The 54,504-nt window shown below is 50.8% G+C and overlaps 1 protein-coding gene and 1 pseudogene across 2 annotated transcripts; one reads left to right on the top strand and one right to left on the bottom strand.

The window, feature by feature from the left end:
• Positions 1-14,696: 14,696 nt before the first annotated feature.
• Positions 14,697-15,059, bottom strand: LOC112634966 (annotated as a pseudogene).
• A 2,179-nt stretch (positions 15,060-17,238) lies between these two features.
• MSI1 (musashi RNA binding protein 1) lies at positions 17,239-45,804 on the top strand. Of its 2 annotated transcripts, XM_025402602.1 has the most exons (15): positions 17,239-17,380; positions 17,540-17,580; positions 18,141-18,222; positions 18,322-18,406; positions 21,675-21,716; positions 23,276-23,368; positions 27,353-27,401; positions 28,525-28,607; positions 29,397-29,514; positions 33,032-33,112; positions 35,082-35,138; positions 38,964-39,032; positions 40,477-40,664; positions 41,169-41,231; positions 44,017-45,804. In XM_025402602.1, exons 1-14 carry the CDS (start codon positions 17,322-17,324, stop codon positions 41,208-41,210), a joined length of 1,089 nt encoding a protein of 362 aa, XP_025258387.1. In that variant the 5' UTR covers positions 17,239-17,321; the 3' UTR covers positions 41,211-41,231; positions 44,017-45,804. The 2 variants fall into 2 exon arrangements, with proteins under 2 accessions (XP_025258387.1, XP_025258388.1); XM_025402603.1 differs by lacking the exons at positions 17,239-17,380; positions 35,082-35,138; positions 44,017-45,804 and having other exon boundaries at positions 17,544-17,580; positions 40,510-40,664; positions 41,169-41,210.
• Positions 45,805-54,504: the final 8,700 nt, after the last annotated feature.

Raw genomic sequence — 54,504 nt, 5'->3', positions numbered from 1 at the left:
TTTTTTTCTGAGACGGAGTGTCTTGCTCTGTCGCCCAGAGCTGGAGTATAATGGCTTGATCTTGGCTCACCACAACCTCCGCCTCCCGGGTTCAAGCAATTCTCCTGCCTCAGCCTCCTGAGTAGCTGGGATTACAGGCACGTGCCACCTCACTTGGCTAATTTTTGTACTTTTAGTAGAGCCAGGGTTTCACCATGTTGGCCAGGCTGGTCTCAAACTCCTGACCTCATGATCTGCCCGCCTCAGCCTCCCAAAGTGTTGGGATTACAGGCTTGAGCCACCGCGCCCAGCTGGTTATTATTTCTTAAGGCTTAAAGAGGACAGTGTATCTTCCCCACAATTTACCTATTTGTTCATTCAGCCAAGATGTAAAGAATGCCTACTATGTGCCAGCCATAATGGGGAACAAGAAGAAAGCAGTCCTTACTTCCTTTTTTTTTTTTAAGAGGTGAGAGTCTTGTTATGTTGCCTAGGTGTTTGCAACGGTACCTGGCTAACAGGCCTTTCTTTTGAGAAGCATATGACCTCGGGATACACAGACATTACAATATACACACACAAATACATATTGTGTGTATTTATGCAGTGGAGCAATTATAACTCACTGCAGCCTCTACCTTCTGGACTCAAGGGATCTTCCCACTTTAGCCTTCCAAGTGGCTGGGTTTGTGTAAAGGCATGAGCCACCATACTCTGCTAATGTTTTATTTTTAGTAGAGGTGGGGGTCTCAGTCTATTGCTCAGGCTGGTCTTGAACTCCTGGCCTCAAGTGGTCCACCTGTCTTGGGCTCCCATCTAGCTAGGATTACAGGGACATGAACACCACTCTCAGCTAACTTTACCCTCTCCATTTCTGATGAATGAGTTTTTTTATTTTTGTTTTTGTTTTGTTTTGTTTTGTTTTGTTTAGATGGTGTCTCACTCTGTCACCCAGGCTGGAGTGCAGAGGTGCAATCTCGGCTCACTGCAACCTCTGCCTCCCAATTTCAAGTGATTCTCATGCCTCAACCTCCTGAGCAGCTGAGCAGCCAGGATTACGGGCGTGTGCCACCATGCCCAGTAATTTCTGTATTTCCAGTAGAGATGTGGTTTCACCATGTTGGTCAGGCTGGTCTCGAACCCCTGACCTCGGGTGATCCACCCACCTCAGCCTCCCGAAGTGCTGAGATTGCAGGCGTGAGCCACCTAGGCTGGCCAAATGAGTTCTTTTTTAATTTAATTTTCTTTCTGCCCCTGAAACCCCCCTGAATGAGTTCAATTCTGCATTAGTCAACCAATAATTTAATGTTGACCCAACACCATGGTGGACACTAGAGGCAACAGTTGGGCCGGTGGCAAATACACAGTTCAGCCAACACAGGTACCCACTGGCTCTCCTTTGAGGAGTGCCCACTCCTCCATTTCTGCTTTTCTGAGCCAGCTCAGATGCCAGCCTTCCCTTTCCTCTCCAACCCACTGTGCTCCCTCCCTCCCTTGAGCTTCCAAAGCTCTCTTAAGGCTCTCGTACTTTGCTTTATATAATTTGTCCCTTTACTGGAGCGTAAATGCCTCAAGAACCGACAGCAAGCCTTATTCAGGTGTGGATGCCTCCAGAGTACCTGACACGGTGGAAAAGGCACATTTGATTCATTCACTGGGAAGAGAAGATGCAAAGATGCAGCCGCTGAGTACTAGCTGTGTGACCTTGGGCAAAATAATTATTTCTTTGGATCTCTAAGTTTATCCGTAAAGCAAGAAGGAGGCATCAGAGGCTCTCCAAGGCAGCCTTTCTCAACCTTTATAAAATTGGGACACTCCTGATGAATGGCATTCCCACGTGACTCATGCTTCCATGGTGTTCAGATAAGATAGTCTGAATTCTACATAAACCCAGCTCTTCCTCTCTCCCTCCGGAGAGCTTGTCCAAAGGCCAGGGAGCAAGAGTGACGGTATTTATAGACATAACCTTGACTCCACTTTTCCTCATTTGTTTATTTCTTTTTCTTCTTCATTTATTTATTTAAAGCAAAGAAAGCATTCTCAAGCTTCAGTAGAGGTAGTGGTTAAAAATACCAGGCCAGAAACCAGAGACACCTGACTTTGAATCCCCTCTTTGCCATTTCTGAGTGCAGTATCCTTGGGTAAGTTTACTGAGCCTCAGTTTCCCCATCGACAACATGGGAGGATCATCATAGAACTAACTTCAGAAGGCTGTAGAGGGGATTAAATGTGATCAGACAGGAAAGCTCTTAGCACCATGCTGAGTGGATGGTAAGGGCTCAGTAAAGTTGTCAATATTGGCCAGGTGCAGTGGCTCACGCTTGTAATTCCAGCACGTTGGGAGGCTGAGGCAGGCAGAGCACGAGGTCAGGAGATCCAGACCATCCTGGCTAACTCAGTGAAACCCCGTCTCTACTAAAAAATACAAAAAAACTAGCCGGGCGTGGTGGCGGGCGCCTCTAGTCCCAGCTGCTTGGGAGGCTGAGGCAGGAGAATGGTGTGAACCTGGGAGGTGGAGTTTGCAGTGAGCCAAGATTGCGCCACTGCACTCCAGCCTGGGCGACAGAGTGAGACTTCATCTCAAAAGAAATTAATTAATTAATTAATTAATTAAATTTAATTTATTTAAGCAAAGAAAGCATTCTCGAGCTTCAGTAGAGGTAGTGGTTAAAAGTACCAGGCCAGAAACCAGAGACACCTGACTTTGAATCCCCTCTTTGCCATTTCTGAGTGCAGTATCCTTGGGTAAGTTTACTGAGCCTCAGTTTCCCCATCGACAACATGGGAGGATCATCACAAAACTAACTTCAGAAGGCTGTAGAGGGGATTAAATGTGATCAGACAGGAAAGCTCTTAGCACCATGCTGAGTGGATGGTAAGGGCTCAGTAAAGTTGTCAATATCTACTTTGTTGTTATTACTTACATGTTACATGTGACACACTAAAAAATTGGGATATGATGCTAAAGACCAAAAAGTAAACTTTTTTTTTTCTGAAGTGGTGTCTCGCTCTGTCACCCAGGCTGGAGTGTAGAGGCACGATCTCAACTCACTGCAAGCTCCGCCTCCCGGGTTCACGCCATTCTCCTGCCTCAGCCTCCTGAGTAGCTGGGACTACAGGCACCCGCCACCACACCCGGCTAATTTTCTTGTATTTTTAGTGGAGATGGGGTTTCACTGGGTTAGCCAGGATGGTCTCGATCTCCTGACCTTGTGATCCGCCCGTCTCGGCCTCCCAAAGTGCTGGGATTACAGGCCTGAGCCACTGCGCCCGGCCAGATATAGCTCAATCCTTCTTTACCTTTGTTACTCTATCTCCACTCGCTCATCCTATTCCTCTTTTAATTTTTTCTGTTTTGTCTTTTTTTCTTTTTTTTTAATAAAGTGTCACTCTAACTTCTTTTTTTCTTTTTTGACAGGGTCTTGTTCTGTCACCCAGGCTGGAATGCAGTGGCACAATCATGGTTCACCGTTTGCTCAAACTCCCAGGCTGAAGAGATCCTCCTGCCTTAGCCTCTCAAGTAGCTGGGACTACAGGCTCATACTACCACATCTGGCTAATTTTCTTATATTTTTGTAGAGATGGGGTTTTGTTATGTTGCCCAGGCTCGTCTTGAACTCCTGGCCTCAAGTGATCCTCCCACCTTGGCCTCACAAAGTGCTGGGATTAGAGGTGTCAGCCTCTAATCTATGCTCGGCTTGGATGAATTTCAAAAACTGTATGTTGAGGCCGGGCACAGTGGTTCATGCCTATAATCCTAGCACTTTGGGAGGTGGTGGAGGGCAGATCACTTGAGCCCAGGAGTTCGAGACCAGCCTGGGCAGCATGGCAAAACCCCATCTCTACGAAAAATACAAAAATTAGCCAGGTGTGGCGGTGCATGCCTGTAGTCCCAGCTATGCGGGAGGCTGAGGCAGGAGGATCGCTTGAACTCGCTTGAGGTCAAGGCTGCAGTGAGCCAAGATCATGCCACTGCACTCCAGCCTGTATGATAAAGTGACACCTTGTCTCAAAACAACAACAACAACAAACTGTATGAGCAAAAGAAGCCAGATGCAAAAAAATACATACAAAAATTCCACTTATATGAAATTATGGAACAGGCAAAACTAATCTATCAGAAGACAGGTCATAATCGCGTTTATCTTTGGCAAGAGGGAAGCAGATATTGACTTGGAAGCGGGAGACAACTTTCTGGAGGAAGGAAAGGTTCAATATCAGTACTGCCCAATAGAAATAAAATGCCAGCTACACTCATGCCTGTAATCCCAGCACTTTGGGAGTCCAAGGCAGGCGGATCACGAGGTCAGGAGATTGAGACCATCCTGACTAACATTGTGAAACCCCGTATCTACCAAAAATGCAAAAAATTGGCCGGGCGTGGTGGTGGGTGCCTGTGGTCCCAGCTACTCGGGAGGCTGAGGCAGGAGAATGGCGTGAACCTGAGAGGCAGAGCTTGCAGTGAGCCAGGATCACGCCACTGCCTCCAGCCTGGGCAACAGAGCGAGACTCCATCTCAAAAAAAAAAAAAAAAAAAAAAAAATGCCAGCTACACCTGTAAACCATATATGTAATTTAAAATTTTCTAGTAACCACATTAAAAAGACATAAAGGCCAGGCGCAGTGGCTCACTCCTGTAATCCCAGCAGTTTGGGAGGCTGAGGCGGGTGGATCACCTGAGGTCAGGAGTTGGAGACCAGCCTGGCCAACATGGTGAAACCCCATCTCTACTAAAAATACAAAAATTAGCTGGGCCTGGTGGCTGGTGCTTGTAATCCCAGCTACTCAGGAGGCTGAGGCAGGAGAATCGTTTGAACCCAGGAGGTGGAGGTTGCAATGAGCCAAGATCGCGCCACTGCACTCCAGCCTGGGTGAAAGAGTGAGACTCCGTCTCAAAAAAATAAACAAAACTAACTAAATAAATAAAAATAAAAAGACATAAAATGAAACAGGTGAAATGTATTTTAATAAAATACTCAAAAATTTCGTTTCCACATGTAATCAATGTAAAATTATTATCACTGTATTTTACATTCATTTTCTGCATTCTTTGATATCCAATGTATATTTTGCACTTACAGCACTGGTCAGTTTGGGTCAGCTGCATCTCAAGTGCTCAGTAGACACACGTGGTGAGTGGGCACTTTTATGGATCTGTATCTTAATCTGGGTTGTAGCTATTTATAAAAATTTATATATAAAACTTGGGAGGCACTCCCGCCTGGGTGACAGAGTAAGACTTTGTTTCAAAAGAAGGAAGGAAGGAAGGAAGGAAGGAAAGAAAGAGAGAAAGAGAGAAAGAGAGAAAAGAAAGAAAGAAAGAAAGAAAGAAAGAAAGAAAGAAAGAAAGAAAGAAAGAAAGATTGATTCATTTGTATTGTTATATGTATCTGTCATTTGTTCTTTTTTTTTTTTTTTTTTTTGAGATGGAGTTTTGTTCTGTTGCCCAGGCTGGAGTGCAGTGGCACGATCTCAGCTTACTCCAATCTCTGTTTCCTGGGTTCAGGCAATTCTCCTGCCTCAGCCTCCCCAGCAGCTGGGACCACAGGCTTACACCACCACGCCCAGCTAAGTTTTGTATTTTTAGTAGAGATGGTTTCACCATGTTGGCCAGGCTAGTCTTGAACTCCTGGTCTCAAGCAATCTGACTGCCTCAGCCTCCCAAAGTGCTGGGATTACAGGCGTGAGCCACCAAGCATGGCCTTTTTTTGTTTTGTTTTGTTTTTTTGAGATGTAGTCTCTGTCACCCAGGCTGGAATGCAGTGGCGTGATCTTGGTGTGATCTTGGCACACCGCAACCTCCACCTCCCGGGTTCAAGTGATTCTCCTGTCTCAGCCTCCCAAGCAGCTGGGATTACAGGCCTGTGCCGCCACACCCAGCTAATTTTTGTTTTTTGTTTTTTTTTTTTTTTTTTTGAGACGGAGTCTCGCTCTGTTGCCCAGGCTGGAGTGCAGTGGCCGGATCTCAGCTCACTGCAAGCTCCGCCTCCTGGGTTTATGCCATTCTCCCGCCTCAGCCTCCCGTGTAGCTGGGACTACAGGCGCCCGCCACCTCGCCCGGCTAGATTTTTGTATTTTTTTAGTAGAGACGGGGTTTCACCGTGTTAGTCAGGATGGTCTTGATCTCCTGACCTCATGATCCGCCCGTCTGGGCCTCCCAAAGTGCTGGGATTACAGGCTTGAGCCACCGCGCCCGGCCTGCATTTTTAATAGAGATGGGGTTTCACCATGTTGGCGAGGCTGGTCCTGAATTCCTGGCCTCAAGTGATCCACCCGCCTTGGCCTCCCAAAGTGTTGGGCGCCCAGCCCTTTTCATTTTACATAGTATTCCATTGTATGAATATATCATAGTTTATCCATTCTCCTGTAGATAGACATTTGGATTACTTCTAATTTCTGGTTATTATGAATAATGCTGCTATCAGTGTTCTTGAACAGTCTTTAAATAGACTCATTTAAATTATTTTTACTGTTTTCTGGTTGTTAAGATAAATCTATACTCACAGAAAAATTCATACTCATACTAACACACGCCTCCCCACCACGTTAAACAGTTTTTACTGTTTTCTGGTTAAGATAAATCTATACTCACAGAAAAAATTCATACTCATACTAACACACACTGCCTCCCCACCACGTTAGTGGTTTGAGGCAAATGGCTTATGGTTTGCTATAAACTCTTTTCCTCCACATATAGAATCACGTATTATCATTATTAATAAAATTGTCACTTTGACGGTTCTTCCCTTGGTTGCCTTACTCCTGGGGATGCTGCATAGCTCTTAATCCTTGCCCTTCTTGTTCTAAAGTCTCTAGAAGACCAAAACTGGAAAAGATGTAGTGATTATCTAGTCCAGAGAAGGCAACTCTATAGCACACCTTCTACTGTTCTGTGACTACCTGCACCAAGGCAGACATCACTAATCAATCACCGATTTCTATCCTTGCCCAGCCCTAGCCACTACCAGTCATTTTGGAGGTAATTTGGGAGGCCAAGTAGAAAAACTGAAACCAATTTTCCATCTCTGGAATAATATGCCACTTTCCATTTTGCACATGAATAAACTAGTGCTCAGAGAGGGGAAGAGCCTGCTTCAAGGTCGGAGGTGGAGCCCCAGGCTCCTAGCTCCCTAATACTTTTTCCATTAAGTTCACAAACTCCAAAAACTATTTCCCTGGTCCCTGAAAACCTGGGCTCTAGAGAGGGCGCTTTGTTCTCCAGACGGGGCTCAGAGATGAGAACCTCTCCTATAGCCAGCCCCTCACCTTTAGGTCTGGCCTAAGTGTAAGAGAAGCCCCTACCTGCAGCCTGGTACCCCTTCCCCACAGTCAGCACCGACAGACCTGCGCTTTCACTTCTCCAGGTCCACAGTTTCAGTTTCCCAAAATAAACATTAAAAAAAATAAAACATAAAGGAGGCATCCTCTTAACATCTTTGTCTTTGGCCCCTGAATTGTAGAATGATTAGTTGAACAGATTAAATCACAGAGTTAATTACAGCAGAGAGGTGACTTCAGATGCTGAAACCATAAAACTCTGAAGCATCCCCCCTTTCACTGACACATCAAACCAGCCCTGGCTGTCATTGGAAGCGACAGTGAGAAAGTGAGAAAGTGGGAGAGTCAGCAGGTCTGGACAGACTGTGGGTGTTCTCAGCTGGGCAAGCAGAATAGTTTATTTAATTCCCTCTCTGCCAGGGCAGCGGGGGAATGTCGGGGGGTGGGGAATGGAGCCATCGTGTAGCATAATGTTTGGGTCAGGTAGAGCTGGACTTTTAGACTGGTCAGCTGCATGACCTTGGGCATGTCACTTCAGATGTTTGAGTCTCAGCTTCGTCATCTGTTAAGGCAAGCACATTAATAGAACCTACTACATTTAATTATTGCAGTGATTCAAATGACCTGGTTAAAAAGATGTATATCACCCAGGCGTGGTGGTGCACGCATGTAATCCCAGCACTTTGGGAGGCTGAGGCAGGAATATCGCTTGAGCTCAGGAGTTAAAGACCAGCCTAGGCAAAAAAGATGTATGATAAACTATTGTGAGTGTCTCCAGATTGTCACATCTGTGAAAGTAGGAATCACTGTCTGTCTCATTCACCATCTCATCCTCCAGCCCTAGCACAGTGATGGCTTCTAGGCAAGTACAACTAGTGAGGCTGGGTGTGGTGGCTCATGCCTGTAATCCCAGCACTTGGGGAGGCTGAGGCGGGCAGATCACTTGAACTCAGAAATTCGAGACCAGCCTGGGCAACATAGCAAAACCCTGTCTCTACAAAAAATACAAAAACTAGCTGAGTGTGGTGGCTTGAGCCTGTAGTCCCAGCTACTTGGGGGACTGAGGTGGGAGGATCCTTTGAGCCCAGGAGGTGGAGGTTGCAGCGAGCCAAGATCATGCCACTGCACTCCAGCCTGAGTGAGAGTGAGACCCTGTCTCAAAAACAAACAAACAAAACCCAACTACTGAGTACTTAGTGTAAGGCATGGTACTGAGGATAAGGGGTGGTGGAGCAGAATGCAAAGAGGTTTAAGAGACTTTCCCTTAGAGAGCTCCCATTCCAGCATAACAGACATTCCAGAACCATCTGTAATAATAGGTGCACTGTGTGTGCACTAAATAGGTGGATAATATAAAGTTATGTTCATGGTGTTCATGATGAAGTTCATGATGGGAATTCTGGTATCAGACCTGAATTCAAATCTCAGCCCCCTCACTTACCACCCATCTTATCTTTATTAGTAAGTTGACCTCTCAATGCTTTCGTTTCCTGATCCATAAAATAGGCACCTACCTCAGAGAGCTGTTGCAAGGATTAAGTTTCCCAATGCAAAGTGCCTGAGACACAATAATTGCTCAATACATCTTAGTTATTACTTTAGCATTTAGTACACATGATCCCTGACTTACAAGATTTTGACTTTGTGTTAAGTTTTTCCAGGTATGAAATGCTATATATATATACATATATATATATATATATTTTTTTTTTTTTTTTTTTTTGAGACAGGATTTGACTCTGTTGCCCAGACTGGAATACAGTGGCACAATCATGGTTCACTGCAGCTTCAACCTTCTAGGCTCACCTCATGCCTCAGCCACCAGGGTAGCTGGGACTACACAGGGTGTGCCACCACACCTGGCTTTTTGTGTTGTTGTTGTTGTTGTTGGAGACAGTCTTACTTCCTTCACCCAGGCTGGAATGCAGTGGTATGATCATGGCTCACTGCAGCCTTGACTTCCTGAGCTCAAGCCATCCTCCCACCTCAGCCTCCTGAGGAGCTGGGACTATAAGCACGTGCCACCGCTCCTGGCTAATGTTTTGTATTTTTAGTAGAGATGGGATTTCACCATGTTGCTCAGGCTGGTCTCAAACTCCTAGACTCAAGCAATCCTCCTACCTCAGCCTCCCAAAGTTCTGGGATTACAGGTGTGAGCCACTGAGCCTGCCCTGAAAATATTTTTGGCTTATGATGGTTTTATTGGGATGTAGCTTCACTGTAAATAGAGGAGTATCTGTATGTGACTTCGGACAAATTACTTAACTTCTCTAAGGCTTGTTTTCTTGGTTAGAAAAATAAAAATATAGTAGTTTCTACCTTGTAGAATTGCTGGGAGAATGAAATGGGAAAATCCCTGCAAAGTGTAAAATGCTTAGTACCATGTCTAGGATGTGGAAAGTGTTTAATAATTTCTAGATAATAATAATAATAATAAAAGTGAAAGCAAAATGTTAAGGGAGAAAAGAGGGGCAATTCATTTCCATGGACAGGCAATGAAATCAGGGAAAGGTTCAAACTAGGTAAATTTTTTTTTTTTTTTTTTTGGTAACAGCTTTATAGAGATATAATTCACATGCCTTCCAATTTACCCACTTAAAGTATATAATTCAACATTTAAAATATATTCACAGAATTGTGTAACCATCACTATAACCAATTTTAGAACATTTTTATCACTCCCGAAAGAAACCTGGATGCATTGGCAGTCACTCCCCACTTCCCCATGTCTTCCCTCACACTCCAAGCTCTAGGCAGACACTGTTTACTTCCTGTTTCTGTGGATTTGCCTATTGTGGACATCTCACGTACATGGAATCATGAAATATGTGGCCTTTTGTTTCTGGCTCCTTTCACTTAGTAAAATGTCTTCAAGGTTCATGTGTGTTGTGAAATGTACCAGTAACACATTCCTTTTTATGGCCAAATAATATTCCATTGTATAGAGTTGATGGACAGCTCTATCCTTACCTTCCCATCGTGCTGCCTTTTGTTCTTTTGTTTTGAGATGGAGTCTCACTCTGTTGCCCAGGCGAGAGTGCAGTGGCAAGATCGCGGCTCGCTGCAGCCTCTGCCTCCTGGGTTCAAGCGATTCTCCCACCTCAGCCTCCCCAGTAGCTAGGATCACAGGCATGTGCCACCACGCCTTGTCAATTTTTGTATTTTTGGTAGAGACGGGGTTTTGCCATTTTGTCCAGGCTGGTCTCAAACTCCTAACCTCAAGTTATCTGTCCACCTCAGCCTCCCAAAGTGCTGGGATTACAAGCGTGAGTCAGCACACCCGGCACCCCCACAGTACTTTTGATGGACTACCTTTACTTTCCCATAGTGCTTTAGAGTGTCTAAGGTGCTTTCAAATACATGATCTCACTTAAGTCTTGCAGCAACTCTGAAAGTAAATGGAAGCTCAGAAGGCTAAGTGGTATATCTCTGGAACCACCCAACCAGAAATGGTGGTAGTCCCAAGACCAGCATATGGATCTTTGGACTCTCAGTCAAGTGCTCTCATTACTCCAGCTGATAGCCTTCTGGTTAAGTCCAGAAATTTGAGAGAAGGAAAACAAACAAACAAACAAACAAAAAAACCCAGAAAAAGCAGGACGAAAAAGTGAGGGACTGAAGACCTATGTCCACGCAAAAACCTGAGCTTTATTCATAATTGCCAAATCTTAAAAGCAACCAAGATGTCTTTCAGGAGGTGAAGGGATGCATAAACTGGGGTACATCTAGAGCACAGACTATTATTCAGCACTAAAAACAGATGAGCTATCAAGCTATGGAAAGACATAGAGGGGGCAGGCAAGGTGGCTCACACCTGTAATCCCAGCACTTTGAGAGGCTGACGCAGGTGGATCACTTGAAGCTAGGAGTTCCAGATCAGCCTGAGCAACATGGTGCAACCCTGTCTCCACAAAAAATACAAAAATTAGCCAGGGGTGGTGGTGTGTGCCTGTAGTCCCAACTATTCTGTAGTCCCAGCTGTTTGGGCGGCTGAGGTGGGAGGATCGCTTGAGCCTGAGAAGTTGAGGCTGCAGTGAGCCTGATCATGCCACTGCATTCCAGCCTGGGCAACAGGGTGAAACCTTGTCTCAAACAAACAAAACAAACCCCAAGAAACAAAAAAATGAAACCCACACACAAAAAAAGCCACCATGGAGGAATCTTAACTGTGTGTTACTAAGTGAAAGAAGCCAATCTGAAATGGCGGCATACCATGTGATTCCAACTATATGACATTCTTTTTTTTTTTTTTTTGAGATGGAGTCTCGCTCTGTCCCAGGCTGCAGTGCGGTGGTGCGATCTTGGCTCACTGCAAGCTCCGCCTCCCAGGTTCACGCCATTCTTCTGCCTCAGCCTTCCCAGTAGCTGGGACCACAGGTGCCCGCCACCACACCCGGCTAATTTTTTGTATTTTTAGTAGAGACAGGGTTTCACCATGTTAGCCAGGATGGTCTCAATCTCCTGACCTCGTGATCCGCCCGCCTCGGCCTCCCAAAGTACTGGGATTATGGGCGTGAGCCACTGCGCCCGGCCTATATGACATTCTTGAAAAGAGAAAACTATGGATCAAGATCAGAGGTTGTCAGGGGTTGGGGGAGAGAAGAACAAATAGGTGGAGCACAGAGAATGTTTAAGACAGTGAAACTACTCTGTATGACGGTATAATAGGAGATACATGTCCTTATGCATTTGCCCAAACCCATAGAATGTACAAAACCAAGAGTGAACTCTAAACTATGGACTCTGGGTGATAACAATGTGTCAGTATAGGTTCACCAGTTGTAACAAATGTACCACTCTGGTGGGGGATGTTGACAGTGGGAAAGGTTAGACACATGTGGGGGCAGTGGGTATGGGGAAATCTCTGTACCTTCTCATCAATAAAAATAAAATCTACTTTTTAGACTGGGCATAGTGGCTTACATTGTAATCCCAGCACTTTGGGCGGCCGTGGTGGCGGAGGATTGCTTGAGTCTGGGAGCTTGAGACCAGCCTGGGCAATATAATGAGACTGTGTTCTGCAAAACAGAACAAAACAAAAATTCGCTGGGCATGGTGGCGTGCATGTGTGGTCCCAGCTACTTGGGAGGCTGCGATGGGAAGACTGCTTGAGCCCAGGAGGTTGAAGCTATGATGAACCCTCATTGTGCCACCACACTCCAGCCTGGGCAACAGAGTGAGACCCTGTCTAAAAAAAGAAAGAAGGCCAGGCGCTGTGACTCACACCTGTAATCCCAGCACTTTGGGAGGCCGAGGCGGGCGGATCATGAGGTCAGGAGATCAAGACCATCCTGGCTAATATAGTGAAACCCCGTCTCTACGAAAAATACAAAAAAAATTAGCCGGGAGTGGTGGCGGGCACGTGTAGTCCTAGCTACTCAAGAGGCTGAGGCAGGAGAATGGCGTGAACCTGGGAGGTGGAGCTTGCAGTGAGCTGAGATCATGCCACTGGACTCCAGCCCGGGCGACAGAGCAAGACTCTGTCTCAAAACAATAAATAAATAAATAAAGTATATTTTAAGTAGGGGAAGTTTGTAAAATGGACTGATTATAAATGCATGGCTCTTAATCGGCTTACAGTAAATTTTCCTTGTCTTGCATGGACAAGAAATGGGATGTTCCGGATAATTCAGAACTTTGCTTGGATATTGCATTTTCTTTTGTTCTTTTTTCTGAGATGGAGTCTCACTCTGTCACCCAGGCTGGAGTGCAGTGGTGCGATCTTGGCTCACTTTAACCTCCGTCTCCCAAGTTCAACCAATTCTCCTGCCTCAGTCTCCCGAGTAGCTGGGATGACAGGCGTGCACCACCATGCCAGGCTAATTTTTGTATTTTCTGTAGAGACGGGGTTTCACCATGTTGGCCAGATGGTCTCGAACTTCTGACCTTGTGATCCACCTACCTTGGCCTCCCAAAGTGCTGGGATTACAGGCAAGAGTCACCGCGCCCGGCCAATATTGCATTTTCAAAGAATGAGAACACTGAAATACTCTGCACACTAAAACCATATGGATTATAATTTAATCTTTAATTTTGTTGTTTTCATTCTCAAAGGCCCTTCAATAGATCTTAAAGCTGTGTTTCTCCAAGAGTGGCCATGGAAACCCCTCAGCTCTCAGCCTCCTCATCTGATAGAGGTGTTTGTTCAAAAACTGCCATTTTATGAGACCCCATCTACCCTGAGTCCACTTGACCTACAGTTTTAGAGTAGTGAAAGTCAAAACATGAAAGTTGATTATCATTGCGCTTAAGAGATGCAGACATTCTGCTTAAATGAGTTTTGTATCATAGAGTAGACTCCTTTACCTCATCTCCTTCAAGTCTTTGCCAAAACATCACCCTCCCCATGAGAATGTTGATTTAAAATTGCATCTCAGGTTCATGCCTGTAATCCCAATGCTTTCAAGGGCAGAGGTGGGCAGGTCACCTGAGGTCAGGCGTTCAAGACCAGCCTGGCCAACACGGTGAAACCCCATCTCTACTAAAAATACAAAAAATTAGTCAGCAGTGGTGGTGGATGCCTGTAATCCCAGTTACTGGGGAGGCTGAGGCAGGAGAATTGCTTGAATCCAAGAGGCAGAGATTGCAGTGAGCCGAGATCACGCCACTGCACTCCAGCCTGGGCGACAGAGCAAGACTCCATCTCAAAAAACAAAACAAAACAAAACAAAGAAACAAATATATATATATAAAATTGCATTTCACCTTCTTCCCCATGGTACCCACCCTCCCTATCACCCTTCCTTCTCTGTGGCACTTACAACATCTAACTGAACACACCATTTATTTATCTATTGTTTATTCATTCACTCATTCATTCATTTACTTATATGACTCATCTCTAGAATGCAAGCTTTACAAAGGCAGCTGCTGGGACTACAGCACCTAGGACAATGTCTAGTACATAGAAGATGTTCAGTAAATACGTGCCAAGTTGCATAATATCATTTACTCACTGTCTTTCCCAAGAGGATTTTTTTAAAACTATAAAGCAAATTCTTCTTTTATTCTCTGAGTGTTCTGTATATGTAGTACCAGAGAAAAAGAGCTGGAACCACATTCTCTAATCTCTTAATTCTGAAGTCTGGGGCAGTTGCTCTAAAGATCATTTTTCCTTAATACCACTGAGATCCTCAATTTACTATGAGGATCATGCGTTTACAACTGCATTGTCCTGTGAGGGCTACCGCTAGAAGGACTTGTGGCCCCTACTGTGAACAAAATGGACTGAAGCTGCGCGACTGAGATAAACCTGCACTGAAAGAGAACTTGTCTAAGTCTAACCCATGTTACCGTGATACGAACAAGCTACTGACCAAAAGAGATAGACCTTCTCGGAGATCCTGAATGAAGATGCTAATACATGGATCCTATCTCAAGCTACTTCTTACACAGCCTTGGCTGACTCTGAACAGATGCCCTTACCCATTTCCTTTTTTTTTTTTTTTTTTTGATCCAAAATGTGTTTATTGAGATGGTTTCCCACTCATCTTGATTCAGAGTGCTTTGAGTGCTGCTTCCTCCTGAAGGAACATCCTTCTGTAGCCTTCCTTTCCCTCCTGTAGGCTGGCAGAGAACAGTGGAGCAGGCAACACACAAAACTGCCGTTTGTGCATGGCTAAAGACCATGGTGATTTTATAGCATCCTGGGCATGTCACATCCATGAAGTAGGAATCAGGACTCTGCACCAGGCGTTCTTCTTGTGTTTTCTCTTCTTTTCTGGAGAGGGATGACGGAGATCTGTTTCGAGGGGCACGTTCTCGCTCTTGTGGGTAGGCTGCCGCTGCCGGAAAGGACCCATTTCCTATCCTTCAAGCTCATCTGGCCAGCAGCACCAGCACACAAACCAAAGTCCAGAACACTGGAGATGCCTACTCCCTGCACCTCTCCAATGACCCTTTTTAGCTTCAGACCTAAGAAGAGTCAGCTCCCTAATACTGCAGAGGCTACCTGCTCACCCTCATCTGTGTCTCTCCTACGACACAAACTGGAATGTTTTTGTGTTGAAATGGTAAGAAATGCCTTGTGTGGGTTGCCCCCCAGTCCCCAGTCCAGGGGATGCTGAGAAACTGTGGGGCAGAGTAGGGGACACAAACAGGAAAAAGCAAGTTTGTTTCTAGTGTTATGCTCACAGGGTGGCAGGATATACCTGCTGAGCGTTCCCAGAAGGTCCCCAAGGAAACCATTACTGTAAGTCTCTCATTTTCTTCTCTGCATGGTGGCTGGGGTTGGGGGAGGGAAGGAGGGCTAACAAGAGGGGGATGGGCACCCTTCCAGGGGTCAGACTTATGATGCCCAGGAATAAAAGGTGTTGAATTCAGGATGGATGTGAAGGTGAACAGAAAAGGGTTTGTCAACAAGGGTTGTCACTGGATTACACGGGATGGATTACACGGGATGGGGGAAGGAGTAGAAGGTGAGTTGGGAGGGAGGGGCTTCTGTGGCACTGAGACCCCCAGCAGGAATGGGGAGAAGGGATGTTGGCCGCCTAAGCTTCCTGCTTTGACCCTTTCTTGGCTGGTTTCAGTCAGGGAAGTGAGGGGTTCTAAGGCTTGAATATGGAAAGGTGGGGATATGGAGAGGTGGGGATATGGAGAGGTGGGGATAAGGAGAGGTGGGGATAAGGAGAGGTGGGGATAAGGAGAGTGGTCCCGCAGCTCCCCTGGCAATCCAGAATACTTTCTCAGGGTTGTTCCCAGGCTGGAGGGAGGGAATTTTAGGGGTACCGTGAGGTGACTCCCAGGAGCCTTGGGTGCAAGTACTGGGGGATCCCAGAGACCCAGAAGATGGGGGTAGAAAGGAAGGTGTTTGCCTTCATGGGGAGTAGCCTCAAAATAAGAGGGATTGAGGGAAGCCATTCCAAATGCAGTGGGTAGGTAGTTTAGGCTCTTCCAATCGGATGGGTGGAGCTTAGACCTCTGCAAAAGAAGGGGGTCATTCGGAGGGGACGGTGCACAGATAAGGCGTTGGGCTCCTAAACTGGAAACGGGAGGCTCTAAGAGGCACTGCCTTTTCCTCCAGCCTCAGTGTGGTGGGGGTGGTGAGCTTCTGAAACCGGGTTTCCCGAATCAGGACAGAAGTCTGGAGCTCACAAAAACCGGCCAGGGAGGGAGAGAACCAGGGGAGACTCCTCACATCGGGGGGTGGGGGTGACGGCAAACTGGGAACCCGGGCTTGGGGCGGGGAATTTTCTCAACAGACTATAGGGTCCACTAATGGGGACAGCAGGGATTTGGGGAAGCTAAGGGGGACTCGCACTTTGGGCACCAAGGGCTGAGGACAGATTGGGGAAGCGGATACGGTTTCTACTGGGGTGCTGATGGAGGTTCCCCACGCGGGACGCGAGGCACTGAGAAGGTCCCCAAACTGAATATGGGATCGTGAGAGCGGAGACAGGACTCTAAATTAGAGCCCTGGGGTGGGGGCGGGGGGCTCTGAATTAGGCTGGGAGGAAACTGGGGGCTCTGAGGGTGGCTTCTCGCTCCGACTGGGGAAATGGAGCGTGTGGGGACTGGGGGGCACTGGGGCTATCTCCCGCCCGACCCGAGGAGATTGGGGTTCTCTCAATTCTGGACAGCAGGGACCTGAGAGGGAAGACCGGGGAGGGTTCTCGATCCGGAACCGAGCTACCTTGAAGGCACCGGGAAGCGCTTCATTCCGGGAGGGCGTTCCCGCGGCCAGGCCCCCGCGCCGGGGTGGGTGGGGGGGTGCGGCCGCGCCCTGGTCCCGGCCCGCACCGGGATTCGGGGTCTCGCTCGGCCCCGGGGACCCGGGAGCCCCGCGGGAGGGGGTCCCGGCGCCGCCGCCTCCGCGGGCGCCCGGGCGCGCGGGCGAGCGCGGGGCTTTATGCGCGCAGGGCGGCGGGGGGAGGAGCCGGCAGGTCGGCCCCCGGCGGGCCCTCCCCTCGGCCGTCCCCGCCCGCCCGCCCGAGCGGGGTCGGGGGAGGGGGCAGCATGGCCTGTCCGTCCGGCCCCCTTCGCCGCGCTCCTCATCTGCCCCGCGCCGAGCGCCGCCGCCGCCGCCGCCGCCGCCGCTCCGCTGCCCGCGCCGCCCGCGGCTCCCGATGGAGACTGACGCGCCCCAGCCCGGCCTCGCCTCCCCGGACTCGCCGCACGACCCCTGGTACGGCCCGGCCCGGCCTGCCTGGCCCGCGCCCGCCCCGGCCCCGCCAACATGGCCGATCCGGGTCGGGCCGGGCCTCCCCGGGGCCCGGGCCCGCGCCCCCTGCGCCCTGGCGCCCGGCGCTCACGCGGGCCCTTTGTGTCTCTCCTCCTCCCGCAGCAAGATGTTCATCGGGGGACTCAGTTGGCAGACTACGCAGGGTGAGCGAGCCTAGGAGCGCCCGCCGGTCCGGCAGGGCACCCCGGACCCCCCGGCGCCCCGGACCCGGACACCCCAGCCCAGCCCTGCGCCCTACTGACCCCGGGCGCCCTCGCGCCCTCTTTCGCGCCCCGCCCGGAGACCCCGAGAGCGACGGGCGATCCGCGAGCGCACCCGGCCCAGCGGGTGGAGGGGAGCAGATGAGGGGTTCAGGGGGTATCGGGGGGTGGGCTGGGCCCCCGGGACCCGCCGGCGGCAGCGCCAACTCCGCTCGCACCTGCGGCTCAAACTTTTGTGAGGCTGCTCCCGGAGCGGCGGGAACCCGGCCGGAGCCGTCCCCCCTCCAGCCCAGCTCGGCCCTCGGCTTCCCGGGGCCCCGGTGGGCGCCAGGAGGCTCAGCGGGAACGGGGCGAGGGCGGTGGGGGGCGGCGGCAGTGGAGAGCGCGCGGGCAGCTTGGCGCGGGGGCGGCCGGGCCGCTCCGGGGTCACCGGGGGCAAAGGACGGGGGAGGGGGGAAGGGCGCGGGGCCCGGGCTGGTCCGAAGGCGGGTGTGTGGTTACAGAAGGGCTGCGCGAATACTTCGGCCAGTTCGGGGAGGTGAAGGAGTGTCTGGTGATGCGGGACCCCCTGACCAAGAGATCCAGGTGAGCCCCTCACCCCCTCCTCCTGCTCCCGGCTCGCCCCCCTCCACCCGCCACTCACTGCCTTGTAACCATCTGCCTCTCCCTCACTACGGCGCGCAGGGGTTTCGGCTTCGTCACTTTCATGGACCAGGCGGGGGTGGATAAAGTGCTGGCGCAATCGCGGCACGAGCTCGACTCCAAAACAGTGAGTGGCCCTCGGGGCTTCGGGGGTCCTTTGGGAGAGGGAGGCTGCCGGAGGAGAGGGTCAGGACTCTCCCCAGGGGACAGCTGGACGGGGTCCGTGAGGAAGGAGGGAGTTTTTCTGAGTAAGAGGGCTGCCATGCTCTGAAACTTTGTCACTAGAGTTGGGGGGGGAGAGGGAGGAGAAAAATCCCCGGCTTGCCATGAGATGCTACATCCCCCCTCCCCTAGTCCTGGTGAGGGGAGAGGCAGCCGCCACCCTCTCCCTAGAAGTACTAATCATGATGCCTCAGAGCAGAGATTGGGGTGGGGCTAGGTCCCTCCCCCAGCCCAAATTGGGTGAGTCAGGGTAGCAGTGACCCACCCGGTGGCTTCTGTGAACTCTAACTAGTATTTGGCTCAGCGACACCCCCTCTTCATCCAGACCAATGGCAAAGCATCCCTTGAAGCCCCCTCCCTTCCTCCTTCCCTCCTCCCCCGACTTTTGGTCAATGAGCTCCTTGCTTTGTGTGGAAGACAGGGACCTGCTTTGCCCACGGAGGGGATTTATGAGAAGGGCTCTAGCTTGCCTGGAAACGACCCTTTGGAAAACTAGATCATAGGAGAAGCTGCTTGGTTGGCATTCAGACTCCTGGAACATTTTGCTGTTGTCCCACAGCTCCTTCGTGCCTTAGACCCTGCAGGGGGCGCTGGCTCCAGGGCAGATGGAAAAGGAGGAAAGTCAGAGGAGGGGGTTACCCCATCTGATGGGGGTGTCTGTCTGCCGGGGTCAGGGATAGTGTGGATCTCTTCTCTCCATGCTCCCTGGCTGTCCCCCAGTCCTGGGCCTCTCTGCTTGGGTGCTTGGGTCAGTCCCTGGCTCCTGTTTACCTGCAACAATAGCTGCTTGTGCCCAAGAATTTGTCAAATTACCGCCTGTCCCCAGCTCCTGTTATCTCTGCCCAGTGGCTCCCGCTCCTGCTCGCAGTAATGAGCAAATGAGGCCAGGCCTCAACTTTGCCGGCTCTGAAAGGATCTTCTTGGCGCAGCCTGAGTGACCCAAGCCTGGAAATGGAGAGACAGTGGCCTATTGTTTTTGGTGATTATCTGCCATCAAGCTGCCTGTTCTGCTACCATCCCCTGTCCTCAGAATGCACTGATGGCTTCTGCAGTGCTGAGGAAGCTGAGATTTAGGGGCTGGGGGATGGAGGAGTGGAAGATTGATAAAGGGGAAGAGAATGAGGGAGGAAGGAGGGTGAGATGACTATCCTTAGGAGATGGGGCCGAAAAGAGCCAGGGCTTTGTCTGTGTTTGGCGTCCTCCAGCCTGGGAAAGGGGGTGGGAGGGAGGTTTACTGTGGGGAGTCTATTTTGAGTTCTGACTTTCACCTTTTATTTACTTGTTGGGTTTTATTTATGTTGCCAGCTGTGAGTCACAGTGGAGGTGGGGTGTGTCAGGGATGGGGTGTGCGTGGGTCTGTGGGAACATGGCTTGGGTACCGTCTCCCCATCGGGGTCTGTGTAGGGGGACTGTGTGGTGCGCTGGTGGCTGGGGCGGCTGCTTCTGGGAGAAATAGAAGGATGGACATGTCCGTGGAGGTGTGGAATTGAAACTTCAGGCGGGAGAAATGGGCAGTTGTGATTTTTCCCCGGAGCCCAGTGGGACTTGGCAGGAGAGGAGCCATTGCCCTAGTGTGGATTTTGGAGGTTCCATCTCTGTGGACCGATTCCAGTGGGGGAGCCTGTAGGAGGCTAGTTCCTGGTCTGTGCCATTCAGAGAGAAGCCAGAGCCAGCTGCCTAGAACGAGGCTGAGTTTTGAACACAAGGAACTTTGGGAAAAGATAGATCTTCCCTGCGATTGGCTGGTGAACTTATGAATGACGTCCACCCATGTGGGTGGCAAAAAGCTCTGGCCTGACCTGGCCCCGTAGGCCCTGCGTGGATCACAGCCTCTCATGCCCTGTCTTTTGCTGTTTGTCATACAGCTATAGTACCCAGGAGTACACCCAGATGCCTCTTGATTTTTCCCTCTAGTTGTTCACAGCCAAGGGCAAAGGTGGCCTGCTGGTAATAGCACCTTTGTTTGTGCAATGAAGGGCAGTTCACAAAGGGCCGCTTTCACCCACGTTATCTCATCTGATTCCCCGCAGCTGCCCCTGGGAAAAGCGGGTGTGATTGTCCCCACTTTGCAGATGAAGGAACTGAGGCTCAGAGAGTTCGAGTGCATTACCAAGACCTTGTCCGTGGTCTCACAGGCTTGGCAAGAGGCCCAGAGTTTCTAAGTTCAAGTCCCATGCCCTTTCACGTCACCGAAGACTGCACTCTGCCTTGCCCCAAGCCCAGCTGCATTATCAGGGAGCTGTTTGCTCACAGCCTCAAGGAGAGCTGTTTGATGTTGATAGTACCGGGAAAACAGAACTGAGCCTACTCCTGATGGTTATGAACTGTCATCCTGTGGCCTTTTGCAGACAGAGTATTCCCATTTGAAGGGTTTCCAAAGCCTGAATTGCATACCTTACCTAGATAGGTCATCTGTGTGAAGTCAGTTACGCAAGGAAGGCCCTCGATTTACCTGATACTTGAAGGAATAAGACGGCTTACATTTTTTTGTTTTTGTTTTTGCTGTGAGCTAGACACCATGCCAAGTCCTTTGTATGCATTATCTCCAATAATCTGCTGATGACCCTTTGAGGTGGGTGTTATTATTTGCCCATTTTGCAGGTGAACTTGACCCTGACGTTCAAAGAGGGGAAATAACCTGTCCATAGTCTCACAGCTGGGCAGCAGTGCAAATGGAATTTGAAGCCAGCAGTGGGACGTTAGGGTCTAAATGCTTAACTGGCTGGGCGCGGTGGCTTATGCCTGTAATCCCAGCGCTTTGGAAGGCTGAGGCAGGTGGCTCACCTGAGGTCAGGAGTTTGAGACCAGCCTGGCCAACATGGTGAAACCCCATCTCTACTAAAAATTCAAAAATTAGCTGGGTGTGGTGTTGCGCACCTGTAATCCCAGCTACTAGGGAGGCTGAGGCAGGAGAATCACTTGAACCCAGGAGGCAGAAGTTGCAGTGAGCTAAGATCGTGCCACTGCACTCTAGCTTGGGTGAGAGAGTGAGACTCTGTCTGAAAAAAATAAAAATAAATGCTTAACCACTATTCTGTCCTCCTAGAGGCTTTTGTGATTTCTGTCACCTTTGTGTCCTGGGAGGAGAGAGGTCCTGAGGGCTGAAGGCTGTGTGGTCACTCTTCTAAAAATGCGATAACCAAGACCCCTTCTACCTCTCCCTTTTCTTGTAGATTGACCCCAAGGTGGCCTTTCCTCGGCGAGCACAGCCCAAGGTAGGTGTGTCTATGTCTGGGAGGAGCTCTCTTACTGCGGGCAATGCTGAGCAGTGATTTTCCCAGTATTTTCTGCTCTGGAAGATGCTTCTGGAACCTCTGATTGGAGTGTTTGTGGAATGGGCTGGGCTGGGAAAAGGGAATTCTTCACGTCCTTGCTCTGTGGACTGAGCAAGGACACGTCTTTCCATGTGAGCTCTGGAGTGGACTGGAGAGGGGCTTGCGTGTGTTGGGAGAAAGGGGAGCTACTCAGAGGATTCATCGTCCTGTATTTGAAGCCAGTAGAGTTTAGAGCCCGAGTCTAATTCCAACATCACAGACCACAGCCTTAATGCCCAGGCCTCTGGAAGTGAAATACAGGACAGACTTAGACCCTAAGGCTGCCCTACAGTCAGGCTAGGAAGCTACCCTTGGATCCCCCCAGTCACCCTTTACAGAGGCAGAGGGGACCACGGACTCTGTCACCTGTTGTCTTTCAGTTTAGATGTCTATGGCTGCTTTCTCAATGCTCTCTTACCCTGCTGCTCTGGCGAGTTCTCCCAGTGAGAGGGGCAAGGTGTGCAGAGAATGGATTTCTGAGCAGTTGAGCGATACAACACTCACAAAACTTTTGGTGCAGGGCAGGGGCCTAACAGTCTATTCCAGGCCTCAGGGCAACTAGCCAGGTCTTCCTTGGGAAGCAATTGAACATAGAGGACAGGAGGAAAGACTGATTGCAGAACACAGGGTCAGGACCCCTGAGTTCTCATGGGTCCTAGGACTGGGTCCCTCTCCAGGAGAGCTCGCTTTCCTCCTTTGCCAGGTGGAACTAGAGCTCTTTAAGATTCCGGGCCAGTGAATTCCATGAAGGCCCCCAGCTCCTGCCAGGGCTGAAGGAGAGGAAGAGTTTTGGGAGAAAGGAAAGGGGCATCTCTGGAAGGGTCCAGTAGAGGGCCTGAAAGCAATTATGGAGCAGGTATTCGAAGGAAGCCGCACCAGGGAGCACATGGTCGGAATTGGGTTAATTCCATTAAGCAGTTTGGTGACAGAAGGTGCTTTAGTGTTAGGATGGGGCTGGGAATTGCCGCGGATTAGCCATGCGCTCCTGGGGTAATTAGGACCATGTGTTCTTCCTAAAACAGGGCTGGGGCCACAGGGCTGCCAGAGGTTGTGTTGGGAGGAGGCTGATGAGGAAAATGTCAGCATTGAGTTCAGGGAGACTGTGATGGACCTTGGGGGTCTCCCAGGAGGGCCGGTGGGGTCTTAGAGTTAGGCTGTGGGTCTGAGTCACCAGCCCGCCCCCTTCCCTGTGTTAGTCCTTAGGGAAGGCATTTTCTGGACATAGTCCCTAGGGAGGGAGGCAGGAAGGAGGCACACTCGAGCCAGCCAGGGTGTGGGTGCACAGCTGCCCATAACAGTCCTAGAGGCGGGGGTCCAAGAGGGAGCTTGGGGGGCCTTTCAAGAGGCTGGGGCCACAGAGAGCTTGTCAGCTGGCATCCTGGCAGGGGGGCTCGAGCCCCTGCTGGTGGCGGTAGGCCACAGGACTCAGATGCCCACTTTCTCATTCCCTCCCCTAACAGATGGTGACTCGAACGAAGAAGATCTTTGTGGGGGGGCTGTCGGTGAACACCACGGTGGAGGACGTGAAGCAATATTTTGAGCAGTTTGGGAAGGTGGGTTTAAACTGGGGGCGCTCGCTGCTAGGGCTGTGAACATGCTGTAGAATGGGGCACTAGCAAGCCGAATTCAGCCAGGTCATTCAATTTCTGCAAAAGATGAGAGCCGGGCTGGATCCTGCTGTGGGGGGAGACCAGGCCAATCCACCTTGCAGCCTCCTGGCTCATCTGTGATCCTCAGAGTCAGGACATCCCTAGGGACAGAGAAGCCACACAGTAGCTGGCCCTGTTGTTGCCCTTCCACTGTATTTTTCTCTTATCTTCATTCTCACAAGGGAGGCAGTGCTCCCCGCAGCCAGTTCAATCAAGTCACCCTGTGGCCCCCTGGGAGTTTGCACCTGTCCAGGCCGCGGGCTATTGAACCTTTCCCCACTCCTTCCGTGCGAGGATGATAAGGAGGCAATAAATATGACTCCCAATTGCACTCGGCACCCTATTTGCACAGGTGGGGAGCTTGGAGCAGGAGCTGGGGGGCTGCTGGTCCCCTGGGTATTGGGGGAAACTGATGAGAGCACCCCCCAATTCCTGATCAGGCCCGGAGGATTGACTGTGAGCTCTGAGGGGGCATGGAGCTTTAATTTCTGGGCCTCTGAAGAGGTAGATGTTATGGCAACATCTGACAATAGGGTGTCCTCTGAAAGGTGGACAATGTGAACTTTGGGGTCCCATGGGGAGATGGCAGAGAGGGGCCTAGGTTTGAAGTCTAGGAGGGAAAGAGGGTTGTTTTGCTTGGGGCCGGGGTCCCTGGTCTTTCTTCTTTTAGGTGAGACAGGCGAGAGGCTGGGTCTCTACTTTCCCATCAAGACACTTCGAGTCACCCCCAGGCAAGCGAAGGGGGACGTGGCCTGGGAAATGGGCCTGGGATTGTGTGTGTGTGGCGGGGAGGTGTCCCCTGGCCAGCTGAGGCTGGTGGTGTGGGGGACCAGAGGCCTTGGCTTTCGTGCCTCGGTGGGCACCTGGGTCCGGGATGGAGGGCAGGTCGGGCGGGCCTGGGCCCCAGAGGGTAGGGCGCTCCTGGGAAGCAGCAGGCCTGGCTCGGCTGCGGCGGGGTGTCTTTGTGTCTGAGCGCCGAGCATTAGAGCTCGCACTAATCTGATCCAGCAGCTGTGATTGGAGGCCGCCTGCCCCCGGGGCCGGCGTTGCCATGGCAACCGGGCCCCAGGAGAAGCCGTCAGCGGCCGCGTCTTTTGTTCGGGCCTAAATCGGCGTTGGCATGTGAAACCGGCCCGGGGAGGCCAGGGGGAGCCGGAGAATAGGCTGCCAGGGAGCGAGGGGGACAGCCGGGAATGCCAAGGGCCCCGCGGCGGGGGGCCCCCCGCCCGGATCGAGGGGCCGCCGCCGAGGGGGGAACAATGGTCAGCCGCCATGGCTGCCACTCAGGCTTAGCGGCCGCCGAACTTGGCGGCTCGGCTCCCACTGGTCAGCAGGCCTCGGCCGCCTCCCCTCCCCCCGCCCGATCCCCCCTGCCCTTGGGTTCCCATGGAGACCAAAGCCTATTAAGGACACTGGGCCGGGAGCCTCCCTCCCCTCAGCTGGCCCCAAGAGGGGACACCGGTGGGGGTAACCCGGACCCCCAGCCATCTTCCTTGCCCCCTGCCCTGGCCTCAACCCCACCGTCCCACTAGGGGCCTCTCCAGCCAAGGCCCAGGTTGAAGGCTGTAGTGGGGCCAGGGATGGTGTCCTTCCTTCCAGGGTTGGGTGGAGGAAGACAAGAAAGGTTGTAGATATGGTCTGAATCCATCTGTGGGTCAGGCAGGGAATCCAAGCTGTAGGATTAGGGGGGAGGGTGTGGCCGGTTCATTCATTCATTCATTCATTCAAAAAATGATTGAGCCGCAGTCAAGGTGCTCAATAGGATGGTGTCATGGCCCTAAATGACACAGACACTGTCCTCATGTAACCTTCAAGCCAATAGTATCTGGCTGCTGTCTCTCCAGCTTTGCCATGCTCCCCCATGTAACTATGGGCAAGTCCCTCCCTTGTAAAGATAACAATAATAGCTGTTATTTATTAAGCACTTACTGTATCCCGGGTGCTGTGAGTTAAGAGTGTTACATGCACTATCTCACTAAATCCTCCCATAGCCATGCTCGGTGGTGCGCACCTGTAGTCCCAGCTACCAAGGAGGGTGAGATGGGAGGATTGCTTGAGCCTAGGAGTTCAAGACTAGCCTGGGCAATATAGCGAGAACCCATTTCCAAAAAAAAAGTGTCTTTCATTTAACTTCAACCTGTAAGACAGACACTGTTATGCCTATTTCACAGATGAGGAACCAAAGCCAGAGAGACATCAAGTCACCTGCCCAAGGTTACCCAACCAGCAAATGCAGGATTCAGGATTCCAACTCAGGCCCATCCTACCCAAAGCCTATGCTTTGATCACAATCCTTCTTTCTGGGTTTCTGTTTCTCATTGGTTAAGCAAGGGGTGGGGAAGATGTGCTGAACCTGAAATGACTGTCCCATTCGGGTGGTCCGGCTGATTTGGGATTGGGACTCAGAGTGGGTCCATAGGGTGGGAGTGAGAGTGCCACTCTGCAGCATGGGCCCCGGTGCAGGCAGCTGTTTGAGAAGAGAGATGTCATGAGATTCTCCAGGGACCTTGTTGCTCCTGGCTCAGTGGGATCCTGGTTCTCCCAGCGGGAGTCAGAGGCCCACTGTAGCTTGATGGCTAAGAAGAGCTGGAGGATCACTGTAGTTCAGGGTCTTTAATGAGGCAGGGGAGGGCCTTTAGAAGCTGGATGATGGGGTTGGGCACAGTGGCTCACACCCTTAATCCCAACACTTTGGGAGGCCGAGGCGGGTGGATCACTTGAGGCCAGGAGTTCAAGACCAGCCTGGCCAACACGGTGAAACCCCGTCTCTACTAAAATACAAAAATGAGCCGGGGTGGTGGGCACCTGTAATCCTAGCTACTCGGGAGGCTGAGGCAGGAGAATTGCTTAAACCTGGGAGGCAGGGGCTGTAGTGAGCCGAGATCACGCGACAGAACTCCAGCCTGGATGACAGAGTGAGACTCTGTCTCCAAAAAGAAGAAGGTGGATGATGGGCCTGGAAGTAGAGGGAAGGAGAGTAGGGAAGAGGCTGGTTACCCATGGCTTGATGGCTTGAGAAAAGTATTTTTTTTTTCATCCTTTGGATGTCTGGTCATTTGGGGGAGGGTCGGGGCCTGGAGTAGGATTGGGTTGGGTATCAGAGGCAGCCCCTGATTTATACCAAAAGTGACTTAGACCTTAGCTAAGAAAGAAGGCAAGGAGGAGGCACCAGATGCAGGCAAAAGGAAGGTGGCACCAAGGCCTTTGGTGACCGTGTATCCAAGGGGTACCTAGAGGAAGTAACAAGAGTGGACTGGGGTCCAAGAGAGGATGGATGATGTAGACCCTCCTCTTTCCCCAGTCTCCTTCCCCTCCCCCAGTCAGTGGGAGGCAAAGCAGCCCAGGCACTGAACTCTACTTGCTTTAATTACAGCCTCTAGCAAAAGGAAACCTCAATTAGAGGAAAAGATCTGTAGCCGGAGAGGGGAGTCCAGTCTGGTTGCTGTCCTCCTGGCCTTTTACAGAAGGGATGAGACTTTTGCTTCCCCATCTTGTCATTTTCCTGCCTCCCATATTTCCTTCTCTAGCATCTTCTCTGTGCCTCCCCAGCTTGGTCAAGGTCTTGCTGTGTGATCTTGGGCAGGCAACTTCACCTCTCTGAGCCTATTTTCTTATCAACACCATGGGGATCTTACCGTGCAGAGAATGTTGGGAGGATGATGGAGCTTAATAAATGCAAGCTGGTCCATTGAGATGATGGCGATTGAAAAGGGGGTGCTATGGCATTCAGTGGGATTGCAGAAGGAAAGTTGTCCCCTGTGCAGGAAAGAGGTTTAAGGTCAAGCCTGGAGTGGGCAAGAGGGCAGTGGGTTGCTGGAGCCCCTGTTCCTTGGTGGTGGTGGGTTCTGCTGGTATCTGCTGGGTCCTCCATGGCGGGCTGTGTTTCAGGTGGACGACGCCATGCTGATGTTTGACAAAACCACCAACCGGCACCGAGGTGAGTGTGGCCCCCTCCCCCTTCCCAGGCTGGGCCCCGTGGTCAGCCAGGGGGCTGCAGGTCACAGCTGCCCTTTCATCTCGCCTCCTGACATCCTATCCCCCAGGATCTGCGTCCTCTCCCGGGCCTGGCCTTACAGAAGCCTTTTGTCCCGCTATTTCCTGTGCTAGAAACTTGCCGAATTGCAGACACACAAGAGGAACAGAGGAGTACCTCCTCAGCCCCTGCAACCCACTGAGCCTCCTACCCCCACCCTAGTGGTGTCTGCCTCTGCCCAGGCTTACCTTGTCCCTGGTAACCAGAGCTTAGGCCAGGCCGCCCAGGGTCAGGCTGACTCCACAGCTCCAGGCAGTCACCTCCGGCCCAGCCCCCAGCCCCCAGCCCCGTTGCCTCTGAACATGTGAGAGTCTGGGCCACACCGTGTGTACTGCCTGGCTGTTTTCTCCCGAGGGCCTTACCTTCTGAGAAATCCCTTTCCAGCCCCTGGGGCACACTCAGGAGGAGACGGGATTGTTTCTCCAGTTGTTTCAGGACTTTTAGTCCATTATGGGAGTGGGGTATGTGCTCTGTGTGTATGTGTGTGTGTGTATTTGTATCTGTGCAAAAGGGGGTATCTGTGCCTAAATATCTGTGTATATCTGGTATGTCAGGGTAACTGTACGTGTAGAGCAGCCCTGAGAGTGTGTGTGATACGCAGGTATCTAGGTGTGTGCATGCGTGAATGTGTGTGTGTCTATGTACATTTGTATGTTTGGACATGTACACCTTTGTGTAAGTTTAAATGAGTGTGCATGTGTATTCTTTCTCCCCTGTTTGGAAACACCTAAGGACAAGAAAAAGCATGTTGAGTGTATTCTCATCACAGCTCTACCACTTTCTAACTTGCTGTGTCACCTTGGGCAAGTTACTTCACTTATCTGAGCCTTATTTTCCTCATCTGTAATCTGGGACTTGAAACCCTGCCTCAGTGGGTGGTTGAGAGGATTCCAGGCTGTGAGCAGAGCCTTTCATTAACTCTCACTTGCCAGAGAGAGAGGAGCGGGGATATTGGTATGACCTGGGGTTGGGTTTTGACCCTGCGCTCTGGTTCTGACCTTGCCTTTATGCTTTGTCCAACCTCTAGGGTTCGGGTTTGTCACGTTTGAGAGTGAGGACATCGTGGAGAAAGTGTGTGAAATTCATTTTCATGAAATCAACAACAAAATGGTGAGTTGGGACCGGGTGCAGTGGCTCACGCCCGTAAGCCCAGCACTTTGGGGAGGCTGAAGTGGGCAGATTACTTGAGGTCTGGGGTTCGAGACCAGACTGGCCAACACAGTGAAACCCTGTCTCTACTAAAAATACAAAAATTAGCCAGGCGTGATTGTGCGCACCTGTAATCCCAGCTACTCGGGAGGCTGAGGCAGGAGAATCGCTTGAACCCAGGAGGTGGAGGTTGCAGTGAGCTGAGATTATGCCATTGCACTCCAGCTTGGGCAACAGAGTGAGTGAGACTCTGTCTCAAACAAAACAAACAAAACAAAAACAAAAACATGGTGAGTTGGGATTGGATGGAGCACAGGTACAGAGAAGACTGGGGCTCCTTGGGGGGCCTGCCAGGGAAGCTTTGAAGTTCTAAAGGGAGGCAGAGGGGCTCAGAGTGAGTGGAGGCAGAGCCAGTTCTCCCACCCCCTGAAAACCTAGACAGGAAGGCAGTGTTACACAGTAGTTACTCGGGCAGATGACTTCCCTTCTCTGAGCCTCAGTTTCCACATCTGTCAAATGGGAGTGGAAAAGCTCCTCCATCATAGTATTAGTGTAAGCATTCATTGAACGATTGCATGCAAAGCTGTTTACACACTCCCTAGCATATAGTGAGTGCTCCATCAGTGGTAACCATGAAATTGTTTTCAGGTGGACAGTGAAATTAATAAAATTAATAGAGTCTTTCCAGGGAACAAGAGGGCTAACGACCCTAGCTCTATGGGAAAGACTAACTGCTAGGTCTCATTGCAGGTGGAATGTAAGAAAGCTCAGCCAAAGGAGGTGATGTCGCCGACGGGCTCAGCCCGGGGGAGGTCTCGAGTCATGCCCTACGGAATGGACGCCTTCATGCTGGGCATTGGCATGCTGGGTATGCGCGAGCCTGCGCCTGCAGCTTCTTTCTGTCGGAACTGCTCCCAGGGCTAGCAGGGGCTGTGTGGGTGTTGTACCTCCTCTGTGGTCTGCCCTCCGCCTGTCTGAGTCATTGGGCAGGAGTTAGGGACTAGGGATCCGTCCCGTCTGGCAGTCCTACCCAAGGTGGGGTGGTTTGGTTGGGGGGTGCTGCCCTCTGGTGGTAGCCAGCAGAAAGGTCCAACCATATTAATTGATCCTGTCGATCTGTCCGTTCTCTCTATCCATCCCTCCATCTGTCCATTCCTCCATCCATTCATCCATCCAGTACACAGTTATTGAGCAACTCTATATGCCAGACATCATCCCAGGAATTGCAACAATGCCTTTCCTTGGAGCTTTACAATCTGGCAGGGAAAAGAAGAAGATACATAGATTTCAGATGCAGAAGTGTAGGGTGCGGAGAGTGTGGTCACAGGGAACTTGACCACGACTTGGAGAAGTGGGAAAATAAATTACATTTAAGTTGAGTCTGCGGGTGGAGTAGGAGCCAGTGATGGGGAGGCTGGAGAGACGGGAAGGGGAAAAGTGTTCCAGGCCTTTGGAGGGGCAAAAGGAAGGCTGCCTGGTCTTATTCATTCAAGTAATATTTATTGAGCAACTTCTGAGAAGTGGAGCCTGCTCTCATGGGGCTTCCCTTCAAGTGGGAGACAGGAGTAAATGGGCACTGCCTCTACAGAGTGACTGGAGGCTGTGGGAGGCCCAAGGAGGCACCTAAACCCACCTGGAGGCTGGGGAGACTTCCTGGAGGAGGTGAAGGCTGCCATGAGCCTTGAAAGCTGAGCAGGAGTCAGCTGTGCTTTGGGTCCAAGACTGAGGATGGTAAATCTGAGTTCGGCCCCCAGGAAGCTCAGAGGCTCCCTGGAGAGATGAGATGTGTACACACAGAAAGACAACAGTACAAGGGGGTCTTTATGCCAGGCCTGGGGGAGGGACGCACAGAGAGGTACTCTGGGAATTCAGAGGAGGGGGCACAGCATGGACTAACGGGTCAGAAGTGGAGGAGGTGAGCAGCCTCCAAACAGGGCACAGTCCTCCTTGAAGTTTTCCTTTTTTCTTTAACATGTTATTTGGAAGTAATCCCAAACTCAGAGGAGCTGCAAAAATAAAACAGTACAAAGAACATCCGTATACCGTTATCAGATTCACCTGTTCTTAACATTTTGCCCCCATTTTGCTTGATCGGTTTTACTCTATGTGTAGACATGTGTGTGTATGTGTGTTTGCAAATATGGATGTATACATATATACACACACACACTTGTAATTTTTCACTGAATCATTTGAGGGTTAGTTACATGCATCGTGGCCCTTTACCCTTTGATGCTTCCTAAGATTAGGGATATTCTTTCACGTAACCACAGTGTCGTTATCAACTTCCTAAGTTTATAATTGATACAATATTTTTATCTAATCTACTTTCTATTTTCCAGTTTTATCAATTGACCCAATAATGCTCCTTTTTTGTTTGTTTGTTTGTTTTTGGTAGAGACGGAGTCTCACTATGTTGCCCAGGCTGGTCTCGAACTCCTGGCCTCAAGCAATCCTCTCGCCTCAGGCTCCCAAAGTGTTGTGGTGGTAGGCATGAGCCACTATGCCCAGCCACACCCAGTAATACTCTTTATAGAATATTTTTGTCCTTTAGAACAAGATCCAGGCTACAGTCAGGTATTGTAGTTAGTTGTCCTGTCTCTTTCACTTTGTTTTATTTAGAACATTGAGAAAGTTTTCTTCTAAGGCGATTCATGAGCTGTTTTCACCCTTCATTTAAAAAGTGAAAAAAAGTCGGGCACCGTGGCTCATGCCTGTAATCCCAGTACTTTGGGAGGCTGAGGTAGGCGGATCACCTGAGGTCGGGAGTTCAATACCAGCCTGACCAACATGGAGAAACCCCGTATCTACTGAAAATACAAAATTAGCTGGGGGTGGTGGCGCATGCCTGTAATCCCAGCTGCTCGGGAGGCTGAGGCGAGAGAATCGCTTGAACCCGGGAGGCGGAGGTTGCTGTGAGCCGAGATCGCTCCATTGCACTCCAGCCTGGGGAACAAGAGCAAAACTCCATCTCAAAAAAAAAAAAAAAAAGGGGGAAAAAGAAAGAAAGAAATTATCTAACAAATAGTGAAATCGGTGGTTAAGAGGCTTGGAGCCAGTCAGATCTGAATTTGAATCTTAATTGCACCATTATTGCTAACTATTTGATTTTTCTTTGAGAAGACAGAAAATCAGCACTTAAAGAAATTATGGGTAGTTTCTGGCCAGATGTGGTGGCTCATGCTTGTAATTCCAGACCAAGGCAGGAGGATCACTTGAGGCTAGGAACTCGAGACCAGCCTGGGCAACATAGCAAGACCCCATGTCTACAAAAAAATTAAAAAATTAGCCAGGCATACTAGCACACGCCTTGTAGTCGCAGCTACTGGGGAGGCTGAGATAGGAGAATCACTTGAGCTCAGAAGTTTGAGGCTGCAGTGACCTATGATTGCACCACTCTGCACTCCAGCCTGGGCAAAAGTGCAAGATCCTGTCTCTAAAAAAGAAAAAAGAAAAAAAAATCATGGGCCGGGCGCGGTGGCTCAAGCCTGTAATCCCAGCACTTTGGGAGGCCGAGACGGGCGGATCATGAGGTCAGGAGATCGAGACCATCCTGGCTAACACGGTGAAACCCCGTCTCTACTAAAAAATACAAAAAACTAGCCGGGCAAAGTGGCGGATGCCTGTAGTCCCAGCTGCTCGGGAGGCTGAGGCAGGAGAATGGCGTGAACCCGAGAGGAGGAGCTTGCAGTGAGCTGAGATCCGGCCACTGCACTCCAGCCTGGGTGACAGAGCAAGACTCCGTCTCAAAAAAAAAAAATAAAAAAATTTAAAAAATGAAAAAAAAATCATGATATAAGTTCAGATAATGATCATCAGTACTAAGAAAAACCAAGGTAACATGATAGAGATGGTAGCTGATGGGAAGGAGGACGCCTGTGGGAAGATGTTTCAGAGTCTTGTACAATGAAAGGGACTCAGGCATGCAGTCATCTGGAAAGAGAGCTCCAGGCAAAGGCACCGGCATGTGCAAAGGCCCTGAGGTGGGAATGAGCTTGGCAAAGCTGAAAAACAGCAAGGAAGCCAGTGTGGCTGGAGCAGAGGGAGGGAGGGGCAGCGTGCAGGAGACGAGGACAGGAGGGAAGCAGGAGCCAGAGCTCGAAGAGCACTGGATTATTCTCAGCCAAAAAGTGTCACCTTTCAGAGCCTCGGTTTCCTGTCTGTAAAATGGGGTGCCTAACAGTACCTACCTCTAAGGCGAGTTTAACGGGATAATAGTGTGCAGTGTGCTCAGCACAGGGCTTGGCATGAAGAAGGTATTTGGAGGGTACAGCTCTTATTCATGATACAGGAAGGTGAGGGGACATGAGTGGCTCAGGTCCTTCTCCTTGAGCAGGATCTGCCCTGTGGATGAGACATCTGACACTGCCCCCTTACCCCATCAGGTTACCCAGGTTTCCAAGCCACAACCTACGCCAGCCGGAGTTATACAGGTCTCGCCCCTGGCTACACCTACCAGTTCCCTGGTAAGTCCTGCTTGGTAACCCTCTGCTGCCAGCATGCCCCTGGTTCCCGGGCAATCTGACTTCTCAGGGTGGTGTCTGGGGGTGCATGGCTGGGGGTCTGCCTGCTGGAGGCTTGGAAGGAAGGGCATGTCTGAGGAAAGAGGGCCTCTCCCCACCCATCCCACCTCCAACCCCTCCCCAGAAGCTGGGGACAGGGGCTCCCAGCGTGACCCTGCATGGCACCGTTTTCTCCCAGGCCATCCTCTGCCTGCCTCCTGCCTGTCTCTCCTCCCCCCACCGACTCCGGGGTTGCCACTTCCACCAGAGAAGGCATTGGGCTTGTAGTGGGCGCCTCTCCAAGGGCCATTGTTGATTGCATCATCACGGACACCTATAATGGCCAGGCTGTAGACTGAACTCTTTCAAGTCCAAACAAGGGATTATGCTGAGACCCTAAATGCTGAAAACCAATTGAAAAGCATTCTCATCACCACGCTCATTTGTAAGCCAACATAAAGATAACACTAGACCTGAAAGTAAATGTCAGGAAGCCCAGCAAAGTTCTGAAGTTCCCCAGGATGACTATTCAATACAGTTTTCTCTGAAGTAAGAAATACCAAACTTTTGCAAGGCTATATATTTATTTATTTATTTACTTGGGGGTCTTATTTACTTGGAGGGCCCCTAAGCACTTACCTCCTCTGCCTCAGGGCTGTTCAGCTTGGAGAACTTTGTGTACGGGATGTTGCCTAATTCTCTCAATAATCTCATGGGGGAAGCATGCTTATCCTCATTTTAGAAATGAGGACGTAGACTCAGAGAGGAAGAATGACAAGCTAAGATGAGCCAACTAGGAAGTGGCAGAGCTGGGACTTGAACCCAAGCTTGACCTGTTCTACCTATTCTAGGGTCATCACTTTTCATCAAGCTGCCTTCCCCCCAACACACACACACACACACACACACACACACAGACACACACACACATATACACACACACAGACACACATACACACATATACACACAGACACACACACACACACACACACGAGAAGAGGATTCTGGGAGATGTTTTTGGTAACAATCAATTCTAAGCCTTTTAGAGACACCCGAGGCTGGACATGGTGACTCATGCCTGTAATCCCAGCACTTTGAGAGCCTGAGATGGGAGGATGGCTTGAGCCCATGAGTTTGAGATCAGTCTGGGCAACATAGTGAGGCCTTGTCTCTACAAAAAATTTAAAAGTTAGCCAGGCATGATGTTGTGCACCTGTGGTCCCAGCTACTAAGGAGGCTGAGGTGGAAGGATCGCTTGAGCCCAGGAGGTTGAGTGTGTAGTGAGCTGTGTTCATGCCACTGCACTCCAGCCTGGGCAGCAGAGTGAGACCCTGTCTTTTTTTTTTTAAAGGGCCGGGCGTGGTGGCTCATGCCTGTAATCCCAGCACTTTGGGAGGCCGAGGCGGGTGGATCACGAGGTCAGGAGATTGAGACCATCCTGGCTAACACAGTGAAACCCCATCTCTACTAAAAATACAAAAAATTAGCCAGGCGTAGTGGTGGGCACCTGTAGTCCCAGCTACTTGGGAGGCTGAGGCAGGAGAATGGTGTGAACCCGGGAGGCGGAGCTTGCAGTGAGCAGAGATAGCACCACTGCACTCCAGCCTGGGCGACAGAGTGAGACTCCATCTCAAAAAAAAAAAAAAAAGAAAAGAAAAGAAAAGAAGGAAACAAACAACTGGAATCGTACCTCCAGCTTTGCCCTGTGCCCAGGGTATAGGTGGCAACTCTGCTTTGTCTCTCTCTCCTCTATGTCTGTCTCCTTGCCCTCCCCTGCCTTCTGGGAACTGTGCGCTCCCCCTCCCCAGCTCTTGGGTCCTGTGCATGGCCTGTCTCCTCACCCAGTGTCCCTGTCGGTGCATTTGTCCTCCCTGGGCCATGTCCAAGGGGCCTCCCCTGCTTTTTCCTAAGCTGTTTTACGTTTCATTTTAGAATTCCGTGTAGAGCGGACCCCTCTCCCGAGCGCCCCAGTCCTCCCCGAGCTTACAGGTCAGTCGCTCGGATTTTGTATACCTCTCAGGCCACATGGGGAGAAAGAGAAGGGGCCCAGGGAGCTTCCTGGGGAAAGCTAACGGGATCCTTTTCTCCTGCCCGCCAGCCCTCTGGCTGTGGGGACACAGCAGCCTGTGCCTGGGCACTGGCCAGTCTGGGCGGCTACATGGCCCTTAAGGGTGGGGCATAGGGCCAAGCCAAGCAGATGGAGGCAAAGTCACTCATTCATCCATTTGGCAAATATTTATCTAGCACCTTCCTTGTGCCAGCTCCATGGAGGCTCTGGGATCCCGCAGTGAACAAGCCAGGGTCTCAAACTGATTGCAGAGTGGGCCGGGTGGGGACGTCTGCACTCGGCATGGGCGTACCTGCCCTTGGTGCCAGCCAGCTCTTGCCGGGAGGGGATACAGACTCACTGTGCTCAGATCTCATGTTTTTCCAGAGATGCCAGAAACCTGGCTTTTGCTTTCGTATGAATTTGTCCATTATTTTTCAATGTTGGCAGCAGATTCTAAATGTTGACAACACTGTGAGCCAAATGAAATATTGCCAAGGGCCGAATCCAACCCTTTGGTGACTTCTGGACCAGTAGGGTGAAGGTGACAGGGGGCCGGTTCCCTGACTGGAACCTTCACTTGGGCCAGCCAGCTCAGCTGCAGGGCTGGCCTTGAGCCGAGGAGACTGCGAGCACGTGGGGTGGGCTGTGCGGGGTTTCTCTGTCCAACCTGCTTCTCCCCCACCCCACCCCCAGACTCTCCCCTCAACCTGGCCATGTGTGGAGGATGTGAGCATGGACCTTGCTTTAGATAAGACCTTCCTTCCAAGGAGTGCTCAGGGTTCCCCCAAAATGGGGGAGAGGCAGAGAAACCTGGAGTGAAGGAAGGGGTGGGAGGAGAACTCTAGAGATGCAAGTGACAGAGGCTCTTCCCTGAAAAGAGGGAGAGTTTGGCCAATAGTTGTGGGGGTGGAAGGCTGGAAGGAGGTCCTTGATACTCATTTAAGAAATATGTGTTCTGGGTCTGGTGGCTCATGCCTGTAATCCTAGCACTTTGAGAGGCCAAAGCAGGAGTATCCCTTGAAGCCAGGAGTTCAAGACTAGCCTGGGCAACATGGTGAAACCCCATCTTTACTAAAAAAAAAATTGAAAACTAGCCAGGTGTGGTGGTGGTACATGGCTGTGGTCCCAGCTACTTGGGAGACTGAGGAAGGAGGATCATATGAGCCCAAGAGGTGAAGGCTGCAGTGAGCCATGATTGCATCACTGCACTCCAGCCTGGGCAACAGAGCGCCATGTGTTACGGACCTACTGTGCACAGGATGCTCTCCCAGACCCTGGGGACAGAGCAGGCATAAGACAGAGGCAGGCCCTGATCTCACAGAACTTGCAATTTAGAGAGGGGAGCAAATACTTATTATATAAATAAGTCATTCTTTACAGTATGGTAAGCGCATGCTAGGGTTGACTCCTCTGACTTTATGGAAATGCCTAAATGAGCCAAACAACAGACCTCAGAGCTCAATCCCTGGCCTTAAAGAAATGACAGAAGAAATGTCTCTAAAAAGATATCTTGGCAGGCAAGGGAGTAGGGTCAAGGATCAACAGTGCTTGGGCACCTGGGATCTGAACTTTTCTCTAACCTTGCAGAAAAGGAGATTTGGGTGGTTTTTTCATGCATTCAATAAATATTAATTGTACCAGGCACTGGGGACACAACAGTGAATGAGACAGACAAGGTTCCTGCGTTCCTGGAACTGAAATTCCAGAGGAAGGAGACAGCAGTAAACAAGTAAACAGGCCAGGCATGGTGGCTCACGCCTGTAATCCCAGCACTTTGGGAGGCTACAGCAGGTGCATCACTTAAAGTCAGGAGTTCAAAACCAGCCTGGCCAACATGGTGAAACCCCGTCTCTACTAAAAATACAAAAATTAATTGGGCGTGGTGGTGCATACCTGTAATCCCAGCCCTTTGGGAACCTGAGGCAGGCAGATCACCTGAGGTCAGGAGTTTGAGACCAGCCTGGCCAACATGGTGAAACCCCATCTCTACTAAAAATAAAAAATAAAAAATAATTAACCAGGCATGATGGTGCATGCCTGTAGTCCCAGCTACTTAGGAGACTGAGCCAGGAGAATCACTTGAATCCAGGAGGCAGAGGTCGCAGTGAGCCAAGATCATGTCACTGCACACCAGACTGGGCAACAGAGCTAGACTCTGTCTAAAAAAAAATCAAGGAAAACAAGAAAGGCTTACCTGAGTATCCCCAAAGCAAATAAGATATTTTTGGGCTGGGTGCTATGGCTCAGGCCTGTAATCCCAACACTTTGAGAGGCCAACACAGGAGGAGTTGGGAGGCGAACACAGGAGGATAGCTTGAGGCCCAGACCAGCCTGGGCAACATACCAAGACCCTATATTTTATTTTATTATTATTATTATTTTTTTTGAGATGAAGTTGTGCGCTTGTTGCCCAGGCTGGCGTGCAATGGCACCATCTTGGCTCACCACAACCTCCACCTTCCGGGTTCAAGCGATTCTCCTGTCTCAGCCTCCCAAGTAGCTAGGATTACAGGCATGTGCCACCACGCCCAGATAATTTTTTTTTTTTTCTGTATTTTTTTTAGTAAGGACAGGGTTTCTCCATGTTGGTCAGGCTGGACTTGAACTCCCGACCTCAGGTGATCCGCCTGCCTTGGCCTCCCAAAGTGCTGGGATCACAGGCATGAGCCACCGCACCTGGCCTTTCCAAGACCCTATCTTTACAAAAAAATTAATTTAAAACAGTATCTTTTTGGAGGGTGAGAAGTTCCATAAGGAAATTAAAGCAGGGAAATGTGCTAAGGCGTTAGGGTTGGGGACAAAGGGCCACCTCAGTGGGGGTATTCAGGGAAAACTTCTTAGAGGAGGTGGCATCTGAGTGAGAAGGAGCCCACTGTATGTAAAGTTTTCAGGAAAGATTCACAGTAGGAGGTGCTCACCTCTCAGCCCCGGGGAGCTCCAGGCTCAAGCCATTCAAGCCACTAGGTGTTTTAAGCAGAGGCCCTTTCTACTCCTTCAGCAGTTATTAAACACCTGCTGTGTACAAGGCAAGGTGCTAGGTGCTGCAGAGGTGAAGATGAAGGCAGACAGCAAACAAGGGGATAGGTGCCTGTGTCTGAAGAGGAGATGGCAAACAAGGAGGCTGACGGGATTTGGGGGAGGCAGTGGTCATTTCTGGGGGTCAGGGAGGCACTTGGGGTGCTCTCAGGGGATGGGGCGAGGGGAGCAGGACAGGCAGCAGAGGGTGTCGTGCAAAGCTGTGGCTTCAGTGGGAGCCCAGCCCCAGCCTGACCCCTGGGGCGCTCTACCTGGGAGCAGCAGGCCTGGGGGCCTGTCCCGTGTGTCATCTATCACTAGCTGTTGTGGGCTGTGAAGAAGGATGTGAGCTCCCAGGCACCTCTAGGCCAAGTGCCCCCTGTTTTGCCAAGGGCACCCTGGAGAAGGGGGCAGTTGTGGGCAACTTTCACAGCTGCTCAGGGTTGGGTGCCCTGCCTCCACCCTCCGTGAGCTTTGGGTCGTTGGGGCATGTGCCCCCCAGTCCAGGGCAGAAATTGAGGCTCAGCTACTCACTGGGAAGCTGTGCTCTCTCCCACCTTTTTCCATCCATGTCATGGGTCAGGACACAGATGGTGGCCCAAGGTAGCCTTTTCTGCCTTGACCCTGGGGCTACATGGACCCCTGTGAGGTAAGGCCAGGCTGGAGAGGCTCTGGCTAGAAGGTAGGGGCCTCCTTCACCCACCTCTGCCCCCACTGCCATGCTGATGTGCCCATCGCTTTCTTTTCAGCCATTCCTCTCACTGCCTACGGACCTATGGCGGCAGCAGCGGCGGCGGCGGCTGTGGTTCGAGGGACAGGTGAGCTCTTCCGGGGTGCAGGAAGAGAGATGAGGCAGCACAAGGAGCAGAGAAGTCCAGGGGAGGGGAGGTGGCCACTGCCACCCCTTTGCAGAGGGACACTTGTTCATTTACTCAAGTATCAACTGATCACCTGCTCTGTGCTGGGCATCGTGCCAGCATGGGCGAGCCAGCCAGCAGCAAGACTGGCAGGGTCGGCCGGGCGAGGTGGCTCCTGCCTGTAATCCTAGCACTTTGGGAGGCCGAGGTGGGCAGATCACCTGAGGTCAGGAGTTCCAGAGCAGCCTGGCCAACATGGTGAGACCCTGTCTCTACTAAAACTACAAAAATTAGCCGGGCGTGGTGGTGCACGCCTGTAATCCCAGCTACTCGGGAGGCCAAGGCAGGAGAATCGCTTGAACCTGGGAGGTGGAGGTTGCAGTGAGCTGAGATCACGTCACTGCACTCTAGCCTGGGCAACAGAGTGAGACTCCGTCTGTCTCAAAAGGGAAAAAAAAAAAAGACTGACAGGGTTTCTGCCTTCCAGGGCTTGCAGCCTGGTGGTGGCATCAGGTATTAAAAAGGCAATAATGGGCCGGGCGCGGTGGCTCAAGCCTGTAATCCCAGCACTTTGGGAGGCCGAGACGGGCGGATCACGAGGTCAGGAGATCGAGACCATCCTGGCTGACACGGTGAAACCCCGTCTCTACTAAAAAAAAAAAAATACAAAAAACTAGCCGGGCGAGGTGGCGGGCGCCTGTAGTCCCAGCTACTCGGGAGGCTGAGGCAGGAGAATGGCGTGAACCCGGGAGGCGGAGCTTGCAGTGAGCTGAGATCCGGCCACTGCACTCCAGCCTGGGCGACAGAGCGAGACTCCGTCTCAAAAAAAAAAAAAAAAAAAAAGGCAATAATGCTGATGGCTGATGCTGCTGCACTAGGGGGTGTCCGGTACCAGAGAAGCTGCCAGCTGGGGCCTCTAGGAAAGGCCAGAGAAGGCTTCCAAGAGGAAGGGCCCCTTAACTTCGCATTCAAAGGCAAAGAGGAGGAAAAGTGTTTCTGGTTGAGGGAATAGCATATACAAAGGCTTGGAGGCCAGTGGGTGTGGAGAGTGCAGAAGTAGGGAGTGGAGAAAAGAGGCAGAAGGAGCCCGGGTGCTGGGGAGACAGTGGAAATTGCAAGTAGCAGAGGGTTGCGGGTCAGGGTTTAGAACATGCATTCAGTTGCCAGGTGGGGTGAGGTTGGGAAGGGGCTCAGGAGAGGAGGCTGCTGAGTGGTCAGATGAGATGATGGGGGTCAGGGCTGGGGTGACTGGGTGGATGGGTGCGGGGAGATCTCCAGGAGGTGGGCCCACAGGACTTCCTGAAATGTGGGGGTCCAGGTCAGGGTGGGTGGGACAGGCTTGAGGGGGTGCCGTGGGGTGGCAGAGAGCGCCGGGGCTATCACCGTCTTCTTTCTGGGTTGCCAGGCTCTCACCCCTGGACGATGGCTCCCCCTCCAGGTTCGACTCCCAGCCGCACAGGGGGCTTCCTGGGGACCACCAGCCCCGGCCCCATGGCTGAGCTCTACGGGGCAGCCAACCAGGACTCGGGGGTCAGCAGTTACATCAGCGCCGCCAGCCCTGCCCCCAGCACCGGCTTCGGCCACAGTCTTGGGGTGAGTGGCCAGGCCTAGCGGCCTCCACCTCACCCCCCACACCTTGAGAGACCCCCAGGTTGGGGAAGGGAGAGACCTTCTTTGTCTTTGGGGGCAAAAGGAGGGTGAGGGAGGATGAATGGAGAGTCACTCAGGAAGAACAGTGGGGGTTATCATTCATTCAGTGGACACTCAGCTATCGCCTCTGAATGCCAGGCATAGCGGGCTCTAGGTGAAAATGAGACACATGGCGTCTCTGCTCGCATGGAGGTTCAATTCCAGCCCGGGGTGCCCTGGTTTTATCCAGGGTACTGGTTTGTGCAGATTCCCTGGCCCTTTGTTGGAGAATCTTTGGGCAGACCTGCAGTGGCGGGCGATCTGGGAAGGCAGACCTGCAATGGGGGGACGATCCAGGCAGGTATAGAGGGGTCTTGCCTCACCTCAGATATCCTGCAGAGAGAGAAGGAGCCCCTGATCTTCCTCTACTTTCCCAGGAGTCTAGGAGTCAAATGCTTTCCTTTTCAGGGCCCTTTGATTGCCACAGCCTTCACCAATGGGTACCACTGAAGCAGGGGACGGTGGCAGGAGGTGAGGATGGGGGGGGAGGTGGGGACAGGTGGTGGGGTGGCACTGGGGAAGCCTGTCCTGGGCCATCGAATCTCGGACACAGACCCCATCCCTGCCCTCAAGAATCACAGTCCCAGGGGAGACAGATCTTTATACCAGCTGTGGTCAATAAACATGAAAAGCTGCTCACCCTACTCCATTTAAACACAGAAATCAAAGCAACAGTAAGGCTTCACATCCCACCTATCAGGTTGGCAAAGATTATTATTATTGAGACAAGATCTCGTTCTGTCACCCAGACCTCCTGGGCTCAAGGGATCCTCCCACCTCAGACTCCTGCCAAGTAGCTGGGACTGCAGGCACATGCCACCATGCCTGGCTAATTTTTTTACTTTTTTTGTAGAGACAAGGTTTCACTGTGTTGCCCAGGCTAGTCTCAAATTCCTGGGCTCAAGGGATCCTCCTGCCCTGGTCTCCCAAAGTGCTGGAATTACAAGTGTGAGCCACCAGGGTAGGCCACAAAGATTTTTTAAGATCTTTTATTATTTTTTATTCTGTTTTTTTAGATGGAGTCTCGCTCTGTCGCCCAGGCTGGAGTGCAGTGGCACAGTCTTGGCTCACTGCAACCTCGTCCCCTGGGTTCAAACAATTCTCATGTCTCAGCTTTCTGAGTAGCTGGGATTACAGGCATGTGCTACCACGCCTGGCTAATTTTGGTATTTTTTTGGTTTAGCAGAGGCGGGTTTTGCCATGTTGGCCAGGCTGGTCTCAAACTCCTGGCTTCAAGTGATCCATCTGCCTCGGCCTCCCAAAGTGCTGGGATTACAGGGGTAAGCCACCGTGCCTGGCCCTATTATTATTATTATTATTTTTAATAGAGATGGGGTCTCACTGTCACCCAGGCTGGAGTGCAATGTGCAGTCACAGGTCGCCACAGTCTGGAACTCCTAGGCTCAAGCCATCCTCCACCTCAGCCTCCCAAGTAGCTGGGACCACAGGAACAAGCCACCATGCCTGGCTAAGATTTTTTAAAAAATTTTTTGTAGAGATGGGGTCTCATTATGCGGCCCAGGTTGGTCTTGAACTCCTGGCTCAAACCATCCTCCTCTGCCTCGGCCTTCCAAAGTGCTGGGATTACAGGCATGAGCCACTGGGCCCAGCCACAAAGGTTTTTTTTTTTTTTTTTCTTTTTTTTTCCAGACGGAGTCTCGCTCTGTCGCCCAGGCTGGAGTGCAGTGGCCGGATCTCAGCTTACTGCAAGCTCCGCCTCCCGGGTTCACGCCATTCTCCTGCCTCAGCCTCCCGAGTAGCTGGGACTACAGGCGCCCGCCACCTCGCCCGGCTAGTTTTTTGTATTTTTTTAGTAGAGACGGGGTTTCACCGTGTCAGCCAGGATGGTCTCGATCTCCTGACCTCGTGATCCGCCCGTCTCGGCCTCCCAAAGTGCTGGGATTACAGGCTTGAGCCACCGCGCCCGGCCCACAAAGGTTTTTTAAGCTGAACACTGCCAGCATTGATAAAGATACGGGAGAAACAAGTAAGTACAGTGGCTCAGGGGTTCCCGGGACAGTCTGGCAATGTTTGTTCCTGTTTCAAACATTCATGCCCTTACACCCAACAATTCCACTTCTAGGCATTTATTTTTAAAACTGCAAATAACTGAAATATCCATCAAAAGGAGAGTGGTTAAACAAATTAGTGTATGTGTATAGTGGTATAGTACACAGCTATCAAAACAGGATACCTTGACCAGGTGCGGTGGCTCACGCCTATAAGCTCAGCACTTTCGGGGGCCGAGGCGGGCGGATCACCTGAGGTCAGGAGTTCTAGACCAGCCTGGCCAACATGGTAAAACCCCATCTCTACTAAAAATACAAAACTTGGCTGGTGTGGTGGTGTGCACCTGTAATCCCAGCTACTCGGGAGGCTGAGGGACAAGAATTGCTTGGACCAGAAAGCAAAGGCTGCAGTGTGCCGAGATCAGGCCACTGCACTCCAGCCTGGGCAACAGAGCAAGACTCCACCTCAACAAACAAACAAACAAAAAAGCAACAGGATACCTTGACTTGTGGGACTGTGTACACGGCCATCACAGTGTCTATCCAGATGGCGGGAGACTGTGAGCCCATGATATTCTGTGCATTCACCCATTCATTTATGAGCCCTATTCCAGGAAAGAGGGATGAACAAGACGGACAAAGTCTTCTCTCATTTCACAGGACAAAAATCAAGTGAACGTATGAGATAATTCCAGATTGTGCATCACAGGGCTATTTTAGATGTGGGGTTCGGAGAAGGTATCTCTGAGAAGGTGACATTTGAATAAATCCAGCCATTCAAAATCTGGGGAAAGAGCCATCCAACCAGGGAACAGAAAGTGCAAAGTCTGGCTGGGTGCAGTGGCTCACATTCGTAATCCTAGATCTTTAGGAGGCCAAGGCTGGAGGATGGCTTGAGACCAAGACTTCAAGATCAGCCTGAGCAATATAGTGAATCCCCATCTCTGCTAAAACAACAAAAATGAGCAGGGTGTGTTTGCCTTCCCCTGTAGTCCCAGATATTACCTGTAATCCCATATTCTCAGGAGGCTGAGGCAGGAGGATCACTTGAGCCTAGGAGGTTGAGGCTGCAGTGAACTATGATCACTGCCACTGCACTCCAGCCTGGGCAACAGAGCTGGACCCTGTCTCTGAAAAAAAAAGTAAGAAGAAAGTGGATAGTTAATGAACAAATCTCTTCTGGGAGAGGACTGGGGAGGGCTGCGTGTGCCCCAGGAGCCCCCATAATCTCATGGCTGTGTTCCCAGCGCCCCAGCCTGCAGCTGACTGAGGACCACGAGTGAGCCAGCGAGGGGGCGGGAGACCTCAGCCGCAGCCGCCGCCCCCTCCCCCGCAGCGACTCGGACCCGCTACTGCCTGCCCCCCACTCCCCGGGCCCGGCCCCTGCCCTGCTACCCCCCGACAGCGTCTGGCTCCCCTACTAACGTCCCCCTCTTCGCCCTTGCCCCCATCCCCACCCGCCCCTCTCCCGGCCCTGCTTTTATTTATTTTGGATTAGCCGGTTGCCCACCCCAGCCCTCTGGTCCCTCCCTCCCTGCCGCGCCCCCCTAGGACCAGCCCCTCCCCAGAAGGCTTTTGGATTTGTGCATAGCTAGAGTGAAGGCGGAGGGAGCCTGCTACAGGCCGCAGCCCCAACCCTTGTTTTTTATTCTGATTTCCCCTCCTTTACTCTTTCCTTTTTTTTTTTTTTTTTTTTTTTTTTTAAGAAACCGTTTTTAAACTATTTCTAGGTTTGTGAATGTGAAGCCCCAGGCCGCAGGGGGCAAGGGGCCAGGTGCCCCCCACCAGCTGAGAACAAAGTGTCTATCTGGGTTGTGGGCCCCTGGCTGCCTCTCTCCAGCCCTGGAGAGGAGGGCAGGGCTGCAGGGAGGCCAGGCCGAGCCCCTGGAACCATCCCGTCCTGTATCATATGTAAATACTGTGAGGTGATGTGCCCACCCCTCTCTAAGGCCCCTCGGGGGTGAGGGGCTCCCCCCTCCCCTGTTTCTGTCCCCTCAGACACCGTTACTGTAAGCTTGCAGGCCTCAGCTGTGGCCACGGCAGGCCCGCTCTCTCAGGCCCTCGGGGTCAAGGCCTTGGTTGGACCTGCCCACCCCGAAAACCCAGTGTGGGGGCAAAGGGCGCGGGAAGAGCAGGGCTTGCCCGGAGACACTGCTGGACGGGAATTAACTCTCCAAAGGTCTCCCCTGCCCCCTACCTAGGCTGGGTCTTCATGGTTTCTGCTCAGTCTGTCCCCTCTTCCTCCTCGACCCCCGCAATGAGTGGGCACCAGGGGACGCTCTGGCAAGGGCAGACCCCAGGGGAAAGCAAAGGGCGTCTCAGGGAACCCCCACATTCTCTCACTGAAGTTTCCCACCAGGATGACCCCACAGCCAGAGTCCCTTGGCAGCCCTCACCCCAGAGCCCCCTTCCAAGGAAGAAGAGATGTTCAGGGCATTGGACCTTCATGAACAGTGGCCTGGCTGGCGTGGCAGGGCCAAGGCCCACCCACTGCCATCCCCCTTCTGTGTGTCCCTGTCCCCCAGTTCTGAGGCCCAGGGCCTGAGCTCTCTTCCCCAGCATCGCCCCCACCCGGAAACCCCGCCTTTGGAGAGTTAATTGTCTGTGTGAGGTGCTTAACCTACCAGCCCTGAGAACACAAAGCAATAATCTTTGTTACTGAGATGCGCGGCTGTTCGTGTTTTGGTTTTTTTTTTTTTTTTTTTTTTAATGTTTCCTAATAAAAGAGAAGCTGCATTTTATTGGTTTTTATTTTTAATTTTCTACACGTTTGAGCTGAGTCCTGAGACACTTAGCTTCCCTCTCCCCTATCCCCATACCCTTCCACCCCACTGGGCCCAACCATGGGCTCAGGACCCTGGAATTCCGTTTTCTGATTTGTTTGGGGATTTTTTTTTTTTTTTTTTAAGATGTTACATGGTGTTTCGAAGCCAGCAAGTTACCACCCTCCGGTGTCTCTTCTCTCCACATCTGTAACTTCTTTTTCCAGGTTTTATTTTCAGTTTTAAATTCCTAATAAATTATTTGAAAACGTTGCTGGGCTTGTGAGTGTCTTATGTCTGTGTGCATTAAGGGATACCTCATTTTCCTGCTGTAGGGATGGCAGGACTCACCTCCATTCTCTTAGCATCCTGGCAGGATCCAATAATTAAATTGACACAAGATAGATGAATAGGGCCAGTCACGGTGGCTCATGCCTATAATCCCAGCACTGTGGGAGGCAGAGGTGGGCAGATGACTTGAGATCAGGAGTTCGAGACCAGCCTGGCCAACGTGGCGAAACCCCGTGTCTATTAAAAATACAAAAATTAGCCGAGCGTGGGGGTGGGCGCCTGTAGTCCCAGCGAATTAGGAGGCTGAGGCAGGAAAGTCGCTTGAACCCGGGAGGTGGAGGCTGCAGTGAGCCACGATCATGCCTCTGCACTCCAGCCTGGGTGAGAGTGAGACTCTGTCTCAAAAAAAAAAAAAAAAAAAAAAAAGAACAGGAGAAAAGCATACACATTTATTTATCAAAAGTTGTGCGTGGCATGGGAGCCTCCATAAAGAAATGAAGGCAGTGTGGTGGCTCATACCTGTACTTTGGGAGGCTGAGGCAAAAGGAGTGCTTGAGACCAGAGGTTCAAGACCAGCCTGGGCAACATAGCGAGACCTTCATCTATACAAAATATTAAATTATTTAGGCATGGTGGCACAAGCCTGTGGTCTCAGCTACTCAGGGGATAGAGGTGGGAAGATTGCTTGAGCCCTGGGAGTTGCAGGCTGCAGTGAGCCGTGTTCTTGACACTGCATTCCAGCCTGGAGGACAGAGCAAGATGCTCTCACTCTCAAAAAGAGAGAGAGAAATGAAGACCTAAAGCAGCAGTTAGAGTTACTTATATACTGGATTGGACAAAGAATAGTCAATTATGAAAAAGCCACTCAATTATGTTGGAGAAGCTTAAAAGATGATAGCTATTTTGGGCCACGCATGGTGGCTCACGCCTGTAATCCCAGCACTTTGGGAGGCCAAGGCGGGTGGATCGCCTGAGCTCAGGAGTTCGAAACCACCCTGGGCAACATGGTGAAATCCCATCTCTACTAAAATACAAAAAATTTGCCGGGTATGGTGGCACGCACCTGTAGTCCCAGCTACTCGGGAGGCTAAGGCACAAGAATGCGCCCGGGAGGCAGAGGTTGCAGTGAGCCAGGGTCACGCCACTGCACGCCAGCCTGGGTGACAGAGTGAGACTCTGTCTCAAAGAAAAAAAAAAACCTATTTTGGCTGGACACACTGGCTCACAACGGTAATCAAAGCACTTTGGGAGGCTGAGGCAGGCGGATCCCTTGAGTCCAGGAGTCCGAGACCTGCTTGGGTGATATGGTAAAACCCCATCTCTACAAAAAAATACAAAAATTAGCTGATGGATGGTGGTGCAGGCCTGTAGTCTCAGCTACTTGGGAGGCTGAGATGGAAGGATTGCTTGAGCCAGGGAGACAGAGGCTGCAGTGAGCTGAGATGGCACCACTGTACTCCAGCCTGGGTGACAGAGCAAGACCCTGTCTCAAAAAAAATTTTTTTAAGTTACTTTAACAAGGGTCTGCACAGAATCATCTCGGTACCAGCTTCTCGCCCTTGAAGATAAGGATGTTGCCTTTCCTTCCAGTACTGGTTGGGGGTCTTTCACTCAGGAATTTCATCATCTTCTGCCTTTAAGAAACAGCACAAAGGTGAGAGTGATCATCTTGTTCTTGCTGTTTTTCAAGTGCCTTTAGCTTAAATAATCAGTGTGGATATTTTTAAATATTCTCTGCACCTTCTCCCTCCTGCTTTCCTCCTGGGAAGGTCTTTACTTTCCACTTGACTCAGAGCTTAGTGTTGACAATGAGATACCACTTCACACTCATTGCTGGGATTACAGGTGTGCACCACCGGACCCAGCCCTTCAAACAGATATTTGTACGCCAGTGTTCACAGCAGCAGTATTCATGATAGCCAAAAGGTAGAAACAACCCAAAAGTCCATCAATGGATAAATGGATACATAAAATGTGGTCTATCCATACAATGGACTATTTAGTCAGTCTTAAAAAGGAAGGAAATTGGGCTGGGTGCTGTGGCTCATGCCTATAATCTCAGCACTTTGGGAGACCAAAGCAGGTGGATCACCTGAGGTCAGCAGTTCAAGACCAGCCTGGCCAACCTGGTGAAACCTTGTCTCTACTAAAAATACAAAAATTAGTCAGACATGGTGGTGGGCACCTGTAATCCCAGCTACTTGGGAGGCTGAGGCAGGGGAATCATTTGAACCCAGGAGGTGGAGGTTGCAGTGAGCCAAGATAGTGCCACTGCACTCCAACCTCCAGCCTGTGCAACAGAGCAAGACTCTGTCTCAAAAAAAAAAAAAAAAAAAAAAGGAGGGAATTCTGGCATATACTACAACATGGATGAACCTTGAGGACATCAGGTTACATTGTGTTATGTGAAATAAGACTGTGGATGAAATACTATACGATTCCACTTACATGAAGTACTGAGATTAGTCAAATTCATAGAAACAAAAAGTAGAATGGTGGTTACCAGGGGCTAGGGCAAGGGGAAAGGAGAGTTGTTTAATGGGTGCAGTTTCAGATTTGCAAGATGAAAAAGGTTAGCAGTGTGAATATACTGAACACTACTGAACTGCCTATTCAAATATGGTTAAGATGGTAAACTTTATGTGTTTTTTACCAGAATAAAAAAATCCTTAAAGTTTGAAATGCATACAGAAGTGCTTATGAATAAAATGACTTGAGAGCTATGATTTGCTTTAAAATAGCCAATAAAAAAGAAGTATGTGAGTGATATGGTTTGGTTCTGTGTCCCCACCCAAATCTCATCTGGAATTGTAATCCCCAGGGAAGGACCTGGTGGGAGGTGATTGGATCATGGGGGTGGTTCCCCCCATGCTGTTCGCATGATAGTGAGTTCTCACAAGATCCAGTGGTTTAAAAGTAGCACTCCCGGCCAGGCACAGTGGCTCACGCTTGTAATCCTGGCACTTTGGGAGGCCGAGGCAGGCGGATCACGAGGTCAGGAGATTGAGACCACGGTGAAACCCCGTCTCTAGTAAAAATACAAAAAATTAGCCTGTAGTCCCAGCTACTCAGGAGGCTGAGGCAGGAGAATGGCGTGAACCCGGGAGGCGGAGCTTGCAGTGAGCCGAGGTCGAGATCGTGCCACTGCACTCCAGCCTAGGCTACAGAGCGAGACTCTGTCTACAAAAAAAAAAAAAAAAAAAAGTAGCACTCCCCACTCTGCTCTCTCTCTCTCCTGCTGCCATTTAAGACGTGCCTTGCTTCCCCTTTGCCTTCTGCCATGATTGTAAGTTTCCTGAGGCTTCCCAGCCATGTGGAACTACTAAACCTCCTTTCTTGATAAATTACCCAGTCTCAGGTAGTATCTTTATAGCAGTGTGAGAACAGACTAATACAGAGAATTGGTACCAGCTCTCACGAGATCTGATGATTATATAAGGGGGAGTTTTCCTACACAAGGTCTCTTCTCTTGTCTTGCCACCGTGTGAGACGTGCCTTTCACCTTTTGCCATGATTGTGGAGGCGTCCCCAGCCAGGTGGAACTGTAAATCCATTAAACCTTTATTTTCTTCCCAGTCTTGGGTATGTCTTTATCAGTAGCATGAAAACTGACTAATACATATGAAAATGCCTGGATATCCAGGCAGAAGTCTACTGCACCATGTCTGGGGGCTACACAGAGCAATGGGGCCCTGGGTCTGACCCATGAAACCATTTTTCTGTCCCAGGCCTCTGTGCCTGTGATGGGAGGGGCTGCCATGAAGATTCCTGATGTGCTCTGGAGACATTTTCCCCCATGGTCTTGGCCATTAACACATTTGGCTTTTTGTTACTTATGCAAATTTCTGCAGCTAGCTTGACTTCCCAGAAAATGAGGTTTCCTTTTCTACTACATGGTCAGGCTGCAAGTTTTCCAAACCTTTATGCTCTGCTTCCCTTTTAAACATAAGTCCCAATTTCAAACCATCTCTTTGTGAATGCACATGATAGAATGCTTTCAGAAAAAGCCACATTACCTCTTGAATGCTTTTCTGCTTAGAATTTTCTTCTGCCAGATAACCTAAATAAATAGTCTCTCTCAAGTTCAAAGTTCCACAGATGTCTAGGGCAGGGGCAAAATGCCACCAGTCTCTTTGTTAAAGCATAGCAAGAATTACCTTTGCTCCAGTACCCAGTAAGTTCCTCATCTCCATCTGAGACCACCTCAGCTTGGACTTCATTATCCATATCACTATCAGCATTTTGGTCAAAATCATTCAACAAGTCTCTAAGAAGTTCCAAGCTTTCCCACATCTTCCTGTCTTCTTCTGAGCGACCCCCCCAAACTGTTCCAACCTCTGCCTGTTATCCAATTCCAAAGTCACATCTATAGTTTCAGGTTATCTGTATAGCAGTACCCCTAGCAGAGGTTCTCCATGAGCCAAGATCATGCCACTGCACTCCAGCCTGGGTGACAGAACCAGACATCATCTCAAAAAAAAAAAAAAACAAAAAGAGAGAGCGAGCACAGATTTCAGATCCTATACCAACCTGCATGTATTATGTTCCAATAATCTGTTGTTTGTTTTTTTTTTTTTTTTTTGAGACGGGGTCTTGCTCTGTCACCCAGGCTGGAGTGCAGTGGCCGGATCTCAGCTCACTGCAAGCTCCGCCTCCTGGGTTCACGCCATTCTCCTGCCTCAGCCTCCCGAGTAGCTGGGACTACAGGCGCCCGCCACTTCGCCCGGCTAGTTTTTTGTATTTTTTAGTAGAGACGGGGTTTCACCGGGTTAGCCAGGATGGTCTCGATCTCCTGACCTTGTGATCCGCCCGTCTCGGCCTCCCAAAGTGCTGGGATTACAGGCTTGAGCCACCGCGCCCGGCCATGTTCCAATAATCTGTATTACCTTTTTTTTTTTTTTTTTTTTTTTTTTTGAAACAGGGTCTCCCTCTGTTGCCCAGGCTGGAGTAGAGTGGTGCAATCACAGCACAATGTAGGCCTTGAATTCCTGACTCAAGCAATCCTTCCGCCTCAGCTTCCCGAGTAGCTGGGATTATAAGCCTGAGCCATCATGCCAGGGCTATATCACTCTTCAAGTTTTCCAGTGGAGTCCAGGGATCAGTCAAGTTTGGGAACCACTAACTACATTATCCCTTCTCTGGATAGATGGAGAGGTAGACAGTGCCATTGTAGCAGTTAGGGGGCTGTCAGGAAGATCCGGACACTGAGGATGGTGGCTTTGGAAGTGGAAAAAGTTTTCATTAAACTGGTATATTGCCGGGCGCAGTGGCTCACGCCTGTAATCCCAGCACTTTGGGAGGCTGAGGCAGGCAGATCACGAGGTCAGGAGATCGAGACCATCCTGGCTAACACGCTGAAACCCCATCACTACTAAAAAAGACAAAAAAATTAGCCGGGTGTGGTGGCGGGCACCTGTAGTCCCAGCTACTCGGGAGGCTGAGGCAGGAGAATGGCGGGAACCTGGGAGGCGGAGCTTGCAGTGAGCCGAGATCGTGCCACTGCACTCCAACCTGGGCGACAGAGTGAGACTCCGTCTCAAAAATAAATAAATAAATAAATAATAAATGAACCGGTATACTGCCTCAACTTGCTCCTTGGCACCTGATGGTGGGCTAGCCTATGCAAGGCTCTTAGTATCCTTCCTAGCACAGCCTCACAGCATGTTAATTGCTGCTGCTGCTGCTGTTGTTATCACTGGAGAGAGCAGGAATCAGAGGCAGGTAGACACAGGTTCAAATTTTTTCTCCACCACCTTCTAGCCATGTGACTTTGAGAAAGTTACTTAAACTCTCTGAACCTGCTTCATCATCTATAAGATGGGGAAGATGATGACAACCATCACAGCAATAATAACTATATCAGAAGAGTGTTGTTAGGCTGAAAGACAACATATGTAAAGCACAGTGCTTGCACAATGCCAAGCGTAGAGAAACACTCAGCAAATGGTAGCTGGCAGCTGCTGTCAAGCACTTCCTAGAAACAGGAGCCTTACCCTTTAGAAGCCAAGAAGACGTGACCTTGCTAAAGTGTGGGTATGCCATCACCTGAAGGAGTCAAGAAACTATGCTTAGCTGTACTTTCCACTGAAGACTGTGTTTTTCCCAGGCTGGGAGAGGCTATGCTTTGCACACCTGTGCAGGGATCTGGGGTGGTGGAAGGTCAAGGTACAAAGAGCACAGGGCCTTGGGGAGCTACCCAGTGCCCTTCCAGGTCCCTTATACTGTCACCTCTGTGGCCGGGGCCGCAGAGGTCTGGGCTGTCAGAGTTAGCATGTCTCTTTCCAGGGGGAGAGGGTTGTGGCAGCAACCTGACCCCCTCCCCACCAGGTGCTTTGTCTAAACTCCAGCACGTGGAGTTTGTCCAGATTGTCCTTAGGAAGGCTTTCATGGGCTGGGGAAGGAGGGAAGTCGTAGGTTGAACTGAATCTCTTCCTTCCTCAAGGGACTTTCAGTACTCCCTGGCCTGAGATGGTAGCATGAGAACCAAATCCAACTCTTACCTTGGTCCTGGTGTGTGACTCTGGGGCAGTCACTTAACCTCTCTCAGCCTCAGCTGTCTTCTCTATAAAATGAAGTTTGTACTTGGACCTACCTCGACCTTTGTACCAGGTTCTTAGCATATGGGACCTGGGATGGAGTTAGCACTCGGTTAACAGTAATTCATAGCCGGGTGCAGTGCCTCACGCCTGTATTCCCAGCACTTTGGGAGACCGAGGCGGGTGGATCACTTGAGGCCAGGAGTTTGAGAACAGCCTGGCCAACATGGCAAAACACCATCTCTAATAAAAATACAAAAATTAGCCAGGCGTGGTGGCACATGCCTATAGTCCCAGCTACACAGGAGGCTGGGGCAAGAGAATCACCTAAACCTGTGAGGTGGAGGTTGCGGTGAGCCAAGATTGTGCCACTGCACTCCAGCCTGGATAAAAGGTTAATTAATAACTTTACTTGCAACCACAGCTGCTTCTCCTTCTTTGAGCCACCCCAGTCACCCACTTAGTGTCCTTCAGGCCTAAATCTAGGAGCAGTGCCTGGTCCTCTGTCTTGTTATGACCCCAAGGAACCCACATAAGAGGGACTGAAGATTTTGCTGGGCAAGGCTTCGCTGTGCTTGGGCAGACTCCACTCATTCTGGGGCTGCAGAGGCAGGGCCATTCAGTCAAGCTGATGCGGGATTCTGACCTACCCAAGGCCCCCCTTCATTAGTTCTCATAGCCCCCACCTCCCATGGGGCAGCCCTGAGACAGGCTCTGTGACAATCCACAGCAGCCCTATCCAACAGAAACTTCTGGGATCATGGAAACATTCTGTGGCTGCCAATCTGGCAGCCACCCACCACGTGTGTCTATGAGCCTCAAAATGTAGCTATTGTGACCAAGAAACTGAATTTTTAATGGTATTTCATTTTTATTTTTATTTATTTTTTGAGACAGGGTCTTGCTCTGTTGCCCAGGCTAGAGCACAGTGGCACAATCTTGGCTCACTGCAACCTATGCTTCCCGAGTTCAAGTGATTCTCCTGCCTCAGCCTCCCAAGTAGCTGGGATTACAGGTGCGCACCACCACACCCGGCTAATTTTGTATTTTTAGTAGAGATGGGGTTTCACCATGTTGGTCAGGCTGTTCTTGAACCCCTGACCTCAGGTGATCCACCTGCCTCGGCCTCCCAAAGCGTGAGCCACTGCGCCTGGCCCAGAAAAGAGATGATTAAACATAAAGCAGCCATGTGATGAAACAGCATTTTGCCTCTGTGGTCTTCCTCCCCTAAACCCATAACTCTAATCTAATTATGAGAAAAACATAGGACAAATTCCAATAGAGAGCTGGGCACAGTGGCTCACGCCTGTAATCCCAGCACTTTCGGAGGCCGATGCAGGCAGATCACGAGGTCAAGAAATCAAGACCATCCTGGCCAACATGGTGAAACCTCATCTCTACTAAAAATACAAAAATTAGGGGGACGTGGTGGTGCACGCCTGTAGTCCCAGCTACTCAGGAGGCTGAGGTGGGAGAATCACTTCAACCCGGGAGGCAGAGGTTGCAGTGAGCCGAGATCACACCACCGCACTCCAGCCTGGTGACAGAGTGAGACTCTGTCTCAAAAATAAATAAAAATAAATAAATAAAAATCAGCTGGGTGCAGTGGCATGTGCCTGTAATCCCGGCTACTCAGAGGCTGAGGCACAAAAATCACTTGAACCTGGGAGAAAGAAGTTGCAGTGAGCCGAGATTGTGCCACTGCACTCCAGCCTGGGCAACAGAGTGAGACTCCAACAAACACACACACACACACACACACACACACACACACAAATTCCAAGAAAGGGTCATCCTGACCAATACTCTTCAAAACTATCAAGGTTGCTGGGCACAGTGGCTCATGCCTGTGATCCCAATGCTTTGGGAGGCTTAGATGGGAGGATCACTTGAGGCCAGGAGTTCAAGACCAGCCTGGGCAACATAGGGAGACGCCTTGTCTCCAAAAAAAATTTTTTTTGATATGGAGTCTTGCTCTGTCGCCCAGGTTGGAGTCCAATGGAGCAATCCTGGCTCACTGCAAGCTCTGCCTCCTGGGTTCACGCCATTCTTCTGCCTCAGCCTCCCAAGTTGCTGGGACTACAGGTGCCCACCACCACCCCCGGCTTATTTTTTTATATTTAGTAGAGACAGGGTTTCACCGTGT

This window comes from Theropithecus gelada, chromosome 11, assembly GCF_003255815.1.
Source record: "Theropithecus gelada isolate Dixy chromosome 11, Tgel_1.0, whole genome shotgun sequence".
Lineage (NCBI taxonomy): Eukaryota > Metazoa > Chordata > Mammalia > Primates > Cercopithecidae > Theropithecus > Theropithecus gelada.
This window is presented reverse-complemented; position numbering and strand designations above follow the sequence as displayed.

Coding starts and splice junctions, on each gene's coding strand:
- MSI1 (XM_025402602.1), top strand. CDS start 17,322: ATGGAGACTGACGCGCCCCAGCCCGGCCTCGCCTCCCCGGACTCGCCG. Junction 18,223..18,321: donor CCCCTGACCAAGAGATCCAG/GTGAGCCCCTCA, acceptor TACGGCGCGCAG/GGGTTTCGGCTTCGTCACTT. Junction 35,139..38,963: donor AGTCCTCCCCGAGCTTACAG/GTCAGTCGCTCG, acceptor CTTTCTTTTCAG/CCATTCCTCTCACTGCCTAC.